Below are 72,089 nucleotides of genomic sequence, written 5' to 3'. Positions count from 1 at the left end.
CACCAAGATCTACAGTGGTGCAAGCACTGGGGAGAAGCTATAAATACAGCTATAAATCCCCTCGCTCACCTACACTGGGGCAGGGAGAGGGTGGTTATGGGGACCACAGATTTAAACTGTATTTGTCAGAATTAGTCAGAATTGGCAATGCTTCACTAGCAAACCCCAAAAGCATAACTTTTAAAAGTTCAAGTTTCCCTCTTTCTGTCTTGGGATGGCTTTGCTTTTACAGTTGGCTTCATACCAACATGAGTCAATACTGTCACCAAGACTAAGAGAGCAAGTGGGGAAAATTAATTGTACAGAGATCTCAAGTGCTTCCAGTCACGGCCAAATACGTCTCGTGCCAGCCCTGAACTCCAGGGCTGTGTCACAGCTTGCTCCATCCTCAGAAGAGGCAGGATCTGAGTCAAGGGCATGCCCACCAGTCATTAATTTTTTAAAGTGCTCCCAGAGACAGGATAGATGAGGGAATGTAACCGAGGAAGGGTGAGGAAGGCGGTTCCTGTGTTTGTTAACAAGCTGCTCATTTTTCTGAGACTCAGTCATGCTGAAATGCCTCAGTCATGTAAAATGTGCCTCAAAATTATCCATATGAGTGAAAAAAAATGTTTTAGATAATGTTTATCTTCCTGCTTCCATCCTTATTTTTCAAGGATTATCCTGGGATAGTAGCCCTTCTTACGCTTAGTAGGTGGTGTAGGTTAGAACAGTCCTGCCTGCACTCTGCACTGGAGGTCACGTGTAGGGAACGGATTGCCACTGCTCTGTAGAATAAAAAGCTGGGTAGAGAGACTGGGACGCAAGGCCAGGGGCTGTTCAGTAAGTCTATCCCTTACACCACTCAGATCCACGTGCACCCTATGGTAAGCCTGATATGTCACAGAGAAACAAGCCTTGGTCCCTCCTCCACTCACGCCAAGGCTGTGATTGGAATTCAACATTTCTCTCCTCCATCACACACATTATCCTTCCCTCATCCTTGAGCAACAATTCAGTTACTCCAAATTTCTCAGTGAGACAATACAGACCTCCATGAGAAGCCGAGGTCTTCAACCTCTTTATTACACCATAACACAGTTGCTGCACTTACGCAGCACTTACCCTGCCCCAGCAATTGCCACGCTGTGCCTGGAAACACCAGAACAGTCTCCTGAACTTCAGGTGCTCTCCCTCCACTGTGTGACATGGCTGCCAAGGGTGGTCAGGAGGAGTCATTCACCAGGACACTCTCCTGAACTTCAGGTGTTCCCCCTCCACTGTGTGACATGGTTGCCAAGGGTGGTCAGGAGGAATCATTCACCAGGACAGTCTCCTGAACTTCAGGTGTTCCCCCTCCACTGTGTGACATCGTTACCAAGGGTGGTCAGGAGGAGTCATTCACAGGACAGTCTCCTGAAGTCCAGGTGCTCCCCCTCCACTGTGTGACATGGCTGCCAAGGGTGGTCAGGAGGAGTCATTAACCAGGACAGTCTCCTGAACTTCAGGTGTTCCCCCTCCACTGTGTGACATGGCTGCCAAGGGTGGTCAGGAGGAGTCATTCACAAGGACAGTCTCCTGAACTTCAGGTGCTCCCCCTCCACTGTGTGACATGGCTGCCAAGGGTGGTCAGGAGGAGTCATTCACCAGGACAGTCTCCTGAACTTAAGGTGTTCCCCCTCCACTGTGTGACATCGTTACCAAGGGTGGTCAGGAGGAGTCATTCACCAGGACAGTCTCCTGAACTTCAGGTGTTCCCCCTCCACTGTGTGACATCGTTACCAAGGGTGGTCAGGAGGAGTCATTCACAGGACAGTCTCCTGAAGTCCAGGTGCTCCCCCTCCACTGTGTGACATGGCTGCCAAGGGTGGTCAGGAGGAGTCATTCACCAGGACAGTCTCCTGAACTTCAGGTGCTCCCCCCTCCACTGTGTGACATGGCTGCCATGGGTGGTCAGGAGGGGTCATTCACAGGACAGTCTCCAGAAGTGCACGTGCTCCCCCTCCACTGTGTGACATGGCTGCCAGGGGTGGTCAGGAGGAGTCATTCACCAGGACAGTCTCCTGAAGTCCAGGTGCTCCCCCTCCACTGTGTGACATCATTACCAAGGGTGGTCAGGAGGAGTCATTCACAGGACAGTCTCCTGAACTTCAGGTGCTCCCCCCTCCACTGTGTGACATGGCTGCCAAGGGTGGTCAGGAGGAGTCATTCACAGGACAGTCTCCTGAAGTGCAGGTGCTCCCCCTCCACTGTGTGACATGGCTGCCAAGGGTGGTCAGGAGGAGTCATTCACAGGACAGTCTCCTGAAGTCCAGGTGCTCCCCCTCCACTGTGTGACATGGCTGCCAAGGGTGGTCAGGAGGAGTCATTCACAGGACAGTCTCCTGAAGTCCAGGTATTCACCCTCCACTGTGTGACATGGCTGCCAAGGGTGGTCAGGAGGAGTCATTCACAGGAGAGTCTCCTGAAGTCCAGGTGCTCCCCCTCCACTGTGTGACATGGCTGCCAAGGGTGGTCAGGAGGAGTCATTCACCAGGACAGTCTCCTGAGGCCAGGTGCTCCCCCTCCACTGCGTGACATGGCTGCCAAGGGTGGTCAGGAGGAGTCAGTCACAGGACAGTCTCCTGAAGTCCAGGTGTTCCCCCTCCACTGTGTGACATGGCTGCCAAGGATGGTCAGGAGGAGTCATTCACAGGACAGTCTCCTGAAGTCCAGGTGCTCCCCCTCCACTGTGTGACATGGCTGCCAAGGGTGGTCAGGAGGAGTCATTCACAGGACAGTCTCCTGAACATCAGGTGCTCCCCCTCCACTGTGTGACATGGCTGCCAAGGGTGGTCAGGAGGAGTCATTCACCAGGACAGTCTCCTGAACTTCAGGTGCTCTCCCTGCACTGTGTGACATGGCTGCCAAGGGTGGTCAGGAGGAGTCATTCACCAGGACAGTCTCCTGAACTTCAGGTGTTCCCCCTCCACTGTGTGACATCGTTACCAAGGGTGGTCAGGAGGAGTCATTCACAGGACAGTCTCCTGAATCCAGGTGTTCCCCCTCCACTGTGTGACATGGCTGCCAAGGGTGTCAGGAGGAGTCATTCACAGGACAGTCTCCTGAACATCAGGTGCTCCCCCTCCACTGTGTGACATGGCTGCCAAGGGTGGTCAGGAGGAGTCATTCACAGGACAGTCTCCTGAAGTCCAGGTGCTCCCCCTCGAGTGTGTGACATCGTTACCAAGGGGGTCTGGAGGAGTCATTCCCACCCACACAGCTCACCTTTATCATCTAATGGTCTGGCATTATTAGGAGTTAAAATAAGGAGGCAGCAGCAGGAGGCTTTGGGTCACCAATATCCTTTCTGTGCCCTCTATTAGAGGCATTTCCCCAGTGGAACCAGGGCCACTATTTCTGAACAACCAGAGGATGGGAAGTTCAATTCCAGAAGCCAGTCTCCTGGAATAGTGGTGGGAGAGCCGACCCTCCCTGAATCTTGGTTCCCCGGCCCACACGGTCCAGTTACTGAGGACAGCGCCGTCTATCACAGCATGTCAACCTCTGGTCCAGTGCAAACACTGAGTTCTGCAAGACAAGCTTGTTTCTTTTCAAAGTCTTCTCTGGCTCTGGGCTGCATTCAAACCAGGGTGACTTTAAAGTGACTTATGAACGGGTCAGAAGGGCGCTCCCAGTGCCCTGCATGCTGCCCCAAAGCTCACACATCCTCAGCAAGCACCGAGTCCTTCATACAGGACTCCTGAATGTTTGCCCCATACAATGGTCCTCTGAAACTTCCTGGAGTTTACCCCTCGCCATCCACCACTCACGTGCCCTGCTGAGGTCAGGGAATGCATGCCAACTCGGTTCAACACATCTAAGTGCCCTGCCACAATAACACAGTGAGCCTGCATGATATTCTGCAGAAGGGCAGGACCCTTAGGGGCTCTACGGACTGTATTGCCACACAGGACAACAGAGTGTTAACTTACCCTGGGACAAGATAGTGATAAAGCAGTGGCAAGAGGAGATGCCGCCGCCTTTAAACACCGCCACGGAGGCCTTCTGAACGTCATAGCATGTCATAAACTGAAAAGCAACAAAACTGAGACTTTTTCAAAATTCTAAAGCAGTTGACAAAACCCAGCCAACTTCCCAATTATCATCGCTACAACATTATTCAGGGCTGCTTCTGTTGTATAAGCCAAAAGCCACCACATGCCATGTCCACCATCCTGTCACTCACCACTAGCTGTGGGGTCTCATCACTGGACAACAGTAATCGCCTGTTCCAGAGGCCCATCTTGAGGTTAGAAAAATATGACTAGAACTGTTTTGAGTCCAAGTGCCCTGCCCTGGAAGTCCCCTGGAAGCTAGGAACACGAGCCTGCACACACGTTTTCTTGGAGGACCAGCTCGCCCTCTAGGGTGGTTCCCTCAGAAGAACCATTTAAAACTTCAAAATCCTCTGAATGTGGATGGAAAAGAGTAGCATTTCATTTGCTTGTTAGTCTGCTTGCTTATTATTTACTTATTTATGAGATGGAGTCTTGCTCCATTGCCCAGGCTGGACGACATAGTGAAGAGTCACACTTATCTACCGACTCCTCGACCTGTCATCCACACTTATTACCTCGGTGTTATGTTCCCCATCTTTCCAGCTCTGAACATGCCTCACAGTGAATGAGAGCTTTTATAGGTGTCTGAGGCAGACATGGCAGAAAAGCCCAGAGGCAGAAGAGGACAGCCCTCCTTGTAGCTGAAGCCATGTTACACCTGTTCCCAGCAGGTTTCCATACACATCTTGTGGGGAGCTGGGGGGATGAGGAGGCTGGCTGAGGAGGTGTGAGGGGAGCACAGGCAGTGCACAGGGCAGGGCAGGCTGTGCTGTTGTAAGGGAAGGAAGTCTGACAATCCTGCTGAACACCGGCCAGGCACCCATGGGCCCCAGATACGAAATAGGAGCACAGCCCATGAACCCTGCGGCCGAGGTCTGCCATATTTATCATAGACAGTATTGAAGAAATGGCTAAAAGAGCAAAGGCCTAAACAAACACTGCTGCTTATGGCTGAATTAGTACAGGAATAAAAATTTAAAACAGTCTTCTCACTTACTCAATGTGCAGACATACGACTCCTCACAGCAAGTAACAGGGAACGAAAACATTTATTACACTTTATACAACCCAAAGTATACAGTCTCAATCACGTTTTTATTACAGACAACAACGACAGATACTTTCTGTAGGTCCAATCAACCTACATCTACAGAACTAACGTGGGAGATTTAAATAATGAATCAGTAGTTGTCTTTTGGCCAAAGTTAACCTGAAAAACACCATATTTCTGAAATGAAGCAAAGCTTAAGGTTATTCAGAAACTCTCACAGAAGTATTAGTTTCTACTTTTCATTTTGGTTTAGAGAAATATGATTTTCGGCTCTGTCCAGTTCATAGGGAATGAGATACAAAGTCTGGCCCAGTCACAGAGCTGTACCGTTTCTCCAAAACCTCTAGCTCCACGTCTGATGTGTCTATTTTGCTAAATGCATCTAAGAGAGAGAATGACAGGAACAGGAAGACAGTGGGTGAGAAAACACCTTCTGGCTTAGTCTCCATGGTTAAGGGCTGCCCCACCACATAGACAGACTTCAGAAGTCATTTATTTTCATTCTGAAAATCATTTGAATTGATATTCTGTTATAGCACTTTGATGTACACATTACTTTTAAACCAAAAAGCTTACATGTATAAGATGGCCAGTTATGGTGAAATTATAGCCTTGAAGACTGTTCTTATGAGAATAGCACTAACGGGCTTATGTTCTGAGCCAATGGCCCCAGAATCAATATTGTCAGCTCTTCCTCTTGTGGCTTCCAACTTCTAAAACTATAGATACTATTTTGCTATCAAAATAGTTATCATGTTCCTCATAACCACTCTTAATTCTTTTATTTATTTTTTTTATTTTTTTTTATTAAATCATAACTGTATACAATGATATGATTATGGGGCATCATACACTCACTTCATAAACCATTTGACACATTTTTATCACAGTGGTTAACATAGCCTTTCCGGCGTTATCTCAGTTACTGTGCCAAAACATTTACATTCTACATTTACCAAGTTAAATTGGAATCATTTCCACTCAGATCAGGAACCAGACAAGGCTGCCCATTGTCTCCATTGCTTTTCAACATTGGAAGTTTGAATGGAAGTTTTAGCCACCGCAATTAGGGAAGAAAAGGCGATCAAGGGTATCTTAATTCTTTTAAATGAAATTTGATGTCCGTAATCAGAGAGTATCTAAATACAATTAGAAAATAATAGTGTATTCCAGTTACAGGCATTGATCACCTGCGGACAGCAGAGAACTAGTTTAAAAGTGGGCTCTGGATCAATGTTTAATTTAGATTCTACTTATCAGAAAGCTCTCTAAATCTCAGCTTTCTTATCTGTTAAAAAAGGACGATATACTCCATTGCCTGTTGTAAGTATTAAGTGAGAAATTCCTGTGACGGGTTGAGCGCAGTGCAGGATGTGTGTCCTCATGACAGTTAGTTAATGTTTTATTAGCCTATGTGTGGACCTACTGGCTATTTTCAAAGACATTGATCCTTTTCTCCCAAAAAACGATTGGTAAAAACCACTTTAATTAATTAATCTAGCCAGTGTAGGTAGACAAGCAAAGAATATATAAGCTGTAATAGCTGTAGTGTAGAAATAGAGCTATTACTATAAAATGTCTATTGCAGTCTTAGAAATTTTTTGTCTAGTCCACTAAGAATTGTATTTACTTGCCAGAGATTTTATTAACATTTGACAACCTGGTAGTGAATTTAAGAATAACCCAAAACATGAATTAATAATTAAAAGCAAAATCAGTGTGAAAATAATTGTTACAATTTTCAGGTTGAGCTATAAATCATTAATCCTCTTAGTAAGGATTCCATGTATATATAAAACAATGCTTATTTATATAACCACTTCCCCTTAAGAAAGCCATTATAAAATTTAAGCAGTATGTTTATTAGGTAATACATCATGGAAGCAACATCAAAGATGAAGTAGATGGAAGAGGTGATAACAGGGAACATGGCCGGTGTTATTTTTTTCTTATTAACCAAAAAATAAAACTTGCTTCATCTAAGGGTTGTACACTTTCATACAGTTGGAATTCCCTGTTGTTCAGTATGCTGCAAAATGTGGACTTCATTTGGGGAGTTTTTGCCCACAGCGGTTCCTATTTTTTACTATTGCGATTAAACTAGAACTATTATTTATTGACTGGAAGGGCAGAAATGAGACATTGCAACCATGGGTCTAATTGTGCTTGGTACTGGGGGACTTTTTTCAGTCAAGAAGGTGTAAAACTTTAAAAACACATTGTCTCAGATGCCCATTATAAACTAAGTTTTCTTGGGCAACAGTGACTCAATTAGCCTTCACATTTTAAAGTATGCATATATCTCTCATAACATTATGCTGTATACCCTAAATGTGTACAGTAAAAATTATTTTTTTTTAATGTGTATGATTGTATCTACAGAGGGCTGTGAGTACCAGGACAGACAGACATACAATTTAGGAGCAAAAGTGATCATCAAGTTTCTCCAGGTATAAATCATCTTCCAAAAGAGGTTCCACTAAAAACTCCTTTATCAGAAAGTGATGATCACTACCTAACACATAACTGTTTATTAAAATATAATTATCACCTATTATATCCCACTAAAATTATCCTTCATAAGGGCAAATATTTTTGTCAACATTTTTGTTACTATGCCCTCAATACTTAGAACAGTGCCCAGGTTAAGGACAAATTGTTTAACTGAATGGAAGTGTTATTAACGCTAGTCAACTTACTGGAATTAACAATGTAACAAAGTATGTTACAGACAATCTGTTACTATGCTTAGACCAATTGTAGATCAGGGAGAGTTATGTTTGAAAATGGTGAGTCTTTGCTGTACTGCTTCCTCTGATTTGTTACATTAATCAGCATTTGTAGAATGCAAGGGTTTAATACAGTCTTCATAAATAAGTCATAATTGAGAAAAATGATGCATTCTTAAAAGCCCAAAAGTTTATTGCATGTGTGTGTTGAACAGAATATTATATGCTAGATGCTTTAAATAAATTATTCTACCAACTTTTTATCATTAAATTAATTTTATATACAATCAAGTGTAATTGGTGGAGCTTGTAATTACAAGTACCACTGAGACTCTGAGTTTCAGCTTCCTTATTTGTAAAATTAATTTATAATATAATGTTCTGCCTACCAATCCATAGGATCGCCATGCAAAGTAAATAAACTAAAAATATAGGAAAGTGTTCTGTGAAGTGCAAAGCAGTGCAGGTGTGTGCAACACCATTGGTGGGCTCAGTGCTCAGCCACATCCAGTCACGTTGCCAAAAAGTCAGCATTTTAAGAGAATGACTTTACGCCAAATTTTCTTCTGGAAATGAAATAGAGTCCTAGATCTTTGAAGTAAGATCACAAAAAAGTGAATAATTCATATAATAACAAAACATAGCCAGTGTTTTTACTGCGTTCTATCCCTTTTTATTTAAGTGGACTCCTTTTTCAGAATGTGTCCTCACGGAGAATCCTCAGGGCAGTACTTTGTAAAAAGAGAAGGGAGAAGTTCATAAAGTTACTTAATCATCACTGATTTACTTAATCATCACTGATTATGAATTAACTTATTGTTCAAAGTCTTCACATTTGATATGAAAAAATTGTAAGTAAATTTTTTAATAGGGAATCAACAGAGTTTACATTTTTTAAGAAAGTAACTGGATTAGAGATAGAATGAGAATTAAAAATAATTTAAAACAGTTTTCCTTTGCTAGTTGTTTTGGTGCTCAACCAAACTAGAACACAGCCGTGATATCACATAGAGAGTGTGCTACACCTCTGGGCTCTACACATGTCAACTGATGTATTAAGTCAGAGGAAGACGTAAAATAACATAAATATAACTTTCCCCAATCAGTAGTCAGGCGGCACAAGCCAAAAAGTCAGCATTTTAACGTTATTCAGAACACATTGTTGGTTGTGAGAGTCTGAGTTCACCAGCTCCTTTCTCATGACCTTATTCACACATTTGATCACTGACAGGCCTTGACTTACACAGTGGCTTGACTCACGATTTTTAGACTCTGCGATAGTGGGAAAGGGACACGTGGGATTATGTCCAGATAAACACTTCATAAACTGAAAATATCATTAAGCCAAACACAAACTTTCCATTTGCAATATTTTCAACTTCGGATGGGGTTTGCAGGATGTAACACCGTGGCAAGTTGAGGAACATCTACACCCGAGTGGTTGCACCTGTTCAAATGCTGCCCAATCAGCCCCATCAAAAGAACACCTGAGTGGCAGTAATTAAACTCTGGGATATCAAGAATGAGAAAAGCAGTGGAAAAATAGCTGGATAGTACAGATGGGTCCCAATTTATGGTAGTTCAACTTAACATTTTATAACTTTATGATGGGTCTATCTGTATATTAAATGCATTTTTGGCTTTCCATATTTCAACTTAAGATATTTTCAGTCTAGGGTAGGTTCATGGGAAAGCAGCCCCATTGTCAGTCCGTGAGATCTGTATTGTATGGCTGAATGGTTTTTAATTCTATATAACATTACGAGGGCTAATTACATTATCACAAGGGCCTAATTTTTCTCTGAAAGACTATACTGACCCAATGTCATCATTCAGACTGCCAAATACCATTGTGGATGTGAATAATCCTGGAAGGTGAATGTCAACTCCCCAAAAAGATACACAAAAATAATATTAATCGTGGACCCCAAATAAACACTAATTGCACTAATTACATGTACTGGAAAACTTAAGGCTATTAAAATAGTGAAATGTTCATTGAAACAGCTAAGAATAAAAACAATTTAAGTGATAAATTCTTGAAGCTATTATTATAATGGCTCATGTCTGATATTCAGAGTCAAGACAAGTAAAATCCACTGTCCAAAGAAAGCAAAGCAAAGCAGTAACGGCATTAATCAAGACTACAGTAAAGTCAACTACATTTAAAAATAATTTGTTTATTTCCATGAAATTACAGAAAAATTAAGTCAGCGATTTCAAACACTTATTCTTTCCATTACTAATACTAAATTTTATCTTAACACTGAAATTGATTCTAGAGCAGGTGGAAGGGAGGTACAGAGGGAGGAAAAAGAAAATTACCATGAAGTTTAGGGAAATTGAGTAGAAATCATTGAAGTCTAGTCGCAGAGTAGTCTACTATTTAGGCACAAAAGGAATGAAATCCTATCTTTTGAACCCACATGGATGTAATGAGAGATTATCCTATGTGAAACAAGCTAGATACAGAAAGTTAAACATTGTATGTTTTCTTTCATAAATGGGTGCTAAAACATGTATCCACGTAGACACAGGGACTGAAATGACAGAGAACGGGGACTCCACAGGGTGAGGGGGGCGAGTGGGTGGGTGACGAGCAGATGTGACCCAGGGATGGACACCCTGGAGCTCTGAGCACTGCGCAGTCTGTGCCCGGCACTAATTTACTCGTGTAACCCATACGTTTAGATAAAACAAGTCTAGTCATTTTAAAGTCTTAAAATAGAATATACCAGTTAGATTTATTAAATCGTTGCACTATTTTTGATTTTTGCAAAGTTTTGAGATACATTTTAGATGTTTTTCATTGTGTCTGTGCATGTGTGCATACAAAGTGGTTCCTCTTTTAGGTATGAAGGAAAGCAGGAAAAGCCACTAGAGTCTCCTTCATCAGAAACCATTAAGGAGGTGTCTGCTACAGCAGGTAGCACGGAGTTTGAGAGTAAGGAACTTCACGAGGTGAGCCCCAGGGTTGCCCTGGTTCTATCTGTGACAAGTCCTGGCCTTAATGTATCAGGCTGGAATCCAAGCTTTACACCCTGGTCCCACTGAGCTACGGCAGCAGAGGTGAGAGTTCTGTTCAGCTGCAACAAAGACTACTTCCTGGGAGCAGGAAATGTGTTCAGAAGACGATGGGGGCTTATGGTCTGACCTGGAGGTTGTAATCATCCTGGTGTGTGAAGCAGTATCTCATTACGGACTTCGCTGCATTTCTCCATGACTCAGGAGGTCAGATTCTTCTGGGTGCTTATCGGCCATTTGTGTACCTGCCTTAGAGAGGGGTCAATTCAGCGCCTTTGCACATTTTTAAAATCGGATTACTTGTCTTTTGATGGTTGAGTTACAAGAGTTCTCTCTTCTGGATGTGAGATGCTTATAGGATATACGGTTTGCAAATACTTTCTCCCATTCTGTAAGTTGCCTTTTTCACTTTCTTTCTTTCTTTCTTTTTTTTTTTTGTTATTCATCCTTTTGATATCATACCTAAGAATTCATTACCAAATCCCTGAAGTTTTTTCCTAAGAATTTAACAGTTAACATGCAGAAACTGTAACGTGTTAACTACATATCTCCACTAACTGCACCCTGATACCTTTGTCATTTCCAACAATCTCCTGTGACACAAATTGCTGCACACACTAATCTCATCAATTTTGGCTCATTTGAAGAGACAGTTTCTGAGGTCAGTATCTGACATTTGCTTTGGCCCCAGGAGAGCCCCGCACAGAGCTCTCTATCCCTGGTCCTTTGAGCAAACTGGCTGCTTCCGGCTCAGACTGTCTCCCTAGTGAATCTGCCACCCCACTCCAAATCGCCTTATTGTTTTCAGAGCACTTTCAGGCTTTAATTCTTCATACCTTGTTATAAATGAAGTCAATTTCTCAGGGGAGAGACTCGGAGCTCTGTTTTAGGGTGTGCTTCTCCCTCCAGGCAGACTTTCTGGGACGGGGCTATGCCATGGTTGGCACAGAAGTCATGCTCTGAGAGACACCCTCCACCTCAGGAGTGGAATGGGCAGTGGAAGGGAAGGTCTCAGATCCCCAAGTAAGATGCAACTCATACCCATGTCAAGATACTCGCTTTTAATACAAAAACACAAAAGGTTGAAAATGAAAATATGTGAAAATGTATAATAATTAAACAGTAAGTATTAGAAGGCTATCGTTGGAGGTATTAATATCAGAAAAGACAGACTCCAGGACAAAGTATTATCATTGATATATAAGGACATAGTGATGAAGGAGTAACTTATCAGAGAGATACGATGATTCTCGATCTGTATGTATATAATAAAGAGCTTCAAAATTCAAGAAGAAAAACAGAACAGAGAGAAACACGAGGAAAAAAATGAAGAACTTCTCAGTGACAGGTGGGGATTTTAACACACCTTCTTGGTTTTCTGCCTCTGTCCAGCTTCCAGAGGCTGCTGCATTTCTTGGCTCAGGGTCCTGCTCCACCTTCAGGCCAGTCATCACACCCCACTAACCTCTGCTCGGCTTCTCACATAACTTTTTCTGACTCTGACCAGTCTCATTCTTTCAGGTTTAAAAGACTCTTATGATTACATTGGACCCACCCTGATAATTTAAAAGAACCTCCGTATTTTACAGTAAAGTGATATCAACCTCATTTTCCTCTGCAACCTTAATTCTCCCACACCCTATAGTATCCCATAATCACAGATCACAGGAACACAAGCGAGCACATCTTCAGAGCCGTCATCTGCCAATCGCAACTAGTTTCACAATATTTCTTCCTTGACTTTCTAGATCCCATGAAAAAATCATGAAACCAAGATAATACATCTTCTCCCAGAAAGTAGAACTATTTGACTAATATTTTAATCAATTTTGCAATATGATCCTGAAAACTTTTTAAAAATTCATAGAATTTAATATAATGCTATCTTCAGATTTGTTCTTTTTGCTTAAGATTGCTTTGTTAGGCTGGACATGTCAGCTCACACCTGTAATCCTAGCACTCTGGGAGTTCCGAGGCAGGTGAATTGCCTGAGCTCACGAGTTGAGACCAGCCTGAGAAAGAGTGAGACCCCCATCTCTAAAAATAGCTGAGTGTTCTGGCAGGCACCTGTAGTCCCAGCCACTTGGGAGGCTGAGACAAGAGAATCACATGAGCCCAGAGGGTTTGAGGTTGTTGTGAGCTGTGACATGACAGCTCTCTACTGAGGGAAACAAGTAAGCCTCTGTCTCAAAAAATAAAAAAGTATATTTAAATGCCCAATGACCAAAGCTCTTTTCTTTTTTAGCCAGATGGCTCTGTTTTGATAACTAATTAACTTTTATTAATTAACATAATAACTGACCTCTAACTCCTGACCTCAAGTAATTCTCCCACTTGGGCTTCCCCATCTGATAATCTGTTTTAGATATTAGCACAGACAAAAAAATTTATGACTAAGACTCTGAAGGCAATTACAGCAACAACAATAAATGCATAAATGGGGCTGGATTAAATTAAAAATCTTCTGTACAGCAAAGAAAATGTGGATTTTCCATTATTCCACGTAGGGAAAAATTGCAGCAGCTTATACTGGCTTTAAGCAAGTGGTTCTCCTCTCTCCCTCTCTCTCTCAAAGTGAAATTCCGTCTCAAAAAAAAAAGAAAAAGATTGATTTGGGCTCTTTTCTGGTTCCAAATGAAGGATAGGATAAATTCTTCCTAGATGTGTGAAATATGATGTCAGCATTTTGAGGGGATTGTGTTGAACCTGTCAATTACTTTGGGCAGTCTGGACAGTATCGATTCTACCCATCCATGAGCAGGTGTTTTCCCATTTGTTTGTGTCGTCTGTAATTTCTCCCCTTGGTGTTTCACAGTCCTCCTTGTAGAGATCTGTCACCTCCCTGGTTAAGTATATTCCTAGGTATTTTATTTTCTTCACAGCCACTGTGAATGATATTGAGTCTTCAATTTGATGACCAGCTTGGCTGTTATTGGTCTATAGAAGTGCTACCGATCTGTGTAATGTTGACAAACTACACTACACAGCTACAAGACAGCACAGAAACAAGACACAGGCCATGGAACAGAACAGAGAACCCAGATACGATACCATCTACCTGCAAAAAAATCCACCCAGGTAATACAAAAGACACAAAATCTCCAGCTTTTTATGGTTGACTAGTATTCCATGGTATACAACCAACTGATCTTTGACAGAACAGACAATGATGTACGCTGGGAAAAGAAGGCAGGAAATGGCACTGGGAAATCTAACAGCCACCTGCAGAAGAATGAAACAGGACCCCTACTCACGAAAATTAATTCAAGATGGATAAAAGACCTAAATGGAAGGCACAAAAGCATAAAAAGTTCTGGGAAAAATAGGAAAAATTTTAGATATTAGCATAGATAAAGAATTTATGACTAAAACCAAAGGCAATTACAGCAACAACAATAAATGAATAAATGGGACTGGATTGAATTAAAAATCTTCTGCATAGCAAAGAAAATAATCAACAGAGTAAATAGACACCCTACAGATTGGAGAAAATATTCACACGCCATATATCAAAAAAAGGCTAAAATCCAGAATCTACAAAGAACCCAAACAAACCAGCGAGGAAAAAAAAAAAAAACCAACTTCATTAAAGAAGTGGGTAAAAGCTATAAGAGAAGCTTTTCAAAATAAGATAGACAAATGTCCAACAAACACATGAAAATATATGCTCAATGTCGCACACTAATTAAAACCACAGTGAGATATCAACTTATCTGTGTTACAATAACTTTTATTAAAAAGTCCAAAAACTATAGTAGTTGGCTTGGGTGCAGAGAGAAAGGAACACTCAGACCCTGTTGCTGGGAGTGCAAAGTGTGACAGTACAACCTCTATGAAAAACAGCGTGGAAATGTCTCGAATAACTAAAAGTAGACCTACCATTTGGGCAGCACTCTCGCTACCAGGCATCTACCGAAAGGAAAAGAAATGATCCTATCTAAAAGGTGCCTGAACGCGAATGTGCACTGCAATTAACAATTATAAACATGTGGGATCAACCCAAGTGCCCATCGAATCACGTGCGGGTTAAGAAAATGGGATAGATAGATAGATAGATAATAGAGAGCTTCTCAATCATAAAAAGAAGTACGTGAATTTATGTCTTTTGCAGCAACGTGGATGGCACGGGAGACCATTATCCTCACTGCCGTATCTCAGGAACGGACACAAGCAGCACATGCACTTGTCTCTAACAATTTGGAACTCACCGCAGGCACACAGGCAGGGAAAGAGGCAAAAGTCACTGGCAATCAGGCAGGGTGGAGAGAGGAGAGGAAAGGGCTAAGAACCTACCTGACAGGTACAATGAACACTATCTGAGTGATGGGCCACTGACATCCCTGACTGAAGCCTTATAAAACCCATCCATGAAACCAAAACATTCGTACCCTTAATATTTGGAAATATAAATAAATAAGTAAATATCACCTCTATTGATTACAATTGCCAGCCCCTCCTCTGTAGAGTCCTATCCATTAGACAATGTGTGAACAGCAATATTAGTTCTTAATGAAGTTTAACACAAGCTATTCACAGGGAATATCAGCATTGATTCTATTAGAAAATGTCTGTTTGGGGTGCATCCATTGGTTTTGGTACAGACAAGCTTGTTTTCACATTGTTTCATTTCTTTTATCTTTCATTCTCTTTTATTCCAATTCTCTCATTTTCTCTGTTACACTCTGCCTCCCTTCCTCTCTATAAATAATGCCAAAACTTACTAACATCGGCAATATTCTAAAACGGAATTGCACAATTTTTAGACTCATACCCTTTTTTTTTGGCAAGTTATTTGGTTTCACTGTTGGAAAAATTTACACATAGCTACAAAGCTACTTCTTTTTAATTAACTGAACCTGAGCATCATTTTCCCCATTTTTTCTTAAGAATGCTAGAGATGCATAGTTGAAAGTTCACTGGTTATGAGAATCCCTGTAACAGTGACTGTGACGGAGGGAGATGCAGCCGCCTGTCTAAAGTGATTGATTTCCATATAAACCAGTTCCTGAACTGATTCTTCTTTTTTAATACTATTTTCTTTCCTTCTCTTATTTCTTCCTTTGTTTTTTTCCAAGTAGAAAACACAATTATTTGCTTCTAGTCTGAACTGTTGGTGCTCTTAAATAGCTGTGGTTTCTGTCAGTGTACAAGGGCAGTTAAGTTTGAGAACTCATGCTCAGAGAAGTGCCACTTGCCTCACTGCTGAACGTCCCTGTGGTCTCCTTCAAAGCAATCCCTTCGAGAAGCTGTGCACCAACACCAGAGTCCAGTCTACCGTTGAAAGCACTTTTTCTAGGATGAGTTTGTAAATTTATTTCTCTAACATGAATGATGACAGATCATATGGCCATTCCAGGAAAAGAGTTCCAAAAGTGCTTTGAAGGGTGGACTAGGGCCTAGCACGGGTGTGTGGCTTCCCAAGGGGAGGACTTCAAAGGTGACCCTAGTGATGTTTGGCAATGAGGTACGTAGAACTCATTCTGGGATGAGTTCACCAATTTGATTGTCTAACCTCTTTATGAAAGTTTTTTTAAGAAAGTTATGATTATTTGCAGTAATTATGGAGTATCTCTTAAACCACTGTAGCTTTGGTAAATAACACCATAGTAGAAGTCAATTTATCTCTAATTGTAGCTCAAATTTTCATTTAAAAATAAATGAAGCTGTCCAGCCTAATGAGCCCATTTACATGTTTGCATTTTTCTGAACTCTGGCACTCAGTTAAATAAATTTATATATTAGTCCCTTTTGTTTTAAATACAAATTAATCATTTGCATGAAAATCCAAGTAAATTTAAAAATAAGCTGGCTTCCTTATGAAAATAATGATTACTCAAATTATACTTAGACTTCAGTGAGCAAAAAAAAATTCTAGACTTCTGCCATGGTCTTTCCTTTCAAACATGGGCTGACAAATTTCTCTGGATATTTAAATTCCTTCATTAAACTGATTCTGACCGAGCATTTAGTGTGTCGAGGGTCTGTCCATGCCAGCTGCTGGGAACGCCCAGCGGGTTTCAGCTGCAGCAGGAGCTGGGCAGGAGAGCGAGGCTGGGCAGGACTCTCTGGCCTGGGCCTGACAGGCGTCCTCCCAGCTCCCCAGTAGGAAGCCAGCTGCTGACTCGGCACCCACCTGTGCACACATTCCTTCAAACTGTGTCTTCACAGTGTCTTCTGTCCCAGAGATTGGCATTAATATCTGCCCACCTGCACAAGCCAGAACCCCGCCCCGAATCTGATTCTCCTCTCCTCCAGTCAATTACTCCTGGTGCCTCTGTATCCTGAACAGTCTCACCCCCATCAGCACCAGGGACAGGCCCTGTCATCCCTTGCTCAGCCTTCTACAGCAGCCTTCACATCATCCCTCTGTTCCCCATGCACTCACAGCTGAGCTCACTTGCCCTTTTGTCCTCAACACCTGTCTTCCAAGCTAGATGAAGGCCACACAGATCTTTCTGCCACCGCAGAGCCAACAGCTTGGTGCAAAGTGACACGAATTAAATACCGTATGCTACAGGAACAAATGGAAGACTTCTCCTACTGAAAGCCAAGAGAAAACACACAGAACAAAGCAAGACACGGAAAAGAGCCTAAACCAGGCGGCGGAGGCCGGCAGCCCAGCGTGGGGGCCGAAACACAAGCAGAGCAGCTGCATTTGGTTTCTGTACACTTACAAGACAGAAAGAGTCCCTGTCAGAGGGAGGCAGGGTGGATTCCCAAACTTTGAACACAGGCATTGACCTAATGCAGCAGCAATGTGGTCTTCTTTGCCCTTTAGATAAACAATGATAGAATAAAGGCGGGAATAACGTAAAGGCAGATTAGTTGGAATGCTTTTAATCGCAAGTGACAGAAACTCAGCTTGAATAGGCTTAAGTTAAAAAAAAGAGATTATAAGGACATTGGGGTTTCTCATGAAAGTAAAAACTGGGAAACTGGCCAGGCTGCAAGAATATCCTGCAATCCGGACTGTGCTCCGGGCCCCTGCACATCAGCGTTGAGGTGTCCCATAGAGACATACAACCCGTCAGGTGCCGTAATGATTAAAAGGTCAAGGTCTTACTTTAAGCTACAAGCATCCATTTCGCTAGGTCCTTTAGCAGGGAAGATACTGGGAATGCTTTTTAACACCAAAAGGAGACTCTGGATGGGGAGAGCACTGCAGCAAATGAGCTTGCACTGAGGTCGTTTCCCCTGAGTTCTGTGAGGGTTTTTATGTAGCCTACACAACATCTTTAAAAGGTTAAAGACACTACTTTGTTAAAAAGCCTAAGAGCTAATAGTTACTACAAGAAGAAAAGTGTGGTAGAGAAAAGAACTAAAGAGGCTTGGTTTTAGCAGCCCTGGAGAGCAGAAGTCGACCTTCCCTCTGAAGCCAGCGGCAGGTGTGTGGAGAGGGCAGAGGCTTGACAAGAAAATGTTGCCTGAAAAATGCCACTGCTTAAAAGCTTCATAGTGATTTTTATTAAATTATATGTTTCCGTCGTAGATTTCTGGGTTGTTATAACTGCTGCAGTACCAGACACCGTCAGAGGCTTGGCCTGGGCTTTGCCACACATTTTCCCGTTTGACATGGTAATCACTGGTACACCAGGGTGCTCATTTGGGCCAATTGTGACTGTTTCTCCCCAGGTTTAGAATAACAGTGAGGATTCAGCACTTGAAATATTAAGGACGGTTATAAAAACAAGAATGAGAAATGGTTCATACAGCATTTAGCTACTAGCACGTAAGTGTCAATTCTCAGAAAAAGATAAAGGCAGCCAGAGCAGGCGGTGGGCAGCTTGTGTAGAGATTTCTTAAGAGGACAACTAAGTGAGATGTTGCAATTCTTGCTACATGTGGTTTATCATTAAGCAAAGTGGTAAATGTTATTGCAAAAGCAGAGATAAAGTTATATCTTTTTTTTTTTTTTTTTGAGACAGAGTCTCACTTTATCGCCCTCGGTAGAGTGCCATGGTGTCGCACAGCTCACAGCACCTCCAACTCCTGGGCTTAGGCGATTCTCTTGCCTCAGCCTCCCAAGTAGCTGGACTACAGGTGCCCACCACAACACCCGGCTATTTTTTTGTTGTAGTTCAGCCGGGGCTGGGTTTGAAGCCGCCACCGTCAGTATATGGGGCCCGCGCCCTACCCACTGAGCCACAGGCACCACCCTATCATTAAGCAAAGTGGTAAAATGTTATTGAAAAGCAGAGATAAAGTTATATCTTTTAAAGAATGAAAGACTGGGCTGCTCCTAACCTTTGCAGCAAAACTCATAGGAATTAATCAAAGTGTGTCTTTGAATGAGCTTATCAGAAGATGACTAAAATACTATTTAAAGAATACAAAAGTATAAATACAATATTATCCTAAAAATAAAAACTATAGAAATATACTAATGTGTTTATTATTCTTTCTGAGTTCTGGGATTCTTAGTACTTTTCAATATTTTCACGCTCATTTAGAGTTGTGTTTCCAAATAATTTACTATGAGACTGAAACATATTTTTAATTAACTCAAGAAGTTAGTCCTTGGCTATAAGTTGATCATGAAATTTTAAATTACTTGTTTATGAGACTCAGGACACAGGGTTGGCTTTAAGATCTTCTGAGTTCCAGGACTCACTGGGTGCAATGATTTTCTTAGATGTTGTAAATTTGGAGAGCCACTGGGGTCAAGTGTCAGCAACTAGAATAAGAGGGGCAGGTAATGTGACTGAACATTACCACATGTTAGGTGTTACAGTAAGCCCTGTGCAGGGGTCATCTGAATTAACCTCACAGTTCTCCTGAGACCACAGTACTAAGAGTCATCACCATGTTACTGAGGAGGAAGATGAGGCTCAGGGGGCAGAGAAAGTTTCCCATGGCCACCCAGCAGCAGCGACACAGGAAGGGGTCTGACCTGGGAGCCTGTGTGTCCAGTCTGAACATGATCATTTCCTGAAAAGAGGCTACTGCAAAAGCTGAGTGGAGCTGATCTAATTCCAAAGACAGGTTACCACCTGCCTCTCCAGGCAAGCCAGGGAGGCCCTCGGAGTTCAGTTCTGCCTTCTGTGAAATGAAGACCTTGAATTCTACATCCTACGAGGCCCCTGTGAGCTCTCACGTTCCATTATCATAAAATATAGCAGTTGCATATTATTAGTAAAAGGATCTTTTAAACTAGCTGTAGGGAGTCTGAGATTTGCCACTAACGTTTTATGATTGGTGACAAGTCATTTAACCTCCCAAGTTATTATCTGCCTCACTTCAGGGGTTACTTTTAATATATAAGTCCATTGCTTCAAAACGTGTGACAGGGCCCATAAATACAAAGGACTGTGCCATCATCTCAAATAAAATTTTCTTATAGCATCGAAATTATGGATTTAAGGAAGTGTGCTAAATTGACTTCTCACTCTTTTTCTGCCTTATTACTTAGACCGTCTAGTCTACAATATTTTAAGGGAATGCTTATGTATAGTAGATTTAAATAAAGAGAGAGGGAGAGTTAGAGAAGGAGAGAGATTATTTCTCCAATTTTTCCATTTATACATCAAAAGGGTAGGGAATGTTCCAAGAAGACACATAGCCCTATAAAGAGAAAAAAAAAAAAAGTGTCCATTACTAATACATTACATAAATTTTAGTGAAGAACAGCAGTGGAAAATAATCTATGTGCCTTGGCTCCTTTGCAGTTTGACAAGGTTAATGATTAAAATCTACTAGAATTTCCACTAAGGTATCCCAGGGCATCTATTTGCCTTGATTGATAATATTATTTTATCTCTTTTGGGCCAAGGATGACTGCCCCTTGCTTCTGTGTGGAGATTAATAATTGATCAGTTCATAGCTCTTAGTAAAAGAGAGCTGCCACTTCAGACAGCCATCTTTCCCTGGTGACCTGCAAGAGGCAGGAGAGCACCAGCCCCACCGGCAGGAACATGAAGAGGGCCCTGGTCTTCCTGCTGGCTGCTGCCCTGGGGCAGGCCCTGGAGAGAGGTGAGGATTCTTTCCTTGTGACTGTTTACAACATCTCTTACTAGTTCAATTTTCTAGTTAGCACTTTAAAGGTGATATAAACGTTATGCAACAAGAGTTGATAAATATGTTGGGGAGAGAGAGAAGGCTCAAAGAGGGATCAATCTGGGCTCAACGTGCCATAAAGTGTTGAACTGGAAAAGGCAAAAGATAAGCATCTCATGAAAGAAAGAAAATGAAATTACATAACTTGTCAATTATCCCTGCTCCTTTCTTGGTGAACAAGATCTGAAGAGAATGATTTGTCGTTAGAAATGAGTCAATTGTTAAAAGGTAACGCAAATGCAGACTGCGATCTATCACAGTTTCAGAAATTCTGCAGGCTGGGAACTTCCCATAAATCTGTTTCAAGTTGCTTTTCTGGCTGATTCTTTAATGTTTATAAGGGACTCTCATTCTGGCTTATACAATTAATGTTTCCTTTTAGTATTGTCAGCTAACAGTCTCTCCTAACTCCTGCATGAGAGTTCACATCAGTAATGCATTTAACCAATGGGATAAAACGTGCTTCCAGGAATGACCAGGTATTAACTGTAATATGAATAACCTTCCTCCTGACTTTTTAATTGTTCTTACATTCACTTTTCATTGATCTTACTTTCTTCATTCAAAGTATTTTAAATTTTGTCTTACCCATCCACAGATTCTGAAGTAAGCTATGAGTTACTAGGTAAGACCATGAAATCTTTCTAAGATAGAATGAAGTATTAAAAAAAATAAAATTGACTGTGTCTCTTAAAAGATTTATGAACAGGCCAACTCCCAAGAAACTCTGAAATTTTACTTTCCCAGTGTTGCTGGGGCAAATCTGATTCTGAAAACCCCGAACACGGCAAGTTCAGATCAGGATCTTTAAACTCAGAAGGTCCAAAATGGCCACAGGACTATCTTAGAGGCCACAGCCAGGAACATGAGTCATCCTCTTGCACTGCTGACTCAGCAAGCGTGCACTGGCTTCACCTCAAATTGCAGGGTCCTTTGGAGAATAACAGAGGATTCTGCACTCTCTATTTCGACATCCCCAGCAGTCCTCAGACCCTGATGATATTGATATGCCAACACCTCATTTCCACCCCCTTGGAGATCTGAACTTCATTCCTATTACCCAGGTACCCTAGGCCAGACGGTATCTGGAGACATACAGAATACACGTTTATGCAGGAAATACTCCGTGTTTGGGGCAGTAGTCCTTTACCTACCACTCCTCTATTCTATAAAACTTGAGCTTAAACATGACCCAAAGACCATGTCAGTGGTGGACCTGAAAAGCGAGGCATGTTTTCTCTGGGCAGGAAGTTACAAAGTATATAAATTAATGTGTTTGAGGTCTCAGACTTGAGTATCCTGGGATGGTGGAGTTGGTGTAGATGGCAGATTTCTCTCCCTGAAATAGTTCTAGAGAGCTGACTGCCCATAGCATTTATCTATCTATACACCTATTCCAAAGTACACCGGCAGTCCCCGGTTACAATGAGATGGGTTCTCAAGGTTTAAATTGAATTTGACTGTATGTTGGAACAGGTGCATTTACCTATTACCTATAATAGCTTCCATTCCTAAGTGTGAGCCATACGTCAGTCACATGTTTGTAATTTGGGGACTTACTATAATAGCCTGTCTTTGTAAGGGCAAGTTGTATATTAATCCAATGTTTGTAATTTGGGGACTCAAATTCAAATGCAAGACTTAATCATGAAAAAAATTTTCTATCGCCAAGCCTATTTACGAAGTTAGTCACACATTCGTCTTTCTCGGTGGGTTTACAATCGACGACTAAAGGTTCTGAAAAGCCCTACAGGAAGGAAATATTATTTAATTCAGGGTTTCCCAAAAACACTGACAATTTTCTAAAATGCCTATACCAGTGGAACTACTTCAAAAAATTTTTTTAATTAAATTCGTACCCCAGAATGTTATGAGTATATAAATGTTTTGGCCACATGAATTGCTTTTGTACTGTTTGAGTCAGCGTTGTCAGTGTGCCCTCGCACAGATGGTGTGCACTGGGCCCGTTAAGAGTGAATGTGCCCCTTCCCTCCCGCCCCTCCAACTGCTTGCTATCTGTTGAGTTTCTCTACCAAATGTGCATGTGGGTGTTGATTGATTAGTTACAATTTAACGGTGAGCACAGGTGGTGTTTGTTTTTCCATTCTTGTGCAACTTCACTTAAATGGTCTGCAGTTTCATCCAGATTGCTACGCAAGTTATTAGTTCACCATTTATTTTTTATTGGCTGAGCAATCCTCTATCATAGACGTACATCACATTTCATTAATCTACTCACGTATTGAGGAGCACTTGGGTTGGTTCCAAATCTTGGCAATTGTGAATTGTGCTATAATAAACAGTCAAGTGCATGTTTTTTTTTTTTTAAGTAAAACAAGTTCTTTTTTTCCTTTGGGTAAATACCCAATAGTGGGATTGCTGGATTAAATGGTAGGCCTACTTTTAGTTCTTTGAGGACTCCCCATATGACTTCAGACAGAGGCCACACTAATCTGCAGCCCCACCAGCGCCATGTCAGAACTCCTTGCTCTCCACATCCACAGCAGCAGCTGTTGTTTGGAGATTTCTTGTTCAACACCATTCTTGCTGGGGTTAGGTAGTACCTCGCTGCAGTTTTCATTTGTAGTTCCCTAATGATTAGAAACATTGAGCATTTTTTCATGTTTATTAGCCATTAGTCTATCTTTTTGGGTGAAGCTTCTGTTCCTATCTTTTGCCCATTTTTTGTATGAGGTTGTTAGTTTTTTTCTTGCGGATTTTCTTGAGCTCTTTGTAGATTCTGGTTATCCACCCTTCATCAGATATGCAGCATGCAAATATTTTCTCCATTCAGTAGGCTGTCTGTTCACTTTGAGCGTTTCCTTGTCTAAGCAGAAGCTTTTTAATATGATCAGGTCCCGTGTATTTATTTTTGTTGTTGCAGCAATTGCCTTTGGGGTCTTCTTCATAAATTATTTGCCTAGACCAGTATCTATAAGAGTTTTCCAACATTGTCTTGTGGAATTTTTATAGTTTCATGCCTTAGGTTTAAGTCTGTTATCCATCGTGAATTAGTTTCTGTGAGAGGCAAGAGGTGAGAATTCCATTTCAATGTTCTCCGTGTGGCCCCCAATTTTCCCAGGACCGTTTATTGAATAGGGGTCCTTTCCCCCAGTGTATGTTATTGTCTGCTTTGGCAAAGAACAGATGGGAACGTGAGGATGGTTTTATGTCGGGTTCTGTTATGGTCCGTTGGTCTGTGTCTCTTGTGCCAGTACCAGGCACAGCCTTGCAGTACAGCTTGAAGTCTGGTAGGGTGATGCCTCCTGGTCTGTCCTCCTATATTTCAGAAAGCAGGGTCTAAAATGGATACTGCTGCTCAGTGGAACATCAGCTCCAGCTAGGCCAATCCTCTTCTGCCAAACAGCATCAGGGATTTGGTTCACAAACCCTTGGGCACATCTGAGAGGAAAGGTTTTACCAAATCTGGCAAATCTGAATAGCATCGTAAGGAAACATGTATTTTTTTGCTACCCAGGAGAAGCAAGGTGGCAGTGTTTGCCAGTTACCTCCACATGACTTCTATCCCCAGGACTACAGTGAAGGCAATACTCATCTGGAATATATCTTTCTCTCTTTCCAAAAAATAAGCCACCAGGGCTGCCGACACAGCCTCACAATCACTAAGGCAATGATGCCAGCAGGAAATAAACCACCACAGTCGATAAGGGCTGTTGGCAAAAATTGTGTTCATTATGAACATTTTTCCTTTTGCCTTCAGCATTTTGTTCTCAGCATAAATATTTTTATTCAATAAGACATCAAACTGCAAGAAGAAAGTAAGTCTCCTTTGGGCTGGTGAGTAAGCTGTGTTTTCCCTTCTCCTCTTTCCTCGTTAAAACAGCTTTAGACCAGGGCTGAAATCAGGGACACAGCTAACCTCATCATCAAAAGCAATGTTAGGCCAGGCGCCGTGGCTCACGCCTGTAACTCCAGCACTCAGGGAGGCTGAGGGGGGAGGGTCACTTGAGGTCAGGAGTTTGAGACCAGCCTGAGCAAGAGGACACCTGTCTCTAATAAAAATAGAAAAATTAGCAGGATATAATGGTGCACACCCATAGTCCCAGCTACTTGGGAGGCAGAGGCAGGAGGATCTCTAGAGCCCAGGAGTTTGAGGTTGAGTTTGAGCTGTAAGCCAGGCTGACACCACAGCACTCTAGTCTGGGGCAACAGAATGAAACTGCCCCAAAAAGAAAAAAAAAAAAAGGAGGGAGAGAGGGAAAAGGTGAAGGAAGGAAGAAGGGAAGAAGGGAAGGAGGGAGGGAGGAAAGCAAAGAAGGAAGAAAGGAAGGAAACCAAACAGCAAAAGAAAATACCTCTCTCTTTGGTCACAGGATGCACAGAGCAGTGTGAGAGGTCAAACTGGGGATAGGGAGAAGAATAAGAGAGTTTATTGCAAAAAAATAAAATAAAATAAAGTTAAGCTCCCTGGAAATCCAGAGCAGTACCACATCACGCAGAGGTGCAAAGCCACACGTACACATACAGTCACCAATGAAGGTTTAAAATGTGTGCACTCAAGTCCAAGAGTACAATTCCTTTGTGATACAAAGAAAATGAAGAAATCCCTAAAAGGATCGATGGCAGCCTCCCCAGTGTCTATACCGTCTCGCGCACTGGGACCGCCTCTCCTACTTTACCTACTCACTGCGCTCCATCCTCACAGTGTTTCCCAGGCCCACCTCGGTGTCCTCTGTACCTCAGGGTTTCGCACAACTCTTCCCTCCTCCTGGAACACTGATCCCCCCAGATGGCCTCAGAGCCGCCTTCCTCATCCCCATCGGGTGTCTTATCCACACCCAGTTACAGAATGGGTTTTCCTGACCAACCCGCCTCCAACAGCACCCACATCACCCTGTGCCCTCACCTGGCTTTATTTTTCGTCTTAGCTCTTTACCTCACCTGTTACCAGTTCTCCATTTGTTTGCTGACCAATGTAAAATGTCAAATGTAAGCAACCCAGGGCTTTCTGTTCCTTTCTATAACTCTCACTTTTAGAACACTTGCCATTGAAAGCCTGACAAATGTATTGTGTAATATTACAAAATTAGGTTTATTTAAGTGTCTACAGTACGTGGCAGTTTTGAGTATTAAAGGTAAATTAAATGTCATGAGGACACGTAACAGGTAACCTAGGAGGATTAGACTCTCTATAAATGTTAGTTTTTGTTATTTTTGTTATAATTAGTGTTGAAAGTATCTACTATAAAACATTGGCACTAGATTTGATGCTTTGTAAATACAAATAGTAGCTAATATTTACAATGTACCATCATATTTTAAATCTTTTGATTAAGTTTATTTCATCCTTACAATACCATGATGAGCTTGGTGCTATTATCTCCATTTTACAGATGAGGAATCTGAGGAAAAGAGAGGGTAAAAAACTTACCCACAGTCACTGAGCTAGTAAGAGCAGAGACAGAACTTCATATGCCAAGTCGTTGGGTTCCAAAGTCAATCGTCTCAATCACTACCACACCGACTCTCATGAGAAAGATATCTGAAATACGATTTTCACTAAACTAAGAACAAGTATAAAAGGAAAAAGAATCAGTCACTAACAACAGTTTAGATGAAATTAGATGAGACTCAGGTTGTGCCCATACATAGCGGAGCCGCGCTCCAGTTCTCAGCATCCCTGAAGCCGGCTTTGACTTCTACTGTCCTGTTTGTTTTCCTGACACCATCACATCTGAATCACCAACTCAGTCCTCTAGAGTCGTCTTGAATATTATTTCATTGATTTTTGTCCTCTGCATCTGATCGTTTCCACATTCTTCAGTTTCAGTGCTGACAGAGATCAGCCTTGCTCGCAGCGTTCTCCCCCAGGAACCTCAGCGGAATGCCTTTTCCTTCCTCCCTGGCTGTCGCCTCCTGCGTAGACACCAGCGCTCACACTGCTGTGCCCACTTACATTTCCCACAGCTTGTTCTCACCCATGCCTCTGTTCCCCTTCACCTGGCTGTCATAAGGACTCCCTGAAACTCCCAACTTCCCATACCACTGCCAATCAATTCATATTAATAAAATACAATTTTAAAACCTGAAATTATATGGAAAGTGAAGTCCAAAAACCAATGAATACATAGCAATCAGGGGCCTATTGTGAGCGTAATGAAATGACGGGGTTGAGCCCATGCAGTGGGCAGGTGCAGATCCCAGGGACTCACCCCAAGTCTGGACTCTGTTTGGAGTCACTCAGTGGTTGATGTGACGTCAAGTCTGAGCATTAATGGGCGTGTGGCCAGAAGCATACAGGCCCAAAAACGTCTACATTGCAATGCCGGAAACTATTAAAGGTCGGGTTACACCACCAAGGCTGGACCACTGTAAAGAGCCCATGGGCAACGCCTGGCCTCCGTCTCCTGTCTGGGGTCTCTCCTGGGGCTGGGTGCCTATGGCTGCCATGTCTGCTGTCAGGCTCGGGCGCCTGAAGCATGGCAGCATTGGAGGCTGTTTCTTTCTTTCTCTCTTTCTTTCTTTTTTGCTGCCTGATGCCTCCTTCGTGGTAGGAGGACAGTAAGGACTTGTCTCAGGCACATGTATAACCCAGTCACAAACTGATTAGACAGAGCTCAAATAATAGTTACTGGCAGGTATATCCTATTTACTGTGGGATGGGCAGACACAGTTCTGAGCATTTTACACATATGAACTCATTCAACCCTCACAATGTTCTTAGGCAAGAAAATCATCCCCATTTATAAACAAGAAAACTGGGGAAAAGTGGAAAAGATGAGCAGCTTTCCCTGGGCTCACTACTGCCAGAGCAGCAGGGACTCAAATCCAGTTAATCTGGATCCTGGATCTGCCCTGAATTGTGATAAAGTGCAGCCTCCTGTCAGATGTGGGGTGCTCTTGAGTTCAGATGTTCTGTTTGTTTTGGGCTCTCGTGATTGGGCCAGCAAAGTGTCTTTAAAGCTTAATTTGACTTGTAAATATTTTAAAGCCTGGAAATTTTATATTAAAAGATTTCTTGCTTCTCTGAAAGCATAGAAAATAAGGTAATAAGGCCAAAACTTGGGAAATGTCCCGTCCAGTATATGGAACCAGTGCCCTACTCCTTTGAGCCACAGGTGCCACCCTTCTTCTTTTTTTTTGGAGACAGAGTCTCAAGCTGTCACCCTGGGTAGAGTGCCATGGCATCACAGCTCACAGCAACCTCAAACTCTTGGACTCAAGCAATTCTCTTGTTTTGGCCTCCCAAGTAGCTGGGACTACAGGTGCCCACCACAATGCCCAGCTATTTTGTTGTTGTTGTTGCAATTGTCATTGTTGTTTAGCTGACCTGGGCTGGATTCAAACCTGTCAGCCTCGGTGTATGTGACCGGCACCCTACCCACTCAGCTATGGGCATCGCCCCTCCTTGTGGTTTTAATTTACGTTTCTTTTTCTTTTTTTGCTCTGTGCTAAGTGTTTACACAGTAAAGACTTTTATTTTTTATTTTTTGCAGTTTTTGGCTGGGGCCGGGTTTGAACCCGCCACCTCTGGTATATGGAGCCAGCGCCTCACTCCTTTGAGCCACAGGCACCACCGCTTATTTACATTTCTTAACGTAAACTTACATTTTAACTTAGCTTTATTAATGATTAATTAAACTAATTGCTAATAATTAGTAATGCTAAACCATTTACGATGCAGTTGTCTATACGTATGATTATTTTGAGAGCTGTCTGTTCAAGTTTTTCCTCTTGAGTTAATCAGGTTTTCCTTGCTGTGGAGCTGTTTCAGCTCCTTCTGCATTTGGACATTAACCCTCACCAGATGTGTGGTTTACAGCTATGTTCTCCCATTCTGTGGGTCGTCTCTTCACTTTGCTAACGTTTCCTTTGCTTCTGGGTGTGATGTAATCCCATTTGTCTATTTTTTGCTTTCCTTACCTATGCTTTCTGGGTCATAGCCAAAAACATCATTGCCCAAACCAAGGCCATATAATTTTTCCCCTATGTTTTCTCCTGGTAGTTTAAGTTTCATGTCTTACATTTCAGTGCATTTTGAGTAGATGTTTTCTGAAGTTTTTTTTTTTCTTTCTTTATTTATTTTTATTAAACCATAGCTGTGTACATTAGTATGATCGTGGGGCACCATACACTTGGTTCATAGACCGTTTGACACATTTTCATCACATTAGTTAACATAGCTTTTGTAGCATTTTCTTAGTTATTTTGCTAAGACCTTTATATTCCACATTTACTAGGATTCACATATACCCTTGTAAGATGCACCGCAGGTGTAATCCCATTAATCGCCCTCCCTCCACCTACCTCCCCTCTCCCTCCCCTCCCTTCCCCCTTCTCCCTATTCTTAGGTTGTAACTGGGTTATAGCTTTCATGTGAAAGTCCTACATCAGTTTCATAATAAGTGAGTACATTGGATACTTTTTCTTCCATTCTTGAGACACTTTACTAAGAAGAATATGTTCCAGCTCCATCCATGTAAACATGAAAGAGGTAAAGTCTCCATCTTTCTTTAAGGCTGCATAATATTCCATGGTGTACATATACCACAATTTATTAATCCATTCGTGGATCGATGGGCACTTGGGCTTTCTAAAGTTTTAATTGAGATAGAAAGTATGCGGCTAGCTGACAAGCCAGAATCCCTACCACTTCCTGTTTATATCTTCTCATCAAAGGCTCAGCGTACAGAGATGTGGCTTCCAGATCTCTTGTCACGTGATAATTACTTCAGACTTCATAACGCCACACACGTACTTAATGAATTGGCTTAAAAAAATTAACTTATGTGCATCTATTATTCCAGGCATCTAGGACCTAAAAATTTGGTTATGATCCTCACCCTGAAAGAGCTTTTATAGAAAATAAAGACAATTTTGCATAAAGGGAATATAATTCCTATTGGCCTCCTTTATTAGGTCAATGGAAACGTCTAATATTGCTGCAAGTCCCTTCCTCCAACAGGGCCCAGGCATTGCCCTGACACTCCCACCTTTCCCTTTTCCTGTACCAAATCTCACAAGCTGATTTTATAAAGAAGGGAGACAGGAAGATTAAGAATGAACTTTGCTCTAGGACTGGTAGTCATGGAAACTCACAGACAAAACGTGCTCAATAAGTTAGTATGTTGTTTGATCATTTAGAAGCTAAAATGCAATTTTCTATAGAAGTTACTTGTACCCAGAGATAACATTCTTAAAGTGATGTACAAAAGTACACATTGAACACTGGAGGTGAACTGTGATAACTGCAAATATCAAAGGATTTTTGTGAGCATTAAAGGGAAAATATATGTTGAGTATTTAGAACAGTACCCACCAAACTATTGGCACTCGGTTGTTCAGTATTATGAGGATTTTATCCTTTCTCCTTACATTGATTTTGAACTTAACACCACAACGTATTCTAATGTTCAAATCAAGAAGGGAGATCACATTAACCCATCCCAAAAGTGAGAGAGGAAAACTTCCTCTCTTATCATTAGCCCGGCCCAAGCACTTTTAGATAAGGAGATGGACCAGCCCACAAAAGGAAGGAGAGGTGGGATAAGATTCAGGGTGGAAATACGCTTCCTTTGGAATTCTGATGAGTGTCACAGAGAACTCCACCACTTGAGGTTACCCAGTGACGGAGTCCGGACACCACCAGCTGAGGTTCCCCAGTCACAGAGTCCAGACACCACCACCTGAGGTTCCCTAGTGACGGAGTCCAGACACCACCACCTGAAGTTACCCTGTGATGGAGTCCAGACACCACCACCTGAGGTTACCCAGTGACGGAGTCCAGACACCACCACCTGAGGTTCCCCAGTCACAGAGTCCAGACACTACCACCTGAGGTTCCCCAGTCACGGAGTCCAGACACTACCACCTGAGATTCCCCAGTTACAGAGTCCAGACACCACCACCTGAGGTTACCCAGTGACGGAGTCCAGACACCACCACCTGAGGTTCCCCAGTCACAGAGTCCAGACACTACCACCTGAGGTTCCCTAGTGACGGAGTTCAGACACCACCACCTGAGGTTCCCCAGTCACGGAGTCCAGACACCACCACCTGAGATTCCCCAGTTACAGAGTCCAGACACCACCACCTGAGGTTAGCCAGTGACGGGATCCGGACACCACCACCTGAGGTTACCTAGTGATGGACTCCAGATACCACCACCTGAGGTTCCCCAGTCATAGAGTCCAGACACCACCACCTGAGGTTACCCAGTCACAGAGTCCAGACACCACCACCTGAGATTCCCCAGTTACAGAGTCCAGACACCACCACCTGAGGTTACCCAGTGACGGGGTCCGGACACCACCACCTGAGGTTATCCAGTGACGGGGTCCAGACACCACCACCTGAGGTTACCTAGTGACGGACTCCAGATACCACCACCTGAGGTTACCCAGGACAGGAGTCCGGGCGAGTCTGGGAGGCCACCTCTGCTGCAGCTGTTCTCCTGGGCATCTAAGTCACTGACCTTTTATCTTCCACTGTTTTCATTGATTTTTGAATTTTCAAAATCTGAAATGAAGCTTGATCTGCTCCACTGATAGCATCCTCATGGGTACATTTAATTTTCTGTAAATTGATCCACAGATACCAAGTAGGTCTCTGGTTTTAGTATGAAAGGGATTCAATATCTTTCCATTGACTCAAATTCAGAAACTGTACCTTCTTGCAAACATCAATGTTAATGCAAAAAAACAAATCAATGCTGAATATAATAATGATTAAAAATGGTGATGATGATGAAGCCAAAAAAAATCTGAAAGAGGAATAAAAGATAGCTAATTTGTTTGCTACACTGTCACACGATAGTCTATAATAACCACAGCAGCTTCCTAAACCAGCTCACCAATGTTTAATTTTTCAAGTAAAATCACTACTGTGAAATCACCAATATCTACTCTCCTGAGGTTGGATAAACCCTGCAAATCAAATTCTTCAAGGGTAATCTTTTTTTTTTTTTCTTTTTTTTTATTGTTGGGGATTCATTGAGGGTACAATAAGCCAGTTACACTGATTGCAATTGTTAGGTAAAGTCCCTCTTGCAATCATGTCTTGCCCCCATAAAGTGTGAAGGGTAATCTTTTTTTAAACCACTAACAAGTAGAATGATGCTTCTGACCCAGATGAGCCTGCCAGTGAACAAAATAAACAAACAATGCCAAGGAAATGAAATCACAACAACATAAAATGCCCAGCAGAGCTCTGAAGGCCCGTGATTCTCCAGACACAACTTGAGACAGCTCCAGCATTTTGTATAAATGTCTGTTCAAGTCAATATTATTTAGGACCTCTTTGTTGTTCCTGGTACACAAACAGCTTTTCTAGGGGATCAAACTAGGCTTTAGTAAAAGATCATAACATTGGCAAAAGCATCTAAATACCAGTTGTAGTCAGCTCTGTAACAAGGCGGTGAGCATCTCCCTGTCCAGCCCCCAGAATGAAAGTGCGTCCCATGAGGGCAATGACTGTCTATCTGGTCTCCACTGCGTGCTGAAATTCACTGTTGAAATACTGGACCCAGTACCCGGCACAGAGCACGGCGGGGCATTTGCTGCATACATGAGGGAATACCTTGTATTACCAGCTTGTTGAAGGAAGGTGCATGAAACAATAAAGATTTCCCCAAAGCAAATCAAACTGCTTTCAAAAGTCCAGGATTGGACATGACTTACCAGAATGTTTCACAATATAGGTAAAAAACGGGACATGCTATTGCAAAAAGCAAAACTTCTGCTAATGAAATTTGTAAACATTTAGCACCGAGGGGTCATGATGTGAAAATGATTTCACCAGAGTCACTAAGATCATGCCAATATTTACAGGGGCCGTATCAAAGTCCAGATCACTCTTTTTTAACCAAATGGAACATTAAAGAACAGAGCATATCATTTATAATTTATTTGAGATGTGATTTAACTCTATGAATCAGCATGAGCTCAACTGGTGTAAAAAAGTGTTTATTAAGCAGAGTACCATGGAATCAGGAACCAATTTCCAATAATCACGTTGCTGCTTCTGTTTATCTACCAGGTTTTTGAAAATTGGGAAAATGATTATCGTACATTTGCTTGACCTTGTAAGCTTGATATCTTCTTTTTTTTTTTCTTTTATAGTTTTTGGCTGGGGCTGGGTTTGAACCCACCACCTCCAGCATATGGGGCCGGTGCCCTACTCCTTTTAGCAACAGGCACCGCCCAGCTTGATATCTTCTTTTTGGTCAAATGAATAAACGAATTTCTTTTTTACCAATATATTTTGGGTAGCCCACCTGCAAGGGCACATGAACGGCTTCTGTCCAGGCCACTTTCACACTTCAGTCCTCAGCCTTCCCATTGCCTCCACTTTGAGCTTCCTCTCCTAACTAAAGCTGAAGGCTTCAACCAAAATGACTTGAAAACCACTTTACACCTCACACAGCCTGTCTCCTTCCCACTTCTCTCTTCAGTTCATAGCATGTAACATCCACAAATTCTAAAGTTCTTGTGCACGATCACAGTAGCTGACTTGGTTAAATCTATTTAACAATGAATAATCTATAGGGTCCATTTCTATTACCTTCTCATGCACGCACAAACATGTAAAAGGAAACTTTCCTTTTTCGGTGAAATAAGAAATCTGAACCTAGAAGGTTAGAAACAGAGTATTTGTCAAAATGTTCACCAGACATACCCTATTTGAATACCGGATTTCACTTTTCATACTATTGAATGGTCACAATAAATGTACTAACAAAAATCATGTCTTCATTTTGGGGGGAGTTTATTAAACAAAGTTATCTCACATCCATTAAAAGGAAAAAGAAGAAAAAAAAATGTTCAGAGTTAGATAACTCCTCATTGTAAACAAACTGTGTAACTGCCCAGAGCAGCACTTATAAATCAACCTGACATTTATAAGGAAAAATAACTTCTTACTAGATCTTTTTGTATGTGTTTTCACAGTAAGCTTTAGAAGAAAATTGCATGTTATCTCTTACAATTTCTTAAAGTGATTAATTTATAATCCCAGGCAAGTGATCTTAAAGATAATTTTAAGGATACAATCTTGTACTAAACTTGGGAATCTAATATATATGACTATTTAAATTCATTTGCATATACACAGGAATGAAATAAACTCCCTTCTTCAAAAGGCTGCCATCATTCCTTTCATTAATTAACCACAGTTATGACATTTTCTTACATTGAACTGAAACCTATTGTCTTATAACTGCCAACCATTTTTCCTAGCTCTCCTTTGGCAGCAAGATAAAACAAGTGTGCTTGATGCCCAGAAGTGCAGCTCTGCGCCAGATGAGGACGGGTCTAACCTAAACCCTTCCGTGTTCAAATCTGCAGTCCCCTAGAAAACCTTTAATGACTGACAGAAATGTTCTGCCTCGCTTTGACCTCTTGAACCTGTCACAGTCTGCAGCCATGTAAACTAATCAATAAGCTTCCAAAAGTGGACCAGCCATGAAGGTTCTCAGCCAGGAGGGCTCCCACACGGAGGGTCTCTTCGCGTCTCCCTGACAGTTTTATCAGCCCTGCCTCCCTGTCCTACTTCCCAACAACTTCTTTTTTCTACTTTTTTTTTCTTATAAATGTTGGGCTGATTTATAAGTGCTGCTCTGGGCAGTTATACAGTTTGTTTACATGAGAAATCATCTCAAGCTAAGCATTTTTTTCCTCTTTTTCCTTTTTATCAGATTCAGACAGATGGGCTCTTTTCCGTGTAATTTTATTGGTATTGGAGTTGGTCCCTCATTACAAAGTGTTGCTCGAGAAGGCCTTTGTCTCACAATTCTCAATGCTGGTGTTCCTCACCTCAGAAATACACAGTATTTTGGGTTATCCACCTGAAACATATGTGTGGCAAGCACTTCCTCTACAGGCAATTGTTATCATAACAAATTCTAAGGTAATCTTTATTTAAAAGGAAAAATATACTCCCCCAGCCTGTCTCCAAGTATCATGACCTCCACTCCACACCATAAAACACAAACATCTACCCAAGCACGTGTTCATTTCCCTTCTACCCAGCTGTAACTGTTAGAGAGATGGGGGCATCTTCAGGCCAGAACATGTGGCTGCAGTTACCCTGGTATCACCTGAGGATAAATTAATAAAAGTTAAAGCCACTTAGAACAGAGACTACACTTTTTCCAAAGATATGAAATCACAAGGTATTGGGAAATTTCTGGGACTTATTTGCATAAGTAGTGGATCAGGGCAGGATAGCACTGACTGGCCGGGGTATGCCCACCTGATACACAGGAGAGAGCAGGTCTCCTGACCGGCAGGGAGCCCATCTCCCTCGCAGGAACTAGCTCTTCCCTATGGCCTGGATGGACTCAAGAGTAGATTTGATCAGATTTTTCTGATCCCTCTCAAATAACAGAAAGGCCCTCTGGAACTTTAGAACCACAAAACAACCACCTCCTTTTAGTCATGAGAATTCCTGGTTATATGTAATAATCAACAATTTTTTAATTCATTGAAAGTGGAAGCTACTCCCAAGTCAGCCTGTCTGGGCCCTGCTGCCTGTGACGTGGACAGGGACCAGCATGTCCCCTCTGTGTTTCTGCCTGCTTCCTCTCCTTCCCGCCACTCTCTGGGCTGCGTCCAGCTCCCCTGGGGCTGACACACAGAAAGGAGACCCTAGCACCAGGAAAGAGAACCAGTGGGCAGCCTGTGGGTGAATGTGTCTTCTGGTTTTGGAGACAGACAAAGCCGATGTTTTCTCTGAGTGGGTTCTTTGGCGATCTCTCTCCCATAAGCCTTGGAGATCTCTCACCTCCAGCTGGCACCTTATGACTCCCCTTTGGGCCCTGCCTCTGGACAGAGGTGCCCCACTCTTGTAGTCCTTTGCCTGTAGGTAGCCCTTTGTCTGGGTATATTGAAGGCAGCTCCAGGCCAGCTTCCCCTCCCACCTGGCCTACCCACACCCTCTCTGCTCTCCAGGCCACTAACCAGCCCCTGGCCCTCTAGTTTGCACAGCCTGACTCTAACACCTGTCCAATGCATCCCAAACTCTAAGAGCCACTTATCAAGGTCCTAAGTGGTTTCCCTAAAGCCCTGTCACTGTGGTAGAAGCAAGAGCAAACACTCCCCCATCATTTCCCCAGAGTCACCACACTGACCAATTCTGCCAAAAAGCACTCTGCCTGATTTCCATCTTTTCTCTAGCTGCACTGGCCATCTGCTGAAGAGCCTGGAGGTGGGCAGAGGGCAGGGGCACCTGCTCACCCCCTCAGGAGACTGGCCTGCCTCAGTGGTGCTGCCCCTCACTCTGGAATGCAGACATTCACTTACCTTTCATTCTTTGTTCTTTCAAGGCTTCAGGTGAAAATGAGATAACAGAAGGAGAAAAGGAAAGGAAAGAAGGGTGAGAATGAGGGAAGGAAGGAGAAACAGCCCCACTTTAGTGTTATTACCCCGAAGGGACCAGAGAAAACTGCGGTGTTGTCCACGCTGGGATCCAAGCTGATGCATGCCCCCCACCCCCTGGGATCCCGGCTGACCTGTGCCCCCCACTCCCTGGGATCCCAGCTGACGCATGCCCCCTACCCCCTGGGATCCCAGCTGACGCGTGCTCCCCACCCCCTGGGATCCCGGCTGACCTGTGCCCCCCACTCCCTGGGATCCCGGCTGACCTGTGCCCCCCACTCCCTGGGATCCCAGCTGACGCGTGCCCCCTACCCCCCTGGGATCCCAGCTGACGCGTGCCCCCCACCCCCTGGGATCCCGGCTGACCTGTGCCCCCCACTCCCTGGGATCCCAGCTGACGCGTGCCCCCTACCCCCTGGGATCCCAGCTGACGCGTGCCCCCCACCCCCTGGGATCCCGGCTGACCTGTGCCCTCCACTCCCTGAGATCCGAGCTGATGCGTGTCTCCCACCCCCTGGGATCCCAGCTGACCTGTGCCCCCCCACTCCCTGGGATCCCGGCTGACGCGTGCCCCCCACCCCCTGGGATCCCAGCTGACACGTGCCCCCCACCCCCTGGGATCCTGGCTGACCTGTGCCCCCCACTCCCTGAGATCCGAGCTGATGCGTGTCCCCCACCCCCTGGGATCCCAACTGACATGTGTCCCCCACTCCCGTCCAGTATGGTTCACTCTCCTCCCTTGCTCCCTACTCTATTCAGATATCACGCCATGAAATGCGCCATAACACTGTAGTCTGTTGTGAAAAGACAGCTAAAAAGATACCTGAAAAATGAAAATTGAATATGGATGTTGAGAAAATGCTATTTTCACCACAGAGCACGTGGAGGACCACTTTACTCACACTTATTTAATGTAATGTTCATGAAAAAAGAACAGATATGGATTTTTCTATTTCTGACCCCTAGGCCGAGATTATGAGAAGGACAAAGTCTGCAAGGAATTCGCCCATCTGGGAAAGGATGAGTTCACATCTTTGTAAGTGTACATCACTCTCGTGGCTATCTGACCTTGAACAAAACTGAGTGTGCAGAAACTGGGATTCAGGACACAGGGTTACACTGACCATTACTCTATTAGGAGGACAGAGCCCAAGGGTCATGAAGGTAGTGATGTCAGGCAAATGGGGGAAACCTGGAATTCTAGCTGACTTGTAGTTACTGTGGTCTACTAATTTGTCACCAATAAGTTTATGAATAAGTTGAAGCGAATAAATAGAGTTTTCTAAAGTAAATTAAAATGCAAGAGTACTTTATAGAACTCTGGCAAACAAAGGCAGTGGGACAGGGAGCAGGTGGCTTTGGGGAGGCTTGAGAGACATCATACCAGACTAGATTGATGCAGCCCCAAATCCAATTTCTACGTCTTTGCAAGATAAACCAGCCTAGAACAAAATGCTTTTAAAATAGACTTCATTCCTTCATTGGCCTGTAAAGTCACTGTGTGCAATATTCCATTTAACAAGTATATAGACTTAATATTTCAGTGCAGCAAAACATGCAAAAAAGCATTTCCCTCCTAGTTAATTAAATTGACTTACTTTCTCCTTCAGGTCCCTAGTCCTATACAGCAGAAAATTTCCTAGTGGCACATTTGAACAAGTCAAACAGCTCGTGACAGAAGTTGTCTCCTTGACGGAAGCCTGCTGTGCGGAAGGGGCTGACCCTGACTGCTACGACAACCGGGTACGCTGGTGTGACTGGCCAGGAGAAGGAGCCAAAGTGTGTCATGTCTTGGCGAAATCGTATACAGCAACTCCACCTATTCCTAGATTAGAGGCAATATTAAGCTATTACTTTTACAACACAGGTTTGTTATAAATAATGAGTTCATTTTATACATTATTCCTACAAGATTCAAATGAGAAAACTGGCTCCAAAAGTAACTTAGTGATTTACTAAATATACCTTGTAGTAAGAAGTGGGTACAGCCTCTAAGTCCAGACCAAAGACCTGAGTTGTTGTTTTTTTGTTTGTTTGTTTGTTTGTTTGTTTGTTTGAGATATCGCCTCAAGCTGTCACCCTGGGTAGAGTTTCGGGGCATCACAGCTCACAACAACCTCCAATCCCTAGCGTAAGCAATTCTCTTGCCTCAGCCTCCCAAGTAGCCTCCCAAGTAGGGAGTACTACAGGCTCCCGCCACAATGCCTAGTTATTTTTTGGTTGTAGTTGTCATTGTTGTTTGGCGGGCCCAGGCTGGATTCAAACCCACCAGCTCTGGTATATGTGGCTGGCGCTTTAGCCACTTGAACTATAGGCACTGAGCCAAGACCTGAGTTTTTTATCACTACAAACTTGAGCCTCTCAAATATCAGCTCTAACCCTGGGAGCCTGCCCAAACCTTTATCATCATGCCAGGACAGGTACCAACTGCCCCAGGAAAATTTAGTGTTAGTTTCAAATTATTTGGAGGTCAAAAGTTGCCCTATATATGGACAAGTTCTAGACTGTCTTCCCTGTAGCACTTATGTATAAATGTAAATGCTGAAATAACAGTAATTGAAATATAGACAGTAGCTGATAGAGAGCAAAATCTTGGGAGCTTCAGTAATTTACTGACACAATCATCAGGCCTGATACAAGTGACATTTTAATAAAGTCCTCTCCAAACAAATCATTCTCACTGCTCAGCCTGAAGCAGTTATCCCACAGACACAACACTCCAGAGATCTGGTTATAATAGATTCTAGATGGTGCATACTCTTCCCATTGATTTATCTAGCTTTTAATCATATCACTGAAATACATTTTGGATTGTGAAAAAAGAACTTTATAATCACTTTCTTCCACCACCACATTCCATATGCCCCTTCTTCCAACCTTCGGCACCACCTTAAACTAAGCAAGCATCAAACTATCAACTGTGGTCAACATGAAAGAGCCTATTTTCATTTTACGTTGCACACTATATTTGCCAATGATCTGCATCTACGATCCTGGCGTTTAAGAGAACAGAGGGCGTTGGCATTTTTTGTGTGACATCTTTCTCTTTCTCCTGTTTATTCAAAGCATATTTTAAATGGGTTTGACACTTTTCAGCCTCTTTTTTTCATTTGAAAGGAGATAATTTTTAAAAGAAAAACCAGTAAGATTTCCAGGAAAACAAAAGGAAAACGATTTTCTGAAAAGAGAAATAACGCAGGTGGCTCCTGTGGCTCAAAGGCGTAAGGCCCTGGCCCCATATGCTGGAGGTGGTGGGTTCAAACCCAGCCCTGGCCAAAAACTGCAAAAAAAAAAAAGAAAAGAAAAAGAAAGAATGCAAAAAAAAACTCTTAAGTTCTGAGTCTGTGCAGGGAGTTGGGTCTAGAAGGAACAAGAAGAAGGTTCACGTAACTAATTCGTCACTTCACCTTCCTTCACTGATTGGAAAGATTTTTTAGAAATTTTGCCTTAAAAAGACGACTACTTATAAAAAGGGTAGAACGTCATGTCAAAATACTTTTTCCATAGAAATCTCGGTGTAATTTTTTTCATGATGATTATTTCTAATCTTTTTTCCTCTATGGTGATTATTTCTACTCTATAACTATACTTCAAATATCAATGATTTCCAAAAAGAGCATTTGGTCGCTACAATTGCTTTGAGGGTGCCTGGTCTGTCCACGCGTATGGGTGGGCCAGTGTTGGAGGCCGTGAATTAGGCCACCCTGGTTTTCAGCCCACGTTGCCCTTGAGAATGAATCTTGGGGCTTTGGGATATACAGATTTTCAGGTTCCATCTTTGACCTACTCAATCAGAATTTCTAGGCTGTGCCCCCCCCCCCAAGCATTTCTTAATTTTATGTACTGTATGAGGGATTATGATGCCAAAGCAGAATGAGGAGACGGGAACATGGTGGGAGGCTGAGCCGCTCAGCAGGGCAGAGAGAGCTCTGCAGCAGACGCAAGTCGGGGCAGCATCAGAACCACCACTAGCGCTTTTCAGGCGCCCTCCTTACCCCTCGGGATGCTAACATTCCCACGGAGGAACGTGGCTAGAGGGTCGAATCCTAACAGCCCCCTTTATTAAGAGGATCCCCGAAGCCTCCCTTATTACACAGATGTGACCCTAGGCTCCCTGTGACTGTCACCGAGGGGGCCCTGGGCGGGGACAGCCGGTCAGATGCTGGTGGGGATGTGCGCCCAGGGCGGCGCAGCCCGGGACGCGCCCCTGACTGCCCGTCCTTGCAGACCTCGGCGCTGTCGGCGCGGTCCTGCGAGCGCGACTCCCCGTTCCCTGCGCACCCGGGCACCGCAGAGTGCTGTGCGCGCCAGGGCCTGGAGCGCAAGCTCTGCATGGCGGCGCTCAAGCACCAGCCGCAGGAGTTCCCCACCTACGTGGAGCCGACCAACGACGAGATCTGCGAGGCGTTCAGGAAAGACCCAAAGGGATTTGCTGACCAGTAAGCTGCCCGCATCACCCATGGAGCTTTAAGGCATAAAATACCCGCCACAGAGGTGTCTAATCCAGCCTCCTCTTCCCGGTACCGGGTCGACTCCCAGGGGTGGGAACCGGCATCCCTCTGGGTGCTGAGTTTCGTGAATTCCTTTCTCAGAGAAGAAATCAACTCCCAAGTGCTGCCTCCTTGTCCTGTGTTCTTCCTTCTGAAGCAGAATCATTTGCGTCCCCTGCCCGCACGACATATGTTCAAATACTGGACAGCCCTTATTATGATTTCCCTTCTTCTAGGGATCCTTGCACACACCTGATAGAAGCAATTTTATTGCTGCGCACGTTTTAAATACTAAAGCATGGAAAGTGAAGCCGCAGGACGCTTCTGCACAGGCCTCACTTACCCCCTAAGTAACCGTGAACGCTGCAGTCCTTTAACAGGCGAGGGGTGACACTGATCACACCCTGAATCTTTAGTCTGGAGAGATCATAAAAGTAACAAAAATGGAGGAAATCCATGTATTATAGTGAAAAAATGACACATACCCCAAAATCAAAAGTGACATCATTATTCAAGATGGTCACAATTTGTGAAATTTAGTTGGCTTGCCCATTCCTATATATTTTAAAACAGGATTTTGTCCAGAATTACAAAGTCCCTTTTTAGATTCTGAAAGGCATGTGTTCCTAAGAATTAAAATTTCTTTCAACAAATAATCAAACCTATATTATAGCAATTATCTGGAGTAAACTGAGATAGATAAGAAAGGATAAATCTAGGGTAAATAAGATAGATAGATAGACAGATAGATAGACAGATAGATAGACAAGATAGATAAGAAAGGGTAAATCTACAACCATCTGAATGCTGAATCAGCAGCATAATGAATCAGCAGCTGACAGGGTGAAACATCTGGGTAGACACTCAGTGAATACGGGGCAGACGGCCCCTGCTCTCACGTAGACCACATAGGAATTTAGGAAAGAACCTGTATTTTAATGTATAAGTAGATTGACCAATATTATATAACTTCCTCTAAATCCTTAATGCTTTTTAGATGTTAAAACTATAAGCCATCAAAAATACTTATAAAAAATAAGTTTGTTTCCTTGCAATTTTTTAACCAGTCCTGTTTTCTCCGCAACAGATTTCTGTATGAATATTCCAGCAATTATGGAGAAGCCCCCCTGCCGCTTCTGGTCAGCTTCACCAAGAGCTACCTCTCCATGGTGGGCTCCTGCTGCACCTCCCCAAGCCCAACCGTGTGCTTTTTGAAAGAGGTAGGGCCCGTTTCACTTACAACGTGGTTCTGCTCTGTTTCCCTTCTTCTTATAATACTATCCCTTTTTAGGAATGGTAGAAGTTAAGATTTTGCAATCAGTAAAAGTTTTTAAAATGCCTCCCTTGAATTCTGTTAACGAGAAAATAAACTTATCACCTCTGGAAGGAAATTCAAGACACTCCTTGGGTCTGTGTTCAGTTGTCTGTTCATCAGAAAAGAAATCACGGAATTAATAGTGCCTGGTGTTTGCCACCTGTGCACCGTTGTCAGTGGGTCTCGACCATCTGATGATGAGATTCTCTCTGGGTTTTGCCACCTGTGCACCGTTTTCAGTGGGTCTCGACCATCTGATGATGAGATTCTCTCTGGGTTTTGCCACCTGAGCACCGTTTTCAGTGGGTCTCGACCATCTGATGATGAGATTCTCTCTGGGTTTTGCCACCTGTGCACCGTTTTCAGTGGGTCTCGACCATCTGATGATGAGATTCTCTCTGGGTTTTGCCACCTGTGCACCGTTTTCAGTGGGTCTCGACCATCTGATGATGAGATTCTCTCTGGGTTTTGCCACCTGAGCACCGTTGTCAGTGGGTCTCGACCATCTGATGATGAGATTCTCTCTGGGTTTTGCCACCTGTGCACCATTGTCAGTGGGTCTCGACCATCTGATGATGAGATTCTCTCTGGGTTTTGCCACCTGTGCACTGTTTTCAGTGGGTCTCGACCATCTGATGATGAGATTCTCTCTGGGTTTTGCCACCTGAGCACCGTTTTCAGTGGGTCTCGACCATCTGATGATGAGATTCTCTCTGGGTTTTGCCACCTGTGCACCATTGTCAGTGGGTCTCGACCATCTGATGATGAGATTCTCTCTGGGTTTTGCCACCTGTGCACTGTTTTCAGTGGGTCTCGACCATCTGATGATGAGATTCTCTCTGGGTTTTGCCATGTGTGCACAATTTTCAGTGGGTCTCGACCATCTGATGATGAGATTCTCTCTGGGTTTTGCCACCTGTGCACCATTGTCAGTGGGTCTCGACCATCTGATGATGAGATTCTCTCTGGGTTTTGCCACCTGTGCACCGTTTTCAGTGGGTCTCGACCATCTGATGATGAGATTCTCTCTGGGTTTTGCCACCTGTGCACCATTGTCAGTGGGTCTTGACCATCTGATGATGAGATTCTCTCTGGGTTTTGCCACCTGTGCACCATTGTCAGTGGGTCTCGACCATCTGATGATGAGATTCTCTCTGGGTTTTGCCACCTGTGCACCGTTGTCAGTGGGTCTCGACCATCTGATGATGAGATTCTCTCTGGGTTTTGCCACCTGTGCACCGTTTTCAGTGGGTCTCGACCATCTGATGATGAGATTCTCTCTGGGTTTTGCCACCTGTGCACCGTTGTCAGTGGGTCTCGACCATCTGATGATGAGATTCTCTCTGGGTTTTGCCACCTGTGCACCGTTTTCAGTGGGTCTCGACCATCTGATGATGAGATTCTCTCTGGGTTTTGCCACCTGTGCACCGTTTTCAGTGGGTCTTGACCATCTGATGATGAGATTCTCTCTGGGTTTTGCCACCTGTGCACCATTGTCAGTGGGTCTCGACCATCTGATGATGAGATTCTCTCTGGGTTTTGCCACCTGTGCACCATTGTCAGTGGGTCTCGACCATCTGATGATGAGATTCTCTCTGGGTTTTGCCACCTGAGCACCGTTTTCAGTGGGTCTCGACCATCTGATGATGAGATTCTCTCTGGGTTTTGCCACCTGTGCACTGTTTTCAGTGGGTCTCGACCATCTGATGATGAGATTCTCTCTGGGTTTTGCCACCTGTGCACCGTTTTCAGTGGGTCTTGACCATCTGATGATGAGATTCTCTCTGGGTTTTGCCACCTGTGCACCATTGTCAGTGGGTCTCGACCATCTGATGATGAGATTCTCTCTGGGTTTTGCCACCTGTGCACCATTGTCAGTGGGTCTCGACCATCTGATGATGAGATTCTCTCTGGGTTTTGCCACCTGAGCACCGTTTTCAGTGGGTCTCGACCATCTGATGATGAGATTCTCTCTGGGTTTTGCCACCTGTGCACCATTGTCAGTGGGTCTCGACCATCTGATGATGAGATTCTCTCTGGGTTTTGCCACCTGTGCACCATTGTCAGTGGGTCTCGACCATCTGATGATGAGATTCTCTCTGGGTTTTGCCACCTGTGCACTGTTTTCAGTGGGTCTCGACCATCTGATGATGAGATTCTCTCTGGGTTTTGCCACCTGTGCACCATTGTCAGTGGGTCTCGACCATCTGATGATGAGATTCTCTCTGGGTTTTGCCACCTGTGCACTGTTTTCAGTGGGTCTCGACCATCTGATGATGAGATTCTCTCTGGGTTTTGCCATGTGTGCACAATTTTCAGTGGGTCTCGACCACCTGATGATGAGATTCTCTCCCTTGTTGTCTAGAGACTCCAGATGAAGCCTGTGTCAGTTCTCACCACCATGTCCAACAGAGTCTGCTCACAATATGCTGCTTATGGGAAGGAGAAATTGAGGCGCAGGTAAAGATTAAACATCGTTACCACGTCTGGATGTTTTGTTCTTCATTGTTATCCACAATACTAGAGTTCTCTAAGAAGATGGTACAGGTCTTAGGCTCCAATAATCCTCAAAAATATGGCTCAATTCTTTTCCTTATCTCTGCACATAATATGAATAATAAGAAGGATGGTGTGAAATGTGATTTGGTTTTAATCAACCTTTTCCACATACTCATTATATGGGAGACCTGGTAGACCATTAGAAATATGAGTCAATGTTCATATGTTACAAACACAAAAGCAAAAATGTCATCTTTTTGTTCATGACCTGTTTTTGCCTTGCTCAGCTTTTTCTTGGGATGAAACCTCCTGAATTCTCACTTCTTACATGAAGCTTTGTGCTGTGTAGTGTCCATCCCTGGACCGTCATGACTTATCCTCCTCGATCACCTGCTTCTGTGACTTGCAGCCTTCACTTCAGTCCTCTGTGTCTGGTCTTCACTGTAGATTCTGTTTTAATTGTGAAGATTCTGTTGCATTCTGCCCTATGTCCTCAGACATCTTAACTTGCCAGGATTTTCTTTTCATTATTTACAGTCTCTTCAATTCCTTCTCCTCTGAACCACAAGCATTTTTCCCCTCTAATGTTGATGAAAAAAACTATTTCTTGCTGGCAATAGGTGATTAGCCTCTGATATGAGAATAGTAACCATTTTCATGAGTATTTTAAATATAATCTCCCTTAGAACTACTCAAATACTCAATAATATTTTCTCTATTATTTCCCTTAGTTTTCCTTTTACACTGAGATAATAATGCTTAGCAAGTAGAACATAGGAATTTATAATATAAAACACTATATATATTGCTACAAAACATTTTTAAATAAGATAAAATCAGAGATTTTCTAAATGTCCCTAGAATAGAAAATGGCTCGAGTCACACAAAAAAGTTCTTTTTCTTAGGCTACATAATATTCTATTGTATGCATATCCACATTTTCTTTATCCATTCATCTGTTGATGGACATTTGGCTGGCTTCTACCTCTTGGCTACTATGCAATATGTTATTAAAATTATATTATAAAAGAATATTTCGTGAAAACTATAAAACCTAGCTAAAAGAAATCAAAGAAGATACAAATAAATAGAAAAATATCCTATGCTTATAGTTTGGCAGACTTAACCCTGTTAAAATGTCTGAAATACCCAAATCAATCTATGCTGAATGCAATTCCTATTAAAATCTTAATGGCATGTTTTTTCAGAAATTTCAAGAACAAATCTAAAATTCATAGGGAATCTCAAGGGACCATGAAGAGTTAAAACAACCTTGAAAAAAAAAAAAAAACAACAAAGTTCAAGGCCTAAAATTTTCTCTTTAAAACATTACAAAGCAACAATAATCAAGACCATATGGTACTGGCAAGAAGGCAGTTATCTAGGACAACCAGATAGAATAGGGAGCCCAGAAATAAAGTGTTGTACATACAGTGGATAATTTTCAGCAAGAATGCCACGCCACAGGGTTAAAAGCAGCCTCTTCAACAAACGGTGTTAAAACACTGGTCAAAAGCATGAAATTGGATCCACTGTCTGCCACATACAAAAATTAACTCGAAAATGGAATGAAGACCTATATGGTAAGACCTAAAACTACAAAACTCTTAGAAGAAAACATAAGGGAAAAGTTTAGGATTTGGGAATTATAACACCAAGCACGGGCAACAGAGGCAAAAACAGACAAATGAGATGATATCAAACTTAAAAACTTCTGTACATCAAACAACACAATACCATCAATGAAGTAAAAAGTCACTTAAAGGAAGAAAATATCTTCAAATCGTACATCTGAAAAAAGTTAAGGGAATACATAAGTAACTTCTATAAATTAATAATAAAAATGCTCAGGTGACTCAATTTTAAAACGGGCTAATGACTTGAATAAACAATTCTTTAGAGAAAATATATTAGTGGCCAACAGACATATGAACAGATGCTCAACATCAGGAATCATAAGAGAAGTAGGAACCAAAGCTGCAGGGAGGCATCACCGCATACCCTGAGGACGTTCACCACCAAAAGTACAGAAAATAGAAAATGTTGGCAAGGATGCATAGATATTGACATGCTTGTGCAGTGTGGGTGGGGATGTAAAATAGTGCAGCCATTATGGAAAACAGTATGGAAGTGCTCAAACATTTAAAAGTAGTATTGCCACATAATCCAGCCATTTTACTTGTAGGTATATATGAAAAATAATCTGAAACAGGATCTTAAAGAGCTATTTATTTTCACTTCCATGTTCATTGCAGCATTACTCACAATAGCCAAGAGGTGAACACAACCCAAATGGCAGGTGAAGGGGGAAAGGAAATGGAGGATACACACACGGTGGAATATTACATAGCCTCAGGAAACGAGGCTGAGTGTGGTGGCACAGGCCTGTAGTTCCAGCTATTTGGGAGGCTGAGGCAGGAGGATTCCTTGAGCCTAGGAGTTTAAGACTAGCCTGGGCAACATTGCAAGACCTCACTCAAAAAAAAAGAAGAAGAAAATCCTTCAAAATAGATGAGCTTTGAGGACATTATGCTAAGTGAAATAAGCCTCTCATAAAAGGACAAATACTGTATAATTTTACTCAGATAAAGTATTTAAAATAATTAAAATAGCTAATGGAAAATGGTTGCCAAGGGGTGGGAGCAAGGGGAAGGGGTAAATCAGTGCTCATAGATACAGAATTTTAGTTTTGCAAGATGAGAAATTTCTAGAGATTAGTCATGCAGTTACATGACTATGCTTAGCACTATGGAACCATATGCCTTAACGTGGTTGAGACTGTAAGTTTCATATCATGTTTTCACTATAGTTTTTAAAAATATTTAATATTCTTAGTATATTCAGGATATTAATTTGAAAAGAATATTTGCTGATTTTCTTGATGTCGTAAGTGACAAAAGCAAACACAGGCATGAGAGGACCATGGCATAATCTCACCCACGCTTGTGACCTTACGACATGCCTAAAGGTTACAGGAACAAACCCCAATGCTTATTAACTCTATGGCACAAGGCAATAAGGCTTTCATTACTTTCATTCATAGTGTCCAAAAGTATTTATAAAAACATTTTTTATAAGACTATGAGGGGCCACAAAAACACAGTGTTGGCCTTGTGAATAGACAGAGGTTAGTTAGTGCTCTTGTTCTTGGCTCGTTAAATCTAACATTTTAAGGGTTTGCTTTAACTCCATAGACCTGGCCGGAAGAGAAGCTGCTTTTGAGTACTGAAGACTTGAAAAGATCTAGTGGGCATAGTTGACCTTGAGTCAGATGTGTTCTACGCAGCTGGAAGGGCAGAGAGTTGAAACTGATTTTACTCCCCCAGGATGTATGTTTATCCTGAAACCAGTAAAACTGAAATGCAGATAAACTAACAAACTCATTTTAACTGTTTAGCCATCTCATAAAATTAGCCCAAAAAGTGCCCACTGCTGATCTGGCGGATGTCTTACCACTAGCTGAAGATGTCACAAACGTCCTCTCCAAGTGCTGCCCGTCCACCTCCGAGGACTGCATGGCCAAGGAGGTAAGACAGACCCTGTCACCGTGTCACCACTGCATGCCAAGCACTGACAGACAGGTGCTGAGGGCAGGAATTCTCCCAAGCTGCTTTTCATCTCCTAAGGAACCCTCACATGTATCCTGTGAAATACAAATATGTTCCTCACTCCATTGTACAGATGAGGAAACTGAGGATAAGCAAAGACTGATAATCTGAAACTACACAATCAGTAAATGGCAGAGTCCCCACGGAAGGACAAGGTTACCTGGTTCCCTAGGCCTCACTCCATCTGTGCTGTCCAGCACGCTATCCATTACTGACAGCTGTTTAAATTCAGTTATAATTAATTAGAATGAAGCGTAAATTTAAATTGGATATGATTTAAAATTCACATCTCAGTCACACTGGCCACACTTTGAAGTATGGCCAGTACAGATAAGACTGTTATCATTAGCGCATAAAGCTCTATCAGCACTGCAACCATTATGCTACTGGAGGTTGCTAATGCCTTTATTATACTTCTTATAATTCGATAGTCATCTCAATTTTTTACTGTATTAAATTTGCACAATTCGTTTAAGTAGATAAATTTGAATAATTGCATTACATGAAGATCAGTCCCTGAGCTCTTATCAATCCCTTTATCTGTGTGAATGGGTATTTTTCTATAGTAATATATAGTGGGTAAATAGGAGTCTCGCACACACGTCTGTTACATGTATTATATGCATCTAGTTGGATACGCTGTATTTTTATTAACTGATCCTCTGTTATAGTACTGAAGTTTTCAATATTTTAAGCAATATTGCATCATTTAATAGCCTTGTATTTAAATCTTACTGTAATCTGTAATTATTTCCTGAGCATAGCTCTTAAAACTTACATTGTACGTGTTTACGTCTTTTAGTACATGCTGACAAATGGTCTCCCCAATGTTATACAAATTTAGTTTCTAAGACTGCTCACATTGGCTTTTATCAACATGCCAAAGCTTTTCAGCCTTGACAAGCCTCGTCTTTACATAGACCGACCAGAAAACTAACAATACACAAACTCCCCATTTCTGTAGCTGCCTGAACACACGGTAAAAATCTGTGACCACTTATCCACCAAGAATTCTAAGTTTGGGGACTGTTGTCAAGAAAAGACCCCCATGGACATTTTCATGTGCACATACTTCATGCCAGCTGCGCAGCCACCCGAGCTGCCGGATGTTGAGCTGCCCACGGGTAGAGACGTGTGTGAGCACGGGAACACCAGAGCCGTGGACCAGTAAGTAGAGGTGACGTGGAATGTGTTTACATTTTAGATCATCGGGACAGAAATGTGGCCAGATGGAGGGGAGGCATGCTGTCAACCACTTCAAACACAGGCAGAGTACTTTTTCTGTTTTTAATGGGTTTAAGTATTTATTAATATTTTAAATTACTGAATGTTTTTAAACTCCACATTTTAAACGAAGAACAATTGATTTTAGTACAAAGATTTTTGGAGATGGAAAAAGCTCAGTGCTTCTAATTCTGCCTCTTGTGATTACTATGTATTACCAAGAGAAGTGACTCTGCCTTTCTGAACCTCAGTTCCTTATTAATTTGAAAATGTTAATACCTGCCTTAGTTAGCGCACAGGCTGCTAGTGGGGAGTGCGTGTAGAAATGCAGGGGAAACATTTGGGGAAATGGAGAAACATTTATCTATACACAAAAATGTTATACCTGTAAAATACATCATAGCACCAGGAAGGGCTACCATGTTATTAACTAATTTTATTCTGTTACATCTAGTTCAAAGTCGCAAATCAAAAGCCTAAAGTCTCCCAAACTTTTGAACAATAAACATTTGATGCCAATAAAATAGCAGACAGAATAACTTTCCTTGGCTGTATTGATTACTCTTTTGCACTAAATGAGAAACAGACTAAATGGGAAGAAACGGCAAACCTTTTTCTTAGTTCACCTAACTGAAGAAAGAACTAAACTAAATACATCGTGGGCTGCACACCCTGTAAGCATCCACACACCCATGGCGTGAAAAGTTTCATAGAAAGACTGAAGGAGATTAAAATATCGATCAGCAACATCAGGCAGCAGAATGGAGGTGGGACTGACACTTTCATTTTCTAAATACTCTTTGTTTTTATAAGTGCATAGGTAGCACGGGCTAAGACACAATGGTTTACACAAACCTATTTCCACAGAAAATCCTTGAAAGAAAATGCCCAGTTGATGCTCAGAAAGGGTTGACTGTGTTATAAGGCCCAAAGGATAGCTCCAAGCTTATCTGAAGTAGACAAGCTTTTATATAATATACATTAACAGTCATCACACAGAGATTTAATTCAGCATTAACTAGTCACGGTAGCTTCAAAGCTAATATTAATAACTGTATTTCAACAAAAACACTGTTGAATCCAAACCCTGTGGCTGTTGGGTCAGTTTCCCTTTGACTTCAGATGCACAACCAGGAGGTCTGCCTTTACGACGATGGGTCACCTCCCAGAACATGAACCCACGGACACATCCACGCACACCTCAAGAGCACCTTCTTTTCTCCTTTCTGCCAGGTATACGTTTGAACTAAGCAGAAGGACTCATGTTCCAGAAGTATTCCTCAGTAAAGCGCTCGAGCCGACCCTGAAAAGCCTGGGCGAATGTTGTGATCAGGCAGACCCTGCTGCCTGTTTAACAGCGAAGGTACAATGGGCTAAAACGTATCCACCACTTAAACTGCAGCTCATGGGCTGGACCTGGCTCACTGTCCACTTATGTGTGGCCTTCAAGCTAAGAATGAGAAATGGTCTTACGTTTTTTAATTGTTGGGGGGAAAAATATCAAAAGAAGATTAATACTTCATGACATGTGGAGATTACATGAAGTTCAAATTTCAGTACTCATGCATAAAGTTTCATTGGAACACAACCACTCTCATTTCACTTGATCTTAGCCAAAAGGCCAAGCAATACCCTTCTCATGTTTTATTTGTTATTTACAACAGAGACCCCACATAGCAAAACATCTGAAATATTTACCATCCATCCTTACGCCGGAAGTGCTGCCAGTGCTTGGTGTAGCCAATACTCATACTGATTGATACAACACACCTCATTCTGATTCAATACCCTTTTGGGACAGTATGTCGAGACAAACAGTATTATTTTCTTACAGGGCCCGCAGCTGGAGAAGGAACTGTCTTCTTTCATCAGCAAAGGACAAGAACTATGTGCAGATTATTCAGAAAACACATTTACTGAGTACAAGAAAAAGTAAGCGACTTGCTCTGGCTGTGTTCTCCAAATTTATGCATAATATTTGCTTAGTATTATGATTAGAATGCATTGTTAACAACTTAAGACATGCTAAGTGAATAAAAAGAGGAGGTACAATTAAAAGAATTTTTTAAAGTATTTGGAATCTAATATCGCTGTAAGAAGCTGAGCTCTTTTACCAGGGGAAATGTGTCCTGTGTATCAGGCATGTGGCCAGTGAGAACACAGTCTAATTGTTACAAAATTGATCTGCAGCAACCTGATTCAAACAGGCAAAATTAGAACAGAGTTTCTCAGCATTCCTGCCCCAGAGTTATCTACAGATCCTGCTGTTCATGACCCAGGAGCTCAGACTACCTGAGACGACCCCAACTCTCAATGCTGTGTTGGCCGTCACCAGCGTGTATTCCCCATAAACTAGAAACCCAAACACTAACCATCAACATTGTTGTATAAAAGTCATTTTTCTCAATTAAGAGGAGAAATCATTGCTTTATAAACAGACACTAACAGGAAAATAGCAGGACAGGATAATGAAAGTAGTACTGGGTTCCTGATAAAAGTCTCCATTGGAAAGACCATGTCATTCCCAACTTTACTTAGTAAATTTCTCAGATCATTTTAAATCATTTGAACATAGGCCTTAAGAAAGCGCAAGTAGCCCCAAAGTAAGCTGCGTCCTCCATCGACCTCCACAAAGTCCACCTTAGCAAAGCCCTGACTGAAAGCTGTAAGTTCAAAAGGGTTATTTCTCAGTTATCAGAAAATCTGTCTGATTATGTAATCTATTAGCTACCGCGGAGGCAGTCTAGAAGAACAGAGGTAGACAGGCAGTGCAAGATGACATTCTCTGTCCAGAGTGTTGAACTCCAGAAATGCCTGGAGCAACTGAATGAAAGTGTATTCCATAGTCCTGATCCAGACGAGAACACAGCCGACTGACATTGGGAGGGTGGAGTCCCTCGAGGCTGGGTGTTAGAAATGTCCTTCATCCCCGCCCTCCCTTCCTACCGTCCCTACCCTCCCTCCCTTCCCTCTCTTTCTTTTGTTCTCTTTCCTGCTTTATTTTTACAATCCTCTGCTTTCTTCCTGGTCTCTCTAGCCTCCATGTCCAGCCTGGGCCCATGAGTTCTGTGATGATTTTGTGACCTGGTTCCATTACCCTTCTGTCCCTTCCCAGCACTCACCTTGCCAGCTCCAACTCTAAATAGATTTGGGTCTCTTCACCTAACATCGTCACTGGCAAGCATTGCTTGGAGGAAGTCACAAAGCTAGGCGAGTTGGGAGGATGGAGAGGTGTCAAGGTCAAGGGAAAGAGGTCCCCGTCTTATCACCATCTTCCAAGTGAGATGGAAAGTCAGTCCACAGAAGAACTAAAGACAAGAACCAGGGTTTCCTGAACCCCATTCCGTGTTTTCTGGCATAGGTTAGTTCAGAAGTAGGCGAAGTTCAGAGGGAAATTATATAAAATAGGAAACAAAGGAAAAAGCATTACAGTGGCCTGATGTCCTATAAGGGAATACCCTTTAAGGAACTTGAAACCTAAAACCACAGAGAAGGTGAAAGGTCAGGGAAAAATAGAAGTCATCATGTTGAAACAAAGATAAAAGGAAGGGCAGAGATGGGACTTCAAGTTCAGCAGTGTGTTTACTGACCGGATCCCGAGGGATCCTGGAAGAAGCGCAGATTTCATTTTCTGACCCCAAAATGACTCCCTAAAAATCATTCCACAAGTATAGAATTTTTTGTGAAAGTTAAGTCTTTTTTACATTTTTTTATTGTAAAAGATGTGAAATGGTAACTATTTTGCATTAGAAATGTTTTGTAAAATACATCTAGTAAAACTTATGCAAACACCACCTTTCAGACTGGCAGAGCGCCTGCGGGCGGAGCTGCCGGATGCTGAGCCCGCCGAGCTGGAGGCGCTGCTGGAGAAGCGCTCTGACTTCGCCTCCAAGTGCTGCTCTGTGAACTCCCCTCCTCTCCACTGCAGCTCGCAGGTAGGAAGGCCCAGCCCTCCGCTGACCACTGAAGGCCGCCCGAGAGCCAGGCAGCTCTGACCCGCCACTGAGACGCCACCACACCACAGGCTTTCCTGCTACTATTGTAACTCTGTTGTCTTTGTGTTAAAAGTACGAGAAATGACTGTTTTCAGGGTATTCTCACTTAAAAGAAAATCAAGATAGTTGCAAAACTTATGAAATTTTATACTTTAAAAAAATTTTGTCTATGTTTTTAAGAAACGAAAGTGTTCATGAGTACAGGCGGTAGACTACAGTGTAGTGTTTTACAAACTATAGGGTCCAGCCTAATAACTGCTTTCAAATATGGAAGAAGAGAAGAACACAGTTGAAATATCAAAGTCCATCTCCCCTGGTGAGAGTAGATAGTATTTCATGAAAATTTTATTTCACACATGTGTATGTGTTTATGTAGTTGCATATATATCCATATGCATACAAAAGAAATACTTCCAGAAAAATAGCACCATACCATACTTTCTATTTCAATTATAAAAATATTAAATATTAAATTCTTCATTTACACTTTTTCTCATTTTAAATTAAAAATAATATTAAAATTTTAATATTAAAATGAGAAAAAAATGTAAAAGAAGAATTTCTGAAGGTCACATAAAGTTTACCATTATTCTCTAAAAGTTAAAAAAAGAATTATAAAGAATATTAAAATATGAGTCATTGTTAATTATAAATTTTCTTTTAGACATTACCCATTGGCTCCCAACCCTGAAAAATAAAGAAATTAGAAGTGCTGAGCGGTGCCTGTGGCTCAAGGAGTAGGGCACTGGCCCCACATATGGGGGGGTGGCAGGTTCAAGCCCGGCCCCGGCCAAAAACTGCAAAAACAAATAAAAAATAAATGCTATATATTTTCCCAACACTCCACCCATTTTTGATAGTTTGGGGTTCATCTTCCTTTAAATGTCCTGCCTCCCCACTCCTCTTTTCCCTTCCCCCTCCCCTCCCTCTCCTCCCCGCTCTCCATATATTTGCACACTGCCCAACATTTCTTTTTCACCGTGTGGAAACAGACCTTATACTGCAGTCTGAGTGTTGGCCAGACTTTGTGTTTTCTGATAGGAGGTTAGGGGCATGTCCCTGCTCGCTGCATCTTAGGCCTACTAGGGTTTTTTTTTCCATAAACTTCAGTGTGAGGCAGGCCCTCTGGGCTCCATGGCTGTGCAAGGCTGGCCCTCCGTGCGCCATCTCAGTGAGAGGCTGGCCCTCCGTGCCCCATCTCAGTGTGAGGCTGGCCCCTCCGTGCCCCACCTCAGTGTGAGGCTGGCCCCTCCGTGCCCCACCTCAGTGTGAGGCTGGCCCTCTGTGTCCCATCTCAGTGTGAGGCTGGCCCCTCCGTGTCCCATCTCAGTGTGAGGCTGGCCCCTCCGTGCCCCATCTCAGTGTGAGGCTGGCCCCTCTGTGCCCCATCTCAGTGTGAGGCTGGCCCTCCGTGCCCCATCTCAGTGTGAGGCTGGCCCTCCGTGCCCCATCTCAGTGTGAGGCTGGCCCTCCGTGCCCCATCTCAGTGCGAGGCTGGCCCTCCGTGTCCCATCACAGTGCGAGGCTGGCCCTCCGTGTCCCATCACAGTGCAAGCCTGGGCCTCCGTGCCGCATCTCAGTGTGAGGCTGGCCCCTCCGTGCCCCATCTCAGTGTGAGGCTGGCCCTCCATGCCCCATCTCAGTGTGAGGCTGGCCCTCCATGTCCCATCACAGTGCGAGCCTGGGCCTCCGTGCCCCATCTCAGTGTGAGGCTGGCCCCTCCGTGCCCCATCTCAGTGTGAGGCTGGCCCTCTGTGCCCCATCTCAGTGTGAGGCTGGCCCTCCGTGCCCCATCTCAGTGCGAGGCTGGCCCTCCGTGTCCCATCACAGTGCGAGGCTGGCCCTCCGTGTCCCATCACAGTGCAAGCCTGGGCCTCCGTGCCGCATCTCAGTGTGAGGCTGGCCCCTCCGTGCCCCATCTCAGTGTGAGGCTGGCCCTCCATGCCCCATCTCAGTGTGAGGCTGGCCCTCCATGTCCCATCACAGTGCGAGCCTGGGCCTCCGTGCCCCATCTCAGTGTGAGGCTGGCCCCTCCGTGCCCCATCTCAGTGTGAGGCTGGCCCTCTGTGCCCCATCTCAGTGTGAGGCTGGCCCCTCCGTGCCCCATCTCAGTGTGAGGCTGGCCCTCCGTGCCCCATCTCAGTGTGAGGCTGGCCCTCCGTGCCCCATCTCAGTGTGAGGCTGGCCCTCTGTGTCCCATCACAGTGCAAGGCTGGGCCTCTGAGCCTGGTCTGCATTCTTGCCCGACAGTCCTCGTGCCCCTGAAGGTGTAAGAGGGAGGCAGCTCCCAGTGTGGGGTGAGGCATGTCAGTTGGCCCAGGCTATGCTCCAACTTCTGAGGTTCTGTTGAGTGTCTACACGAGGATTCCTTTCACAAGTCAGTGACTGTCCTGTTGTTTGGAGAGATGTTCTGTTTCCTTTTGCAGAGACAGTCAGCCCCCTTGCTCACACGCTGTTGCACCTGTCACCCTGCACCACATTTCCACCAGGTAGAGGAGGGAGACCTGGCCGGCCCTGCCACCTCCCTTAGCGACATGGGGTATTCCCATCTTGCCCATTCCATTTCCAGAATGGGAGGCAAGGTTAAGCTCACTCCACCCGAAGTATGTTCTCCCTTCACTCTCCTCCTTTTGAAACATTACACTGTCTCTCTTTCTTGCTGTCTGTAGTCTAGGTTTTTTGACTAAGCCTTACTGTGTTTATTTTGTCACGTATCAGGGAAGGAGCGTTTATGATCCACTTTGGCCCCTCATTTTGTGTCTTTACAGAAAAATAATTTTAAACATAAAGGTCCATGTCACTTAGGCTAATTAATGATGTGATGCCAGTTAGAAGTGCTTTCTCGTAAGTAAAAGAACCACTGCGATAAAAATGTGTCAAATGGTTTATGAAGCGAGTGTATGATGCCCCATGATCATATCAATGTATACAGTTATGATTTAATAATAAAAAAAAAACATAAAAAAAAGAATTTACATGAATTTATAAGAATTTACAAGTATTTATAAGAATTTACATAGTTGTTCATTTACTAACTATGAAAACAACAGAACCTATTAGGGCACATTTAAAAATATGTAAGGACTTAGTAAGGAATAAAATCAGGTCATGGAAGTGTGAACATTGGAAGAAAATAACAAAGATCTCCCAGCATGATTTCTCACTCAGTAAATTCCTTCCAGCAGTCACTCAGCCTCCGTTTAAATTCCTAGAGTCAGTTAATTTTCTCCTAGAAGTAGAATTTGCCTCTGTCATTGCCACACACAAGCGGCTTAAGGCTAAAGGCCTCTATTACGGGAGCACCATCTGTAAATAAAGCCATTATATTCCTTTTGTAATTTCCACTGATCCTGCCTGCCTTTCTGCATCAACTATACATCTGTTCTCCACTGCAGCTCTTTAAACTTGAAGTGGGTTAAAAATAATAGGCTGAGAAGTATTTGTTTAAGCCTTGGGTTACGTATACCAACTCTTTTAATACTTGCATTTTAGTGATGTTTTATTGTATCGTGTCTGAGAGAAAAAGTCTTAATCAGTTTGACGAATGTAGCTAAATCTTGTTCAATTTTCTGCTTTATAACCTTAGGGATTCTGATTTCTTTTCTCATTTCCATATTTATACTCTGGTCCCCAACCTATTTAATCTGGTTTTGAAACACTTTGTAAAGTCAGAATTCCAGGTGAAAAGAGTTCAGTAGAGAAATCCATTCTTTAAATTCCACTGACAAGAATTTCATTCTATTTCATTAAAATTCAAACTGCATAAGACTCTGAACAGAAATACTATAAAAGCTAGATTGTTAGAATAATTTTGTCATTATGGGCATTAAAACATTTAGCATAAAACAACTAATAAAAGCAAACAGTTCCTTTTCTTCATACCGACTTGCTTTTGGTAACCTAAATTTAATTCGAATTCAGATTGCCTTGCCCTCGAAAATAAAATCCCTTTATATTAGTTGTTTGCTACCAGAATGATTTGCTCTGAGGGTCTTAGACACTTAAGAGGTGTGTGGGGGGTAGGGGACAGTCTAAACATGCTTTTAGATTCTATAGGAAATAACATTTTGAAAGCTTGCCCCATCCCTCTGTTGTTTATCCAGAAATTTGTCCTCTTGACATTGTACAAGACAAATTGAGTTTTAAGGGCAAGCACAGGCTTCCCTCCAGCCCCATGAGTTTCATTTCTCTAGTTGCTTTTCAGTTTATTTTTCATTATCACATATTGCTGTCCTAACAACCCCAATGATGAGAAGGCAGGTTTGTAACTTTACAACTCCTCACTTTATCAATTTACAGCAGCCTGGCTGAGCGGCCAGGCTCTCATAATTGCTAGAGAAGTGTGAGGGGCATGTAATGGCCGAGGGCTGCTGGACATTTGATCAGCACATCCAGGGACCAGACCGCTGGGGTTTCTGTTAGCCTTTCTTTTTAAACCTAACTTTTATTAAGTCATAACTGTGTACATTTTGGGGGTACAATGTTATGATTTGATACACAATGTGGAATGCTTGGATCAAACTAACATAACCATCACCTCACTTACTTATTTTTGTGGTAAGACATTTATAATATACTCTTAGTTGTTTTGAAATGTAGCCTTGCATTGTGCACATTAGGTGAGATCCCACGAAATGCCCTCCCTCCACTCACCCTTCTCCTGACTTTTTTCTGGATTATCTTTGTATTTTTATCATTGTTTATCATTCATATGGACATGTGTTTATATATTGGTTTCATAATAGTGCTGAGTACTTTGAATACTCTTTTTCACATTCTTGAGATACTTTAATAAGAAGAATATGTTCCAGCTCCATCCAGGTAAATACCAAAGAAAATTAAAATTTGAAGTCTCCCTCTTTTTATGGTTGCATAGTATTCCATGGTATACATATACCACAGTTTGTTTATCCCTTCATGGGTTGATGGGCATTTAGGCTGCTTCCAGGACTTGGCCATTGTGAATTGGGATGCACTAAACATTCTGGTATAAATGTCTTTGTTGTAAAATAATTTTTGTTCATCTCAGTAGGTACCTCATAATGATATTTCAGGATCAAATGGTAGGTCAACTTTTAGTTTCTTGAGAATTCTCCACACTTCTTTCCAAAAAGGCTATATGAGTTTGCATTCCCACCAGCAGTGTAGAAGTGTTCCCTTCTCTCCACATCCATGCCAACATCTGCAGTTTGGGGATTTTGTGATGTGGGCTAATCTTACTGGAGTTAGGTGATATCTCAAAGTGGTTTTGATTTGCATTTCTGTGATGATTAGAGATGATGAGCATTTTTTTATGTGTTTATAGGCCATTTGCCTGTTATCTTCAGAGAAGTTTCTGTTGGAAGTCTCCTGCTCACAAAGAAATGGGGTTGTTTGTTCTTTTCTTATTGATTAGTTTGAGTTGTCTATGGATTCTAGTTATCAGATCTTTGTCAGAAACATAACCTGAAAAAATCTTCTTCCATTCTGAAGGCTGTCTGTTTGATTTATTTACAGTGCCCTTAGCTGTGCAGAAGCTTTTTAGTTTTATCAGATCCCAGTAACATATTTTTGGCATTGCTTCAATTGCCTGGGAGTTCCTCCTCATAAAATATTTTTCACAGGCCAATATCTTCAAGTGTTTTCCCTGCACTCTCTTCTAGTATTCTTATAGCTTCATGTCTGAAGTTTGAATCTTTTATCCAGTGAGAATCTATTTTTGTTAGTGGTGAAAGGTGAGGGTCCAGTTTCAGTCTTCTATATTGATCACTTCTAAGAGCTTCTAAGAACGTCATATACCTGAGGTTTTCCAGGTATAGCATCATGTCATCCATGAAGAGTGAGAGTTTAATATCCTCTGACTCCATTTGGATACACTTGATCCCCTTTTCTTGCCTTACTAGGATTCCAGTACAATGATGAATAGCATGGTGACAATAGGCATCCTTGTCTAGTTCCAGATCTGAGAGAAAGTGTTTTCAATTTTACTCCATTCAATATGATATTGACTGTGGGTTTGCTGAAGATAGCCTCTCTCAGTTTAAGAAATGTCCCATCGAAGCCTATTTTCTTATGTGCTCTAATATCAAAGGATGCTGGATATTATCAAAAGCTTTTTCTGCATCAATTGTTAGAATCATATGTCTTTGTTTTTTTATTTTATTTATGTGGTATATTATATGTATAGATTTATGCATGTTGAACCAACCTTGTAACCCTGGGATGAAACCAACTTGATTGTGGTGTATAATTTTTTTGATGTATCATTGAATTCTGTTTGCTAGGTTTTATCAAGTATTTTTGCATTGATATTCATTAATGGTATTTGTCTATAGTTTTCTTTCCTTTGGGATCCTTTCCTGGTTTGGGGATTAAGGTGATATTTGCTTCATAGAATTTGTAGGGGAGAATTCCTTCTTTTTGAATGTTTTCAAAAAGGTTATATAATATAGGTACTAGTTCCTGTTTGAAGATTTGGTATAATTCTTATGTGAAGCTATTTGGTCCTGGACTTTTCTTTTTTGGGAAATTTTGTATAGTTTATGCTATATATCAGTACTTGATATAGCTCTATTCAAAATTTTCTGATTCTTTCTGGTTGAGTCTAGGAAGATGGTGTACTTCAAAGTATTGGTCCATTTCCTCCATTATCATATTTCTGAGAATAGAGGTTTTTGTAGTAATCATTGAGGACTTTTTTAATTTCTGTGGTATTTGTTGTTATTTCTTCTTTATCGTTTCTGATTGACATTATTAGAGATTTTTACTTTTCTGTTTCTGGTTAGGTTAGTCAAAGGTTTATCAATTTTATTAATCTTTTCAAAGAACCAACTTTTTGTTTTGCTGATCTTATAAATGATTCTATTGTTTTCAATTTCATTAATTCTGTTCTCACTATGGTTATTTCTTTAGTTCTGCTGGGTTTGGGGTTGGATCATTCTTCCTTTTCCAGTAGCTTGAGATGACCCATTAGGTTATTGACTTCCTCTTTCTCTTTTCTTGATGAAGTCTTCTAATGCTGTAAATTTCCCTCTTATAACTGCCCTTCCAGTATCCCATAGGTTTTGGATAATTTGTGTCTTCATTATCCTTTTGTTCCAAAAATTTGATGACTTCATTCTTAATCTCATCTTTCACCCAGCATAAGGTTACTTAGTTTCCATGACTTTGAGTATGAAGATTTCTGTTGCTGTTGAGTTCAACTTTTATTCCGTGATGGTCTGAGAAGATACAAGAAATAGTTTTTATTCTTTTAACTTTTTTGAAATCAGACTTGTGTCATAAGATATTGATTTTGGAGGATGATCTGTGGACTGATGAGAAGAATGTGTATTCAGTTTTATTAGGATGAAATGTTCTGTAGATGTCTATTAAGTCCATTTGTTCTAGGGTCAAGTTTAAGTCTATTATTTCTTTGTTTAGTTTCTTCTTGGAGGCTCTATCCAGAACTGACAAAGGGGTGAAAAATCTCCAAATATCATAGTGCAGGAAGATACCAAATTGTTCATCTTTATAATTTGAGCATTTAGGTAGGGCACATGAATGTTAATTATTGAAATCTCTTTGAGTGTTTCCAGGTATAGGATCATGTCATCCACGAAGAGTGAGAGTTTAATATCCTCTGGTCACATATGTAGTGACCATCTTTGTCTTTCCTTATCTTTGTTGGTGTAAACCTTATTGTATCTGCAAATAAAATTGCAACCCCTGCTTTTTTTCTGATTTCTATGTGCCCATATTATAGATGCCCAACCCTTCACCCTGACTCTTTTTTTTATCCTTTGAGGTAACTTGAGTCTACTGTAGTCAACAGATACATGGCAAGAGTTTTTATACCCATTCATCCAACCTGTGCCTCTCAGAGAACAATTTAAGCCATTCAAATTAATCAAAGAAATTGATAGTTATGGTAGTTTTGGTCATCATATTTTTCAAAGGTCCAGTGAATATTTTTAATTCTTTCACCGTTGTGGAAGATAGATTTTGTCTGATAAATTCTGGGTGAGTTTACTTTGGTGGTAGACTACTATGCTGGTCTTGATGGAAAATGTGTATGAGTGTTTCCTGGAGAGCTGGTTTAGTTATGGCAAATTTCCTCAACATGTGTATGTCAGTAAGGTAGTTGATTTCTCCATCACAAATGAAACTCAGTTTAACTTGATACAGGATCCTGAGCTGAAAGCTGTTTCGTTTTAGAAGATTGAAGGTCAATGATCATCCTCTTCTGGCTTGAAAAGTTTCGGCTGAAAGCTCTATAGTCATTCTAATATTTCTTCCTTTGTAGGTAATGCTTCTCTTACGTCTGGCTGCTTCCAGAATTTTCTTCTTTATATTAACGTTGGCAAAGTTAATTACAGTGTGTCTAGCAGATTCTTTATTTGGATTGAGTCTTCCTGGGGTTCTGAAACTTTCTACTATCTGAATTTCTATGTCTCTTGAAATGCTTGGGAAATTCTCCATAATATCTTGGAGTACAGCATCTGTGCTTTTAGAACAATCCTCTTCTCTTCCAGGAATTCGTATAAGTTGGATGTTAGATCTTTTGGACCGATCCCACACCTCTTTCAGGGAATGATCTGTCTCTGCTTTCCATTTTTCTACCTCTTTGAATGTTTGGAATCATTCAAAAGGTTTGTCTTCAATTTCAGAGATCCTTTCTTCTGACTGATCAACTCTATTACTGAGGGATTCTACTGTATTTCAAAGCTCCTTGAATAACTTTTTCATTTCCTTGAGTTCTGCTATCTCTTTTCTCATTATGTCCATCCCCTTAGAAATTTTGTCTTTGAATTCATTCCTTTTTTTTTTTTTTTTTTGAGACAGTTTCACTATGTCACCCTCGGTATAGTGCTATGGCATCACAGCTCACAGAAACCTCAAACTCTTGGGTTTAAGTGATTCTCTTGCCTCAGCCTCCTGACTAGCTGGGACTGCAGGCGACTACCACAATGCCCAGCTATTTTTTGGTTGCAGTTGTCATTGTTGTTTTAGCTGGCCTGGGCCAGGCTCAAATGCACCAGCTTCAGTGTATGTGGCCTGTGCCCTACTCCCTGAGCTACAGGCACCAAGCCAAATTCATTAACTTCTTGAAACAACTTTTTGAACAACTCTTTGGATTTCTAATTCCATCTTCTCCTCCATCTTCTCTATTCATTTTATTTTTCATCCATACTCTGAATCCTATTTCTGACAATTCAGCTTTTTGTCTATGAATTGCATCTTTTGTAATATCTCCTTTGACATTCCTTAGGGGAATTGATCTACTCTTATTATTCATGTTGCCAGAGTTCTTCCTCTGGTTCTGCCCCATGATTATTTTCTGTAGTTTGGCTAGTAAAACTGGTAGGGTGAGATTGGATTGAGGGCCCCAGGAAGTGGAGTTAACCAGTTTTTCCCCTACAGCTTTACAAAGGTCCCTTTCAGAGTCTCAGCCAGACGAGGAACTGCTTGGTGTGATGGCACTAGCTGGCTCTGTCTGGTAGTCATCCAGCCTCTATCCAATCCTAATGAGTTGTGGTATTGGACTGAAATCTCAGCTGGAGAGAGATACAAGCAACTGCAGTGTCCCAGCCCCCACCAGAGACAGCTGGAGGGGGAGAATTAGTCCCTCTCACTACAAAACAACCACTTCTCAACCTTGGAGATTTTCCAAGTAGACATCCCAGGACAAGAGTTCTAACCTGATTGTCCCAGGCAGTGCAATCACTGCTCAATAGGGAGAGTTCAAAGGGTCTCTAATGGCCCAGTAGTAGGGATCTATAGGCAGTTCCATCCCAAAAGCCTGAGGGGCTGGAGTCTGGTTCCCTCCAGTGAGCAATGGAGTCGGGAAGGTACACACCACCAAAGAGTCAGTCCAGAAGCATCAGCGCCTCCACCCCCGCCACTCATGCTGTTGGCAACCCCAAGGGGTTGGAGCCTGGCTCCCCCCAGGGAGCAACAGGATCAGGAAAGTATATTGCCAAAGTCTGACCAGGGCATGAGCACCTGCACCTGCTGTACACCATCACAGATCATTTCTCTCTCCCAGAGACTTGTTTCTCTCCCTGTGCAGTCAGTGCCTCTGCCCCTGCTGCCCACTGCCACTGGAAACCCTGAGGGGCTGGAGCCTGACTCCCTTCAGTGATTAATGGAATCAGGGAAGTGCACCACCAAAGTATGATCTGGGGTGTGAGCACCTCCACCCCTGCACACTGTCACATTGCCTCACGTCTCTCTCCCACATGTCCCTCTCTTCCTGCACCCCCAGGTTCCACTTCAGACACTGTTTCCATGCTACTGTCCAGCAACACATACAATGCCCAGGCCTCTCAAGGAATTGCCAAATACTCTGGGATCTGCAGGAGGCAGGACTTCAGACTGCCAGGCAAGGGGAGAAGGGTGGAGTGGGAGTTCAGACTTGTGGGAAAAATATTTGCTCGATTTTATTTTGGGCAGGATGATGCCAAGGCTCACAACTGGGACCTCCCTGGAGGAGGCGGCCCAGTAGTTATCAGCTCTCTCCTATGGAGTAAAATAAGTGGTCTTTTGTTCTCTGCTCGCTTGCAGAGAGCACACAGCAAGCCTCTCTCTTGGGGGAGGGGTCTCTCATCCTCTTGGCAATGGGCTTTGTACCTGGAATTTGTTTTTCCTAGAGTCACAGCTTGCCTCAGCAGAGATAGCACCTATCTATCTTCTGTCTTGGCTCAGCTCCCCACCCTCAGCTTCTTTGAGTCTCTTCTATCCATTATCTCTCCCTTTGGAGGAAAGCCTCTGTCAAAAGCTACCTCTAGTCAGCCATCTGACTTCCCTATTAGCCTTTCTGATCGTTTTTCTGAGTTGACCTGTCATAACTAGGTGGACAGCTGGCCTGCTCCTGACTTCTTAGGGCAGCACTGGTGAGACACTATTCCTTTCATTCCCAGTGCTCTGATGAATGTTTCTCCACTTAATCTATTGCATCTGGGTCATATTTGCTGATCTTCTTGTCCTGTGTTTGCTTAAAAATTTTTTTTCCTTAGATGTAATATCTCTATATTCCTCTCACTTCTAGGAGCTTATCTGTAGGGATTGATCTCTATTGAAATATTCTATATTCTAAATACACATGGCTTAACCATGGGAAGAGTGGTAAAGGGGCTTCTGAACCACATTCAATTAATGTTTTGTTACATAAAAATCTACCTCTACCCTCACCCTGATCTTTAAATGACCAGGAAATAGAACCTGGGATTTTCTTCTGACTTGACCATGACACTCTCAGAATTGGTTCATTTTTTTTGTCATAGTTGCCCCTTTGCCTGTAGAAAAAACATAGTTTCAAAATCACAATTGAAATGTATTTTCCCTCTCGACCATCATCCAGACAGGCCATCCCTATGTGCTCTTCTGAGAGCTCTTTGTTATGCTTCCGCTAATACTCCCCAAATGTGATCTCCCAGAGTATTCAGAAAGTCACTGTTATATGCTGGCATTGATCGCTAAAATCTTGAAAACACAGAGACAAATAGAAATAGCGGATTGGAAGCTGGGCAAAGAAGAGGCTGGTAAATGGCATCCCAGTCTCTGCCGCTGCCCCTATCTTCCCCACATCCTCTTCCCTACACCAGGAGATCTGGTATACTTTTCTTCTCTGTGTCAATAGCTTTTATGACCCTTAATGTCATAGCTATCATTTATTAAATCATTACTATATGTTAAGCAAAAACATTAATAGCCTCACATTATTTATAGAATAACCCAAAACAATTCTAAATGTTAAATATCATTTTAATTCTCCTTTTACATGGGTTGAATAAAACTTACAGGGTTATATGATGTTATGAAAATTTAAGTTTATTCCCTATTAGCCTGTTGTTCTCCCTCTAAAACATTGCCATGGACTTTAGTCCCAATTTAACTAATGACAAAAACCAAGTATTCCTACCAAAAGACTGACTGTTGACTGAAAATCCAAAATTATTGTTAAATAGCCAAAGTGATTAGTATTAGTGATTAGACGCTTTCTACCAAGGGAAGTAGAAATTTAAAGGCTGTGTAGAGGGAGGAAATGATAGGATTAGTGATTAGACGCTTTCTACCCATCTCACTTGCTTAGAATCTTTCTCCAAGTTTTACTCGTTTCTTTTGCTTCAATATTTCCTCTCTACCAATTCTGTCCAGTTTGGATTAAAGTGACTTTTCTTATCTCAAAAAACAGTCACATACTTTGGACACCTCCCTAGTTATTTTTCTTTCTCCTCCCATTACAGCCTCCATTCTTGAAACAAGAGCAAACGCGCACTCCCTACAGCTCCTGCTGGGTCCTCGACCCTCTGGGGCCCGGCACCATGGTCTGGGTGGTCAGTACCCATGGTCAGTACCAAAGGTACTGCCTCCTCCTGGTCTCAGTCCTCATTGTTCTCCGCAAAACACCTGATACCCGCAACTATTCCGTTCTCCTTGGAACAATTTCTTTGTCATCTGTATTATCATTTTCTGCTTTTATCTTTCTGTGGTTCCTTCCTTCTTGCTCTGTTTCCTATCGTTTCCTCCCTCTACACAGCCTTTACATTTCTACTTCCCCAAAGCGTCTTCCTTGGCCCTCCTATGTCCACCCACCACATTTTACAGCTGTTCTCTTTCAGGCACATTGTCTGATCCCAGCTCTCTCCCTCTAGCCAGGGTCTCTCCCTCAGGGCCAGGCTTTTCTTCAACTGTCTGTGGGGATCTGTTGTCACATAATTTCTTGTCTCATGTCTCACAAGAAATTCACACTCAGCAACGTGGCCACAGTGTTCCTCTGAAAACCTCCTCTGTGTTTCCCAAATATATGAATATCATCACCATTGTCCCATAGTCCCGAGATGAAAACTTAGAGATTCTTGATTTTTCCCTCTTTTTTTCTGTAACAACCAATGAGAATTCAAATTCTAAGAATTCTAACTCCCCAACACCTCTCAGTCTCCCACCCATATTCTTCCACACTCTCGGTACTTAATGTTAAGCAGTCTATCACCTGGACTCCAACTTCCAATTGGTCCTCCACCTCCAGTCTGCCCCAGTACCCACACCCAAACCACCTCTATACTAGGTCAAAGTAACCTTTGTAATGTATACAAAAACTGGTTAATACGTTATTCCAACAGCTCTCTATTACTTCCGAATTAAAATCCAGTTTTTTTTATAAGATCAAGAGATTTGGGACCCTTAATTTCCTCTTCAGCCTGACCTTCTATACTTCTTGTGTTCTCCTCAACTACTTGCAGTTTTCCAAACACACAGGGCTTGTTGTTACCTCAGGGCCTTTGCACATGACTCTGCCCAGATTGTCCTGTCCCTCACTAGCCCTGCCTTGGCTGAATCTTGCATCAGGATTCCAGCTAGACATCACCTGCTTTGGGGATCCCTCCCCAGCAGTCAGGCTCCTCTCTTGCCCCATAACACTCAACAATGAGCACTTTTTAAGCTCTACTTTTGTGTGTGTGTGTCTATTTTTTCCAGCACACTGTAAATGCTTTAAGAGCAGGGATAATCTAAAGCTAAATGAATGCAAAGGGTGGCCAATAAAATCTGCAACGTGAAATTTCATTTTGGCACCATCCCTTCCTCTGAGCAAGGTTTCAAACTTTTGTATACCTCCCACATGACCTCTCAGTCTGCAAATGAAATACTCAGTAAATCACATGATGTCATTTTTCATTATCAGATTGACGCTGAGATGACAGATGTACTGCAGTCCCAGGCATGAGCACGATCTTTGGTAAGTACTTTTTTTTTCTTTAATGTAGCATCAAAGAATCCGGCATTGTGCAATGTATTTTAAAGATCACAGAAGAGAAAGAAAACTTCTTCAGATTATCTATTCAAACTCACATACAGATGAGGATGTTACGCACTTAGACAAGTTAAAGAGCTTACACAGGTACACACAGCAGCTGACACAGATCACGTGGACCCAGTTTGCTGGTGCCCAGCCTGGCGCCATCTTGCCATCCTTACATCTGCAGTAACAACAGCATAAAGATCACGTTCGGGATTCTGATGCACCTCAGTGGGGAAAATTTTGAATTTGGAAACAGGTTCATAAAGTCTTTAAAAGGACATGGCAGTTTTCAGAAGGGAAGAGCTCTGATTTCGATTAAAGCTGCCCTGTTGAGACAGGATCACCACTTCTTTCAATTATTGTATTTTCAGCGGTTTTGAAGGCCTGAAGCAGAGACTAAGGCCATAAAAGAGTTTATTTAGACACAACCCCACACCTCAGAATGAAAGTACCCTCACCTCTGCTACTTCAGCAAAAGCATGTGCTCTCCGTATTCAATTATGTTCATTTTAAAGATCTCACCTAAAGACCTTTAAATGGTGCCAACAATGATTTGGGTTTATCTCACATCTTAGTTGAACGGAGGCTTTTCAATATCAAATTTTTATTTTGCTGACTTACTAACAACTCTGCCAAAAATGATACGGAAACAAAAGGCCTCTAATCCATTCATTGAAGAAATTCAGTCATTTCATCATATTTGTCTTTCCAACTATTGATTATTTGAATCATCTGCAGTAGTAAAAATAAAAGTGACACTCTGAAAGACAGCACAAGGGCAGTGGTTGAGTGCCCTGTGGAATCCTCAGCCTGCCCTGAAGCCCCCGCTCTAGCCACTGTGGCTGACAGTGCCCTGTGGAATCCTCAGCCTGCCCTGGAGCCCCCGCTCCAGCCACCGTGGCTGACAGTGCCCTGTGGAATCCCTCAGCCTGCCCTGAAGCCCCTGCTCCAGCCACCATGGCCAGCAGGGCCCTGTGGAATCCTCAGCCTGCACTGGAGCCCCTGCTCCAGCCACCATGGCCAGCAGGGCCCTGTGGAATCCTCAGCCTGCCCTGAAGCCCCCGCTCCAGCCACCGTGGCTGACAGTGCCCTGTGGAATCCCTCAGCCTGCCCTGAAGGCCCTGCTCCAGCCACCATGGCCAGCAGGGCCCTGTGGAATCCTCAGCCTGCCCTGAAGCCCCTGCTCCAGCCACCCTGGCTGACAGTGCCATGTGGAATCCCTCAGCCTGCCCTGAGGCCCCTGTTCCAGCCACCATGGCCAGAAGTGCCCTATGGAATCCTCAGCCTGCACTGGAGCCCCCGCTCCAGCCACCGTGGCTGACAGTGCCCTGTGGAATCCTCAGCCTGCCCTGAAGCCCCCGCTCCAGCCACCGTGGCTGACAGTGCCCTGTGGAATCCTCAGCCTGCCCTGAAGCCCCTGCTCCAGCCACCATGGCCAGCAGTGCCCTGTGGAATCCTCAGCCTGCACTGGAGCCCCTGTTCCAGCCACCATGGCCAGCAGTGCCCTGTGGAATCCTCAGCCTGCACTGGAGCCCCCGCTCCAGCCACCATGGCTGACAGTGCCCTGTGGAATCCTCAGCCTGCACTGGAGCCCCCACTTCAGCCACCGTGGCCAGCAGTGCTCTGTGGAACCCTCAGCCTGCACTGGAGCCCCCGTTCCAGCCACCGTGGCCAGCAGTGCTCTGTGGAACCCTCAGCCTGCACTGGAGCCCCTGTTCCAGCGACCCATCTCTGTGACCTCCAGCAAGTTGTCTTTGCTTCCTAAAGCTGAGTTCTGTTTGGTAAAATGAAAATGTCAACATCTGCCTCGCAGTGTTGTTGTGATGATTAAGATGATGTGTATAAAATGTCTGAGAAGTGGGCAAAACAGATAAAAGCAGTGACGCTAGGACGTTGTTGGCACGGCTGCCTCTGCGGCTCCTGACATGTATTTAAAGTCTCCCACTTGTATGTTTCTGTGCTTTGACACACAGCTATTATGTGCTAAAGAGAAAGTAAGTTTTCTTAATAATTTCTGAGGAATAATCAAAATACAAGTGTAAATATTGTGGAGTTAAAATAATATCTGGTCTCTGTTGCTGCTAAATTATTTCCTCCCCCCTGTGTAATGACTCCAATTCTCCTTTATATCAATCTCCATAGAGTTAAAATCCCAATATACAGAAATTATCTCACCTCCTGTTCATGAAGATATCTTAAGCTTTCATTAAGAATTAGGGTTGTTTGGAAAGTTGTGTGATAACTTGGACCTTGGATATGTTTTGCTTTGGACCATGTTACCCTTCACAATGCAGGACATTCCCTTCATGTCTTAGGCATACACCTCCAGGCTCTGAAAGAATAAACTGAGATAAGAGGAAGTATCCTCGGTAAGGGAAACAATGCTACTTTGATGTATTCTAAAGAGATTTCTTTTCAGAACCAATTTCAGAAATGTGTTTAATTCTAACTAAATCAAGAGATGAACTCATTTTTTCAGTGACAGATTAGTGAATATTCTGTACTGATTTCACAGGTTCATGGTCATTATCGTCATCTGTTATAGAATTGTTTATATCATTTCTCTGGTGCTTGTTAACATTTTTCTCTGGCCTTTAATTAATCTCTCAGTCGGCTCTGCTTAATTGGCCAACCATATGCATGTTGATTACCTAGATGAAAACTCTAAAGTAATTTGCATATTTCCTTCATAGGTTTGACAACATTCATCAACTCTTCTGACCTCAGTTTTACCCACTACCTATTTATCATAATCGAGTCTACAGTGATAAAGGTCCACCGACTTTCAATCATGTCAGGAATAGTCGCATCACCTTGAGAAAAGCAAGTTACATCTTGTTCACAAGGTGATAGGAATTATCCAGGAATAAAGAGGCCACAAGCTAAACCTGTACATTAGGTTTTCAGAACAAAACCAACAGATTGTGGTTCATGGATTCAGGAAGAATTTGTAGCTCTGTTTGAAAAAGGTTCTTTCAGTGATCCCAGCATTTCCCAGAAAGCAAACAAGCCAGCCCTGAGCTGCTCTGAACACAGCACGGTGACTCCAGACTAAGTACTGAGGACTGCCTCCCCCCACCCCTAGACCAGTTTTCTCATTATATGTTAAATTAAGCTAGTAGAAGATAGCCATTTCTTCAATGATTTTTTTTCCTATAACAAGTAAACTATTCAACAGCAGAAATGCCACATTGTTTAGGGTAAAATATTCCCTAAAACTGTTAAGCCAACTTTAGGTGACCAACTAATTCTTTTCAATGAAAGCCAACCCCTCTCTAACTAGAGATTTGAACAATTTGGAGACCTGAAGCCTTTCATCTTAAGGTGTTTTGATCACCTACAATTCACGTCTTCTGGCCAATGTTCTCATGCAACTTCACTTTCAACTAAAGTCTTATTAAAAACTTGAGTTGACATCAGAGACATACCTCCCACAGATAGGAGCTCTAAGACACACTGCAGACCTGGGGCGTGAAGCAGAGTCCTACCTCCCACTTCGGCCTCACTCCTAGGGTGCGAAGCAGAGTCCCATCTCCCACCTGGCTTCACTTCTGGGGTGCAAGGCAGAGTCCCATCTCCCCCCTGGCTTCACTTCTGGGGTGCAAGGCAGAGTCCCATCTCCCCCCTCCGGCTTCACTCCCAGGGTGAGAGGCAGAGTCCCATCTCCCACCCTGGCCTCACTCCTGGGATGCGAGGCAGAGTCCCAACTCCTACCCTTGTCTCACTCCCGGGGTGTGAGGCAGAGTCCATCTCCTCCCTGGCTTCACTCCCGGGGTGCGGGGCAGAGTCCTATCTCCCACCCTGGTCTCACTCCCGGGGTGTGAGGCAGAGTCCTTCTCCCCGCCTGGCTTCACTCCCGGGGTGTGAGGCAGAGTCCCTTCTCCCACCTTGGCCTCACCCCAAAGCTAACCCCATTGAAGACAGTGAGAGATGGAATTTCCTGCCTTCTGCAAGTAGTTATGATATCATTCTATTGTAGACTGCCTTGGAAAATGGGGGGGGAAAACAAGGTGGCACGTTTGCCTTAATACAAAGGCAGAAGGTGATTTGATAGAAACTTTCACTCATCAGTGTTTTGCTAAAATAAAAACAATTAAACTATTATCTCAATTCCATGATCAGGAGGCCTTGTGATGAGAGTAGCTGTAGTTCTTCATTCTTACAGAGTCACATACTCCACTGGTTAAGAAGCAAACACTGTGCAAGGTACCTGGGCATAAGAATAGTGAGGGTTGACATGGTGTCACCACTGGTGTGGAGAGTTTCTTATACTTTTTACTCTGAACCCGTGTGTTGCACCATCGTGGGCATCAGGGTCCTGCTGGGCAGATACATCACTGGCACGGACAGGTAAATAACAGGATGTCACATGTGTCTCTTGAACTGTGTTACGGTGCTGTCCGTCAGGTCCACTTTTCTAACATGCCATCCATTTCCATCATTCTCAGAGACTTAGAGCTGGACCACCCTGAAGAATGGCCTCTCGTGGCTTCCGCAAAACCAGTGAGCTTCTGCAGAGACATCTGGGATATGTCCTCCATTTTCCAGCTACAATGTCTTCATACAATGAATAAATAAGTACTATGATTTACTATCTAAATAAACTGAAATAGAATGCAAACAATGAACTTGACGGAGAATGATGCTGACCTCCAGAATCCTCCTGTGTCTTTAGGACGATGTCACAGCAGGCAGCCTCAGCCCAGGAGCCCTGCTCTTGTCTAGATCGCGACTATTTCCCCCTAAAGGATTCACAGTATTAACCATCACTTCACAGTTCCCAAAACACTAAACTTCATCCCCTGTTGCTACCACTACAAACACACTGTCTACCCTTCCAACATAAAGCCTTGGAGGCCTCACATCTCAGAAAGATGAACTTAAACACCCCTGAGACCACCTTCTTGCTTCCAGCTGCAAGTTGCATG

At 42.8% G+C, this 72,089-nt stretch overlaps 1 protein-coding gene across 1 annotated transcript; it reads left to right on the top strand.

The window, feature by feature from the left end:
• Positions 1-20,694: 20,694 nt before the first annotated feature.
• GC (GC vitamin D binding protein) lies at positions 20,695-71,789 on the top strand. The gene is made up of 13 exons (XM_053570157.1): positions 20,695-20,852; positions 37,238-37,307; positions 37,882-38,014; positions 40,499-40,710; positions 41,849-41,981; positions 44,442-44,536; positions 47,973-48,102; positions 49,148-49,350; positions 50,641-50,770; positions 51,242-51,339; positions 53,210-53,342; positions 67,045-67,098; positions 71,610-71,789. The coding sequence occupies exons 1-12, from the start codon at positions 20,795-20,797 to the stop codon at positions 67,084-67,086; spliced, it is 1,437 nt and encodes a 478-aa protein (XP_053426132.1). The 5' UTR covers positions 20,695-20,794; the 3' UTR covers positions 67,087-67,098; positions 71,610-71,789.
• Positions 71,790-72,089: the final 300 nt, after the last annotated feature.

This window comes from Nycticebus coucang, chromosome 1 (assembly GCF_027406575.1).
Source record: "Nycticebus coucang isolate mNycCou1 chromosome 1, mNycCou1.pri, whole genome shotgun sequence".
NCBI lineage: Eukaryota > Metazoa > Chordata > Mammalia > Primates > Lorisidae > Nycticebus > Nycticebus coucang.
The sequence above is the reverse complement of the archived record's forward strand: the minus strand, read 5'-3'. Positions and strand labels throughout refer to the sequence as shown.

Excerpts from the sequence above, each read along its gene's own strand:
- GC (XM_053570157.1), top strand. The coding sequence starts at position 20,795 with ATGAAGAGGGCCCTGGTCTTCCTGCTGGCTGCTGCCCTGGGGCAGGCC. Across the intron at positions 37,308-37,881 it reads AAGGATGAGTTCACATCTTT|GTCCCTAGTCCTATACAGCA; the intron begins GTAAGTGTACAT and ends TTTCTCCTTCAG. Across the intron at positions 53,343-67,044 it reads CTCTCCACTGCAGCTCGCAG|ATTGACGCTGAGATGACAGA; the intron begins GTAGGAAGGCCC and ends TTTCATTATCAG.